At 38.1% G+C, this 54,172-nt stretch overlaps 1 protein-coding gene across 1 annotated transcript; it reads right to left on the reverse strand.

Moving 5' to 3' along the window:
- Positions 1–7,383: 7,383 nt before the first annotated feature.
- Positions 7,384–43,671, reverse strand: LOC123326892 (contactin-associated protein-like 4). Its single transcript, XM_044922064.1, has 10 exons — positions 43,647–43,671; positions 40,122–40,292; positions 39,176–39,394; positions 28,060–28,299; positions 25,820–26,044; positions 24,050–24,183; positions 23,202–23,289; positions 12,238–12,456; positions 11,811–11,882; positions 7,384–7,577 (listed from the first exon to the last, which is right to left on the reverse strand). Exons 1-10 carry the CDS (start codon positions 43,669–43,671, stop codon positions 7,384–7,386), a joined length of 1,587 nt encoding a protein of 528 aa, XP_044777999.1.
- Positions 43,672–54,172: the final 10,501 nt, after the last annotated feature.

Genomic DNA, 54,172 nt, shown 5'->3' on the forward strand with positions numbered 1-54,172 from the left:
AAAAAAAAATCTGGGGTTTTAGGGCAGAGGTCTGAAAACTATGGCCTGTGGATCAATTCTAGCCTACTTCCAGCTTTTTGCACAGCTTTGGGGGAATACAGCTATACTCTTTTTTTTTTTACATATTGTCTATGGATGCTCTCATGTGACAATGACGGAGTTGAGGAGTTGTGGCAGAGACTCTATGGCCCACAAGCCTAAAACATCTTACAGAAAGTTTGCTGACCCCTCATCTAGGGCATGCAACCTCTCTCCAAAGTCAATAACAAAGTCTTGCCTCTCTCATTTCCCACTATGAAAAAGATAGCACGGTGCCTGGTAGGCTTCTTTGGGTTCTGGAAGCAGCCTTTTCCACACTTGGGAATAGATCTGTGACCAAACACTGGGTGACATGTAAGGCTTCAGCCAGCTTTGAATGGGGCTGAAGAAGAACAGGTTCTACAGTGGGTCTAGACAGCAGATAAGTAGTCAGGCCCCTTGGACCATACAACCCTACAGACCCTATGTGGTATCACTGTATGATATGCTGTACAGATGTCATTGGTCATTGACAACAGGAACATCACACTGCAGAAATTCAAGGTTTGGGAGCAATGCCATGTCATCTGCAGCAGAGAAACATACAACTCTCTTAAAAAAAAAAAAATCTCCTGGGATGCCTGGGTGGCTCAGTTGGTTAAGCCTCTGCCTTCGGCTCAGCTCATGATCCCAGGGTCCTGGGATCGAGTCCCGCATCAGGCTCCTTGCTCAGCGGGGAGCCTGCTTCTCCCTCTGCCTGCCGCTCCCCCTGCTTGTGCTCTCTTTCTCTCTGACAAATAAATAAATAAAATCTTTAAAAAAAATAAAATAAACATAAAATCTCCTGACACGCTACTGAACCCTGCTACAGAGGAAGTGCCTCACTAACTGTGGGCAAATTTGCCTATAATGAGCTGGGTTCTCTCAGACCCACCAAGTCACAAGTCATCTGGGCTCAGCTGAAAGCCAACACAAATGGGCAACGGTACATGTGGGATCAAGCATGAGCAGGCACAAAAAGCTACACAAGCCATCGGGCCAGATCCTTACATCATCCACTACTCTTCTCCAGCACAGTTCCCGCAGCTTACACTTAGAGTTGCACGAATGACCCCTTATTACCAGCTGCCGGAGAAGGGAAAAGTATGAACCTGCTGCACAGATGGCTTGATTGAGAACGTGAGCGCAAGCTGAAATGGAAGGTAACACCAGTCACTAGAGTTGTAATCAGAGGGCCACAGAAAGATGGTGATGAGGAGAAACCCTCCAAAGGAGCAGAACTTCTGGATGATGCCATGGTCATCCAGTTTGTGTGAAAGAAAGGGCTCAAGGTTATAATATATATGGACTTATGGGCAGTAATTTGGCCAGTTTGTCAGGGTTCTAGGAGATTTGGAAGATCAGAGACAAGAAGGTCTGAAATAGAAGCAGATGGATGTACCTATGGGGTGAGCACAAAATGTAAAGATCTTTGGCCACCAGAAAGCATATGCGCCATGAGACAATCACTGAACAGCCAAGTAGACAGAATGACTTAAGCAGTTAGTATCAACCAACCTCAATCACTGGTCACTGCTAGGTCAATGGATGCATGAACAGAGTAGCTGTGGAGGCAGGAATGGAAGCATGAGCTCCTCAGGACTGATAATAACATCTCTCCTGAACGTTCAAATGCTCAGCCATAGAGACCAGTGTCCATTCCCCAGAATGGTTCCCCTCTAAAAAACACCAATTTTCTGGCAAGTTGACTACATCAGATCTTTTCTATCCTGAAAGGATTAGACGTTACTTTGGATTGGAATCATTACTTATTTCAGATATGAGTTGTCTTTATCACCTGTAAGGTATCAGCCAACACCACCTTTTGAGGATCTACAGAGACCTTCTGAGGGTATGATATAGAAGGACCAGCAGATCTCACGGAAATGTGCTCACTCCCATAGATCCTTTGCTGTAACGTGGATCTTTGGCTGATGCAATGTTTTGTGGGCGGCTATGTCAGGGGTAATTGTCCGACTGGTGATAAGAGAGAGTCACTGTCACACTTTAGGGACAAGGAGGAATATGTTTGGCAAGTAGATACTCCTTTGACCAATTTTAATGGTAAATGCAAAAGAGCAGCAGCTATAGCTTGAGAGGTCGTAGGAGACAAGGGTTCAAACTCTCTGCAGGGCTGTCAGCTGGAGTGATTGGAGTCCTGCATGGGCAGCGGAGGAGGGAGAGAATGAGTACCAGCTGCAGCCAAGAGATCTCCTGCAGGGGCAGGGTCTGTGGTCTGTTCCATCCTCCTTCCTTGTGTATGTTTCCCAGGAAGTGAGGCTCACCAGCAGGGTGAACCCTCAGGGATGCTGAGCTGGGCCACCCAGATCCCTGTTGCAGGACTGAAGGATTTATTTCCCCCAGACACTGAGCAGTTTTTGTCCTCCTCCTTTAGGAGCTGCTGAAGCTGAAGAGAGCTGTTTGTCCAAGTTCATGCCCACTTCACCGGGCAGTCAACACCCAATGCCTGGTTGATACAAGAGTGTAAATACCCAGCCCCCTCACTCCCACTCAGGACATCTTTAAGGGGCCCTAGGAGCAGGATTGGCTGCACCCTTGGGTGACTGCCCCGCAGCCCAGCTTCTCCATCAGCCCCATCCTGCCTTGTCCCCTCTGCCCCCCACAGATGTTGATCCGGACAGTACCCCTGATAAATGTCCTTCATGATAACTGCTATTTCTGAGTTTACCTCCCAGGGAACCCAGTCTGCTATAGCATGTGATTAAAAAATGGCGACAGCTCCCAAGAGGCAGGTAAAGGAGCCGAAGGTGACCAGGAGGGGATATGGCAACAGAGAACTGTTTTTCCTTGCAAGATTTCTTATGCTGGTTTCATTTTTTAAATACATTCATGTATTTTTTAACAAAAATTTAAATATGTTATAAATAGGGAAAAGAGGGGCACCTGGGTGGCTCAGTCGTTAAGCGTCTGCCTTCGGTTCAGGTCATGATCCCAGGGTCCTAGGATCGAGCCCCGCATCGGGCTCCCTGCTCTGCGTAAGCCTGCTTCTCCCTCTCCCACTCCCCCTGCTTGTGTTCCCTCTCTCGCTATCTCTCTCTGTGTGTCAAAAGATAAATAAAATCTTAATAAATAAATAAATAAATAAATACATAAATAAATAAGTAGGGAAAAGAAGGGAAAAATGACTGCACTGGCGAAGCCGTTACAATCGTGGGTCAGATCGTTTTCCATTCCATTTATTTTCATTTGCAAATCTTCAAAACCGTCCCCCAGGGAAGCTACTGCCACATCAAAAGTCCAACTCTTTTACTAAATTATATGCACACTATTTCATATTCTCTTTCTCATTTTGTATTCCTTCTTGTACACATGCATGTGCTCACTCGCACATGTCCCCAACACACAGACAGTGGGCTTCTATTCTCTTTCTTCCCTGTTACCACTCTCCATCACCCAAAACTTTGGGAAAATAAAAGAACTGCCAGGACATCCTGAAGGTTTCTGGTAGATTCATCATGTAGTTGACACAGGACTGGAAAGTCAATCAACTGAACATAGGTTGATATGAGTTGGGTCTATGTCATCTGTTTCTTCATTATAAGGAAAATATTTGGTGACTCAATCTGTCAGATCTAACTCATATTATGTATTTCACAAAGACTACATAAAAATGCTCCAGTTATAATTATCTCTCCTGGAGTCCAGGGCCATCAACTTAATACATATTTTTTAAAGAAAACCAAATCTGACCTATCAGGTAAAGGTTTATGTTCATTTTAAAGGATACCGGAAAGATTAGAACTATAGGTCATTCTTGTCAAAAAGGACACCAAGTCCCTTCCAATTTTCTACACCACTAGTTAACTGTCAAAACTCGAGGTCTTGGAAGTACCAAGATCAGCAACATGTGGAGTAAAAAGGAAATTCTAGTCACAGCTTCACCATTTTCGCATTGCTACATATCCCTTTGGGGACATCGCCTCATTTATCTGCATCCTAGACATTTCATTGGTAAAACTGAGCGGTCTGCACTATAGATATTATTATATAACAACATATCAGTGCTCTCCAGGTGCATGATGGACATTGTTCCAAGATTCCGTTATATAGGAAGAACAATACCAACTAATGAAAGATGATTTTGTGAAAATTTTATAAAAGGAAACCTCGTAGAATAGAGTGGGGGAGGGCAACAGGGGGAGCTCTGAAGTCCTATCACTCAACTGCAGACCCAATAGGAAAAGACCACCTCGCACTGGAAACTACTTTACTACCCCGGCAGAGAGAAGGGCTTTCCTCCTCCCCTACCTGGCAACAGCTCAGCCAATGAAAAGCCACTCCACAGCATCCTCCCCACCCCTTTGTTCAGCCAACTTGCCTACAATTTTGCCATAGGCTCTTGTCCCAGATTACATTTCTCTGCTCTCCCTGAATAAACCCACTTTTGCTGGTAAAATAACTGAGTTTTATTTTTTACCGATAACACTTTTAAATAATTGGCTTCTGTTTGGTTGGCTGTCTGTTGCTTTTCCTTGTTTACCTTGCTGTCTAAAGAATTTATTAAATGTGTTTCAAAGAGTGACACTTAGGAAAGGATTTTTTAAAAAATGAAGCTATTTCTTACAGTGGACAAGGGCCATTTCAGTGACACAGCTTCCACAAAATGAAGATGCCATTTCCCACAGATGACCCCCATTTCATAGAGCCAAGTCTTCAGTGCGACATTAACTCCACTCTATTTGCATACTGTACATCTGAATTTAATGAGATTTGGAAAGTTAGTCATCTCAAAAAGAGAATGTTAATTATATATTGTTTTCATTTGAAATCACAGATAAGAATTTTTTAAACTTTTATATTATAGAAGGGTACGCTATATTCCTCCATATAATCCTGTGTATCAATATAGTGCTCACTGGCCAAGCTCTCTCTGCAGAAGTAGAAGGGTATCACCAATTTAAAAATACAAAACATTTCAACAAACAATTGCTGACAAAATATTGTCTCTGGCAAAACTTTAAATGTAGTTTAACTGCCTTTACTTGTTATAATCAATAAACATATTTCTAATTTTTTTCTGTCACTTTTGCGTCCACTTAAAAGGAAAACGCATGACAAATGCAGTTTTTGTTAATAATTCATAATAATCATGGGATGTACCAAAAGGCTTAAAAAACACAGACCACCAGTAAAGAAGGTGAACATCTACACATCTTTTTACTGTTTTAAGAAAATGAAAATCCAGTATAATTCCCTCATTTTAAACTTTTATACAACATCTCTTAAAATATATTCTGCATTTTACTTCAAAAAATGCATTTTATTAAGAAAAAAAGAAGGAATAGATTACAAATCAGGACATGAAAATCATGACATATGATGAATCAATGCGTTTTGATGCCATAATGCTGCAGTTTCTAGCAGTGCGGACCACACAGAACCATGAGGCTTCACCATCTATAAACCTGTCTACATCCCCAAGCAGGTTAATGCGGCTACTAAATCACATGAACACTTGCAACAGATTCAGAGCCGTTATTATGCTTGTATTCAGCTTTGCATCAAATAAAAACTACCATTTCTGTGTTCAATCCTTCAAGTCTTTCAATTAAAAAAAAAAAGTATGCCATTTATCAACATAGATCCTTCATACGCTACTATGTTAATTCATATCCTAAGATTTAGTCAGGCATTTACAGAAACAGTAAAATGGTTATAGAGCTATGGGAAAGACAGGCAGCTTTTGTAAGGAGGTTAAGAAGGAAAATATGATGCTTAATTTATGTATTTCCAAATTGTTCTGGTGTGAACAAATGAAGGAATCCAATTTTTCCTTGCCAGGCACCTGGAATGTGTGAGCATAAATAGCAAAGTGCCTTTACTATATAATTGGCTTATGAAATTTCAAGATAACTACATGCACGCATCTTATTTGCTTTGCCTCAAAATCCATTATTGTAACAAGTTTCATAAGGTTACTGATAATTCTCTGATCTCTTGGTATGTATACACACCCTAATCAGAATGTACTAGTTAGTAGGTTATATTGATTCCTGGTACTTTTTAAGAAATTACCCCATCACCATAAATGAGACATGACAGAATGGCAGACTTCGCACAGATCAGATAATATGCCATCACCCCTTAGAGTGAGCATCCTTTAACTACTCCACTGGCTTTGGTGAAAGGGGGCATGATTGCAGTTTCTATTTCAAAAAGCCTATCCTGGAGGTCAGTGCATGGAAAAATGTATGCCTGAAGGGGTATATGTTTTAGAATGGGGAACGGAGCTCTCTACCTCAAATTGTCCCTTTTTCTTTTTAATGCATCAGGAATGTGCTCTGTGGAATATAGTCAAGGGAGATCAAAGAAAATTTGGTGACAAGCTTTAGAAAAACAGAAGTACAAACCTGAAAAAAACCCAAAACTGGCATAAGTCTCAGGGAAAGTATTCTCAAAAGTATGTTTCATATGAGACATTACAGTTGTAAATAAAAATAATTTTTTTGGCATTGTTAAGAATTGTGTTCTTTATATCAACAAGCTTGGTAGTTGCAAACACTTCACATTCTTTGGGAAATTGGCATTTATCCAGCGTCTTCCCTACTGCCACCACTGAACACGGATAGCAGATGATGAGAAATTTAAAAGGTAGGACACCACACGCTGACAACCAATGCACTCTGAGTCTTGTCACATATGGATTTTACATTCAGAGCTAAAGTCTGACACTCAAAACCTAATGCGTTCAAAATCATTAAGAAGAGTCCAATAGAAAAAGAGCAATACGATCAAAGCAACGACAACAAAACACCTTTTGAGACTATTGATAAATTGTATTGAATGTAATACAGAGAAAGGCAAAGGGTTGATATACTTTTGGCCACTGAAGATGCAAACACCAGCCAAACAGGATCTGAGAAGCATTTCCAGGTCTATGAATAACACTGGAGGGACACTAAAGCAAACACAGAGCATGTTCTCAAAAAAAGCCAGTTATTATCATCCAATTTTGATTTTTTCCCTCTAACAAAAGGGATGTATCACCTGGTTGAGAGACCAGGGCTACAGTTTTCACGTTCAAAAACCGTAGTCATCAAGCCAGTCAAACTTCCATTTTAGATCCTATCAGAACAGCTGGAAATTAAGAGCAATATCGAATTCCTTGTTCTCTAGAACGACTGCTATGGGAAATACGTCACCGGATGAGGCCTCCCGCAGCCATCTCGAGTCTGGATATGGCAAGATGGCAGTGCTGAAAATCCATTGCCTGTACATTCAGTGTAAGAGCCTTTTCTTGTCCATCGAGAGCCCCTGGCTATTAAAACAGACTGCCGGAATCGCAAGTTAAATCACAGCCGCCAATCAGAAGAAGTACTCTTTCTGATTTTCATTGACTGCACTTTGTATATTAAGCTCACTTTTCAAAACAGCCTCAGCACTGTCTACGTTCTCTGACCTTTTCGCCTCGTTTCTTTTGTATAACCTTTTCTGCTGATAAATGCGAACGGCTACGGCAGCGATGCACAGCAAGATAAAGACCACAACAGCTATCAAACCTAGCGAGAGAGGAGAAAAAGAATGTAAAATCAGAATTTGTGTCGAAATGGAAGCCCTGCGCACTTCAGGGTTTAGTAAGTCATAAGAAAATTATTTTCCACATAAATTGAGCATCTGGTATCTATAAATTAAAAAAATATCCAAACCTCAAGTATTTCTGGATCAGGTGGTATCATAATATATGGAGTTTGTTTCTGAGTTCTATCAGCCTGGTGGGTTCGCCTCCATTTACTACTCTACACGCATATTATACTGGATTTATTCAGTGCGTTTCCATTTATTTTTTTTTAATTTTTTAGTGCATTTTACATTAAACACAAGATGTTACCAACACATCTCTAAGACCATGTGATCATTGCATATTAATACACAAATTTTAATTACTTTAAAATTATAGATAGTAGTAAGATGGTAAAGTGATTAAATGTGTCTTTGTACTTAAATATTTAAACACTGTAATTCAGTTGATTCGCAATAGTTCGTTCTACTGCATGCATCTGAATAATCCTGACTAGTGAAATATATTAATACGGATAATATAGATTATTTAGCTTATTTCTGTATGAGGAATACTGATATTCTGAAACATTGTAAATGTTGTAAAGGTTGTAAATAAAAGATTTAAATACCACAACTGTTAACTATGCCCATATATGGGCATCAACCTTGGCATTACATTGGGCCAGAAGTTCTTCGAAGTGTGATCTGTGAGTCCCTTTTGGGTCCCAGGACACTTTGAGGAGGTCCACGGGGTCAAAGCTATTTTCATAATAATTCTAAGATGCCTTTTCCATTGTGTTGACATACCCACTGCTAATGTAAAACAAGGTTGGGTAAAATTCCTGGTACCTTAGCATGAATTAAGGCAAGGCTACCGAACTGTAACAGTGGTCACTGAATTCATTATTACACTGTCAGGCAACCCCGGAAAAAAAGAAAAAAGCTAGCTTCACTTAAGAGTGTCCTCGATGAAGCACTAAAAATTACTTATTTTATGAAATCTTGACCTTTGGCTACATGCCTTTTTAACATTTTGGGCGATGAAATGGAAAGTACTTGGGGTGTATCTCCAAGTACAGTGGGTGTCCCAGGAAAAGCGTTTGTGTTAAAAGCTGACTTGTGAGCTCAACTTTTGGCTTCATGGAACACCATTTTTATTTGAAAGAATGATTGATAAACCATGGTTGTTTTGACTTGGATATTCGACAGATACTTTCTCTGAAATGAGTGAAGTAAGTCCGTCACTTCAAGAAAAAGTAACTGACAATATATGTTACCAGTGATAAAAGTCAAGCTTTCAAATGAAAAATAGAATTTGGAAAACTACTGCCTGTCACCATGAGTTTGAGAGTTTCCTAATACTTAGACTTTTCTGATGAAAACAGTGGAGGTATTAACTGATGTAGTTGTTTTTAGACAAAAATAGGTACAGTGAAAACAACAACGTGGATCACCTGTCATATTGTAAAGCTAGGATTCTTCCTTCCAGTTTCGATTAGGTGCATATAACTCTAACGGAGTCCACCAAGCCAACACACTGAATCATTATCACCAGAAACTGTGATTTCTCACCAATCACAGTTAATTCCTGAGCATATGATTTAATGGGCGGATTCACTACAGCAAATCATAATACTGCCAATGGCCGAGCCGATTTTTGGCTGGGTCAAACTTACCTGAGAAGGACAGCAATTCTTTGCTCATAAATCTAATATAAACGTGGCACCAAATTCTGCACTTGAAATCTAAAAAATTCACTACATATCCATTATTAGTTATATTAGTAAGTAATAACTTTATTCAGAGTATCTAATTGTTGTTATATATTTTGCCTCTCAGCAGTTGAGTTGCTACAAATATTTCTATTGTCTGGCATCTTGTTATAGGCCTCTTGTATCAAGAGAGACATTCTGAATAATTTCAATGTGAAAAACTGATGAAGTCTATTATAGAGAGCAGGCGACAGCAATTATAAAATAAACATCAACATTACAGTGGCCCAGACGAGATACCCAGACAGTCATAATCGTGAATGGACTCTGGAACTAGTTTGTTCCATGTATGTGATTTATCTCCTTTAATTTGGGGGAAGGTATTATGTCAGGATTTGTCATGTCCAAGGAAACCTTGATCTAACCTGTTAAACAAACAAAAAAAACAACACACTAAATAAAATACCGCCAAGCACTGTGCTCCATGACATTGCCATCTGAGGCCCTGTCTGACTGTGTTTTTATGAAGATACTGTGCAGCTTTCTCTCTGTCTAAATCTCACCATCCTTATCTGCATAGCCTGGCCAGAAATTCTCTATAATATCTGGGTCACCAGTTTTAAATGTCTTATAAACAATTTTCCCATCTTACATTATTCAGTGTTTGTAAGTGAAGACAAAGATCATCTACAATGTAGAACATAGGGCGATTAGCCAATTTGAAGAAATTTTAAATGGATTAATTATGGCTACACAGTGGGTGCTATTTACGAGTAACTAGACAACGGGTGAAAAATTATATTACGATGCTACCAGATGGAGAAACGCCCCAGAGGATGATATTCTGTGATTTAGCAGATAAATCGCATGTGGTCCCAGACAAGGCCTTTGGAGCTTAAACGGCCATGCCCAGCTGCTTTGCTTCTGACACTCAGTCTCTGCAATGCCCAAAAGCAGACGCCACTGGATTCCTAGACCCTCAATCCCTGGGCTGCAAATTTTCCACCCTTTGTCTGTGCTCTGTGTTTGAGCCAAGCGAGATTTCACAGGTGACTCATAACTTGTTCCCGTTCCAGAGTAACATAGAATGACTTATCAACACACCCCTCCTTTAGTCTGTAAATCTTCCCAATGATCTCTGCCCAAAGCAACAGTATTCTAAAGATTAAATATTTCGTTCTAACATTGGCTTGACTGTCCAGTCACTCTCTATGTATATCTATCTTTGTGTCTTTATCTCCCTATATCTATACTAGTTAAATGTATAAACGAAGCACCATTATGAGACTGCGACAATCTGCTTGACAAGGAATCCTAGTTTAAAACGTGAAGCACATTAAATGCTAGAGCTTTAAATGAGGTTTTACCATATAATGTATTAATAATAATATATTCATGTATTTCTTTTAGACATGCAGTTATTCAGCTATTAACTACTCTTCTAGCAGGTCTTACCGTTGTTTATTTTTTGCTTGTTATATGACTAAATGGGAATTCTATCTTGGGTATCTTTAATTTATACACCATTAGTTTGCTAAAAGAAAAATACCTGAAATAGCAATGGGGATGTTAATATCCTCACAAAGATTTGACTAGTACTACTGTCTCAGTAAAATCCCAACTTCTTAAAGGGGGCTGATGTCTGGATGAGTAAAGGTACAAAAAATAGAACAAATGGATCAGGTATAAAGCCCACAAAAACTGCCCAAGTAAAAGAATAATCACATTATCTGGCAATGTAATAAAATAACTGTTTACTTTTTATGTCCTTATCCTACGCAGACTGCGGAGAAAAGGTGAGCCACTAAGCATTTCCATTATCTTATTAATAACCTTCTTAAGACCACTGATCAGGAAGAAGACGGTATTTTTGGGGGGTTGGTTTTAAATAAATTATGTCTCAGAGAATATGCTGTTTCATTGCCAGGAAGATATACTTAAATTTTTTTGTGTTAATTCTGCAATTTAAAAATGACTATGAATCACTTTTATTCCATTAGCCTAATATTTGACAAAAATGCAACTAAAAATGTAATATTCATTGATGTGAGCACCTAAACCATGGAAATATCCATTTTATTGAGCATGACCACAACATAAAATATAAGTTTTTCCTGCTTTTTACATAAACTCTTGCAGAAGCAGTACAACAAAGTCCAAGAAGCCAACAAAAATCGTACTGCTTCCTCAAGTATATTCAGATTTCCCTAGGGATTGTAGAAGGCCACTTTCAAGCTAAATGATAACTCATTTTTACACAGTTTAGCAACTATTCCTTGAGTGTGGTGCCTTGGTGAAATTATCCATTATTTATACTGAAAATCTTCAAGGAATTCAGGAACTCAAGAAGACTCTAGAAGGCAATCCAGTATAAATAATAAACCACTCCCGTTGACCTCAGGCCTCAGTGCCTAACCCTGGGGATGTGTGTGAATTCTTCATGGTTTCTCTGATGCTCAATATTCGCCACTCCTAGTAATGACAAGTACCAAAGAAGAGCCCATCCATGCTTTCTGTTACCTCCAATCACTGCAGAGTCACTTCTGATTGCATTAGCGAGGGGTTCTCTGTCATCTCTTGTTCCTGAATGATCTGCAGGGAAAGAATAAAAAAGGGGGGAAGGGAGTGATATAGCCAGTCAAAAAGAAGAAATTTTGAAAAAAAAAAAAAAAGTCTTAAAACATTTTAAACCAGAGCAGAATTATGGAGGTCAATGTGGGATCCCTGTCGCCAACTTTTTTGAAGCTCAGCAGTGTCAACTTCAGGGGCCCACATGAATAAGGCACTGAGAATCTAGAGAAGAAATGGGAAAGAGAATTGGACGTCAACCAACAAAGCCAATTTTGAGAAGCCACCTCGAGGACCCGCTGCCTCAGCGGCATCGGAGGACTCAATGCCCAGGGGATCAGTGTGTTCGTTACCGCGTAAAGGAGGGGCCACACACCACCTGCAAACGAGTGTGTCCTTTCTCTTGATGTGGCATCAGTACCACCCTGGGCCACACAGCTGGACTCTGTCACATGTCCCGAGATGGTGATGGGGGCCAGGTGGCTGGGCTGCAGTGCGGCCTTCAGAGGAGCCACGTGGCTGAGCTGCACGGCAGAGAGACAGCCCAGGAAGCCCTGTGCGCCTGCCAGCGCTGTCTCCTGGTCTGTATCACTGTGTTCTGTGAACCCAAAGAAACACCGAAATGTTAACAATCGCGCAAGAGCAAACAGGGAAGGCTACAGATGGAATGTCCCCATCTGGTAATACAACAGCAAATATATATACAGTAGACTAAATTCCCCTTTGTCGGTCTTTATTCAAAGAGTCGGATCCAGCAAGTCTCTCCGTGACTACTGGTGAGCCTCTCCAGGTTAATGAAGGCAGGTTTTTAAGGATGGCTAATTTAATATCATGGGGTGAACTCTAGAAGTGATTGAAGCCTCCCTAAGAACGGGCCAGGTTTGGAACTGATGAGGGTTCGTGAGATGGTAAACTGAAACACAGATGATTAACATGATTTGTGATAGGGCTTGGAGTAAGAGATTCAAGTGCTTCCCGATTTGGAAATGGATTCAGCTCAGTTTGTGAGACGTAAGTCATGAAAAGCACAAAAGCTAGAGGGAAAATTGAGCTTCTGGAGTTCCCTTATCTATTGCCCAACCGGCCAATGGTTGGGCCAACAGCTTTCTCGTACTCTGCAACCCCATCCAAACATGCAGGGGGATGATGTTGAGATGTGGTGGAGGCTACACCCCAAAGAGTCGCCCTAATGACTCATGCACAGCAGTGAAAACGTTCATACCTCACAGCCTTTTCTCCCTCGTTCTCTGCCACCTGTCACTCAGACAGACACGTGCGCACCCCCGTCCCCTCTAGATAGAAAAACCCTCCCCCACATCAATGGGAGTTTAGTTTATCTGCAACTATTGTGGCACAGAGATTGGCTTGAATGCCAGAATATTAATTTATGGTTTTATGGTGAAGAATACATTTACATTTTATGCTTGGCGAGGCTCAAATTGAAATAAGGGGAATTACCTGTAGAGTTTTAAAGTTCAAATGTTATCAGACTACAATGCATCCAATCCACCCAATGTGACCAGAAAATAGCACTCCTCTCTCCTGCACTGCATATACAGGGACACAGACAACGGTTTGCACTTTTGTCTCTTTTTGAAAAAAAAAAAAAGGATAATAGGTATTAAGTATTTATTGGGTACTTATAACGCGCTCGGCACTGTTCTCAGGGATTTGCACGCTCGTGTTTGCAGCTCCCAGGAGCCGGGAGGGTCTGATGTCCGTGGTACAGGCGGGACACATGGGGTCAGAACTGCAGTGACTGCCTGAGGCTGAGGAGCTGTGGGCATTCTGTGCGGGACTCGGGCTGTTGGGCTCCAAACCACAAGACTCCCCTATTTATGAACTGCTCTCTGATTGACATGTTGTTTTCTTTCCTCTGTTCGTATCTTCTGCAGTGCCTCTTATTTATTTTGTTATTATTTTTTTGGCTTGACAGCAGCTAGTCTTGAAGTGACTCTGGACAACTCAGCTCTGATTGAGCCGGTCTTGTTATATTAAGAATTCTGAAGAACGCCGTTTTGTTCCATTACCATTCACACTTTATACCTAATGATGAAAATGCTGATTAAATGTTGAGTATCATGAACGTCATCCTCCAATCTGAAAATCAGAGCAATTACATTACTCTCCTGCTGTGGGGGATAGAGATACGGTACTCAGGCTCAGGCATTCTGCCTCAGAAGGCCATGTTCCGACCACCAGGCCACCCTGCCTCACTGCACAAAGACAGGCTTCCTGGACCTATAGGTGACCCTCAACCTCCAGCATTATGCTGTTACATAGAAGCCACTCCGTCCTTGTATAGAAAGCAAAAACGAACTTAGTCCCAACACACAGCATTCGCTCACTTGAATGGATATACATTCAAACATATTTATGTTTAGAAAGACAGCATTCTTGCTTTGGAGTTTTTTCACTTTAATAAGAAAGGAAAAGAAAATATACATTAATAGCAGCATAACCAGGACAGTGCTTTTCACATTTATTTTAAAATGTTAAAATCTTGATAACAATTTCTACAGACTTTTTAAAAAATCTTATCTTTTGAACCAAAAAAAAAAATTGTAAATAGATAAGATTCACTTCTCTGGTACAAATCTGATAGGAGATGAATTTTATTTTATTATTTTTTTTAAAGATTTGTTTATTTGAGAGAGAGAAAGAGCTAGCAGGGTAAGGGGCAGAGGGAGAGAACATCCAAGCAGATTCCCACTGAGCATGAAGCCCGACGATGCGGGGCTTGATCTCACGACCCATGAGATCAGGACCTGAGCCGAAACGAAGAGTTGGATGCTTAACTCACTGAGCCACCCAGGTGCCCTGAGATGAATTTTAAAAACTACACCTTCAAGTCCAAAACATTTTACATATTACAAATTACTGTATAAAAGACTTTAAATTCTAAAACTTAAAGTGGGCAGTTAATCAATTAATATTTGTTTTAAGAGCTACTGTTACAGGAAATAAATTCCCTGTACATCAGGCATCTCACATTCTAGTAGCAGAGACAGAAAACAGACATAGAGACAGGAACTAGTGAAAATTTGAAGAGTGGTAATGTTCTGAAGAAATGACTTAGAAAGTGTGATGGGGTGTGTCTGGAACAGAAATTTATCTTGATGGATTAGGTGAGTTTTGTGTGTCTATTTTAAGGTTGACTCTTCATAGTCCTGTTCCCTTAGTAGTCTGTAGATATTATTCCAGCAACTTCTCGCTCTATTACTTCTTTCTCAAATTTTGTGAGATTCCCTGTGATTCAGGAATTTTGCATAGAATATGGTGGGCCCTTTTCATCTGGAGACACAAGTTTTTTCTTTAGCCTGGAAAATTTCATACATTGTGCACACAACTATTGCTTCACCTTCATATTTTTGTAAAGATTTATTTTACAGAGAATGAGAGAGAGAGAGAACGAGCGGGAGGGGTTGAGGTGGGGGGGAGAATCCTCAGGCAGGCTCCCCACTGAGCGCGGAGCCTGATGCAGGGCTCAATCTCACAACCCCGAGATCACAACCTGAGCTGAAACCAAGAGTTGGGCGCTTAACCGACTGAGCCACCAGGGGTCCCTTTCACCTCTAACTTTTTTATCCTCTTGGTCTGCTGATTATTCACGCGGGGTCTCCTCTGCATATTCTTTAAGCTATTTTACTTTTCCCACCTGATTTTTATATTTTAGGACTTAATTTTGTGTGAATAAAGTGCTTCATTCACTTGATCTTCTACGTGATGAATTCAAGTTTCAACAAAGATCACTCTTTCCTACTACTGACATTTTTGGTCTGGAACAATCATACTTTTTAGTTCCTCAAGGTCTTTTGGTTGCTTTGCTAAAAGCAAGTGCTCTTACTAAGTTTCAACAGGATGGTATCTGTTTCCCTGAAGACGCTTACTGTGATAGGGAATGATTCCGGTGGCTTCGTTTCTTCCCCCTTTTTATTGTTAAATCTTCTTTTTTTTGGTCATTGAATCTTCTTAAGAATGGAGTTGTTTTTCTCATGTGCTGGGTGCTTTTCAGTCACTGATTTCCTTAGGTGGCAGACAATGTAGCTGCCCCACACCAGTGAGAGTGTAGGCCAAGCACTCACGTAACCTCCAGACCGAGAGGACTCAAACTTCAGGTCATCCGCAGCAAAATTCAGGAACTCCTCGAGTTTCAGGTTGCTCCCTTCTTTGGCAAAGAGGGGAAATGGGCACAGTGATGTTTTCAATGCTGACCTCTCCCCAAGGGCTCCAGAGATCTAGGCAAGCTAAGTATTTCCAAGTGGAGGGGAGGGATCTATGCAATTTAGGGTCTGCCCCCCAAGACTTTCCTAGGCTGGCCGCTGACTCTCTTCCAACCAGAGGGCAAGGAGGCCCCCAATACTTTTCTCACTGGCAACCTCCAGGCTCCCCCCTGCCTGCTGGGCTGGACCAACAACTCCTATTTTCAGGAGAGTCAATGGGTGGGAATTAGAATTAGGAGGGAAAGTACAGCACAGGGTTTTGCACCCACCTCCCCAGAACGGAGTCCAAACAAAACAAACAGCTATACTATGTTGTTCATAAGCAAAGCTGGCCTTAGAAATACATAGCATTAGATATCTTGCTGGACATTGACAACTGTGCTAATAGCCAATGAGCAAAAATAGCTATCTTTCCTATTATCTAACTCCTGAAATGCCAACACCATCTAAAGATTAGAACAGGTAGGGTGGAGGAACTGAAGACCAATGTCTCCTGCTTGACACAAATCCTGAGAGGACTCAATCATGTTTTGGATGTTTCTGGTTATAAACATCCTTAACTGACTCAAGATTTTTGGATAATCTTGCCTATTAAAAAATTAGCCCCAACTGTATTTTCCAAAAAAGGGAATGATTTCTGCTTTGTTAAAGAAGAAACCTTTTAACAGAAGGCCTGCCAGAAAAATAGAGTACCAAGGAATTAAAATTCGTACAAAGTGCCTTTCTATACCTGGAAAGAGGACTGTTTCTGGAAAAGGCATGAAGTAAATGGAAGAACAATCAAAAGGAGGGCTTCATGGAATTTCTTGTAGCTCTCATTAACAAATAAACAGAAAAACTCAGAAAACAAAACCAAATAGGTTGACCATACCTAGGAAGAGGGACCTTGTTTAAAAAGAATCTTAGTATCTTTAACCCATAAAGATAAGGATAAGAAGGCTTGCCAGAACATGGGGCAATAAATCAGAGGGGGAGCAGGGCTAAGACCCAGCAGAGCATCTTTGTCATTATATGCAATTACGACCAGGATTCAATAAACAAGAGTTAGTGGAAAAGTAAAATGGGAAAGCAGTCAGCAAATACTACGCGGATAAGGAAGCAGCTTTTCATAAAAGGTATTTATTTGCCAACCAAACCTATGGCTCTGAGATATAACCTTGAAAATCTGATTAATACAGAAGCTATTTATAGTTAGATATTTCCGGGCGACCTGTACTTTTCTTTTGCTTTCAATTAACCTGTCCTAAGTGTCACAAGACATTTACAAAATCACAGGGTCCCTTAAATAATCTAATCAAACTATCTTACGTACACCCTTGGCTTTGAAGCAGGTTTTACATAAACTAGCACTGAGATTGACGTTTGTTCCTACAGCTCTTCTAAGAGATGGGTAGATACCCTCTTTCCTCTGACCACACACTTTATTTACATCTGGCCTAAATCTCCACTGCAGAAATCTGAGCTACTTCCTGGCTCTGCAGCCTCAGAAGAGATCAATGATCTCTATGGGTCATTGCCTCTAAATATACCAAAGCTACTGCTCAGCACAGACTGAGCGAAAAACATCTTCAGGCTTTTAGGAAACTCTTCTAACATAAAAACAATCCATAAACAGAACTCAGAACTTCATTTTACAATGAGTTTTGGATGTAAAAATGAACGTAATGCAGCCTATTAATTACGGAGGAATGCGAGCCAAGTCCGTCTGATGCAGCCTGGTTCTTCCCACACCGTGAGGGACCAACGGATTGCTGCTTGTCAGGGTCCCTGCACCATAACAGATCTGACATAAACAAGTAATAGATAGTAACTTTAAACTTCACTCAGCCTTTGAACAGTGACTTTGCAGTCATTCTACAATGGGTTAAATTATATCATTCAAGAGGTGAGCACATTTTTCTGTGAAAGGTTTGATGCAATCTCAAGATTTTGTAATGGTCTTCAGTGAGTTTCTTTTTTCATGTGTGGCATTGTGACCCAACAAAACCTTAATGAGTTAGCAAAGCAACTTCATACCTGCATAGTTCCTTTGACCAATTACACCTTAGAGAGATCTTTTCTTACATAATGTTCAAGTTAATAGTTCTCTTAGAGGAGCTGCTGAGAAATCATTCACTTCGGCATCAGTACTTCATACATGTGAACAACACACTTGACAGAGAAATGACATCAGACCGCCTGCCTTTTCAGAAGGAAGACTGGAAAAAAAACTGCTTCCTCTCTGTCTTCAAGTACTCATTTTTACAAAGGAAACGGACCATAGGAACAAATTTTTAACTCCAATCACCATTAACAAGCATTAGTAGCAGTTATCAAGCAAGGAGGGTAATTTTTAGGTAATAATATCAAATTGTACTAAGATGACATGGAAACCAGCTCTAACCCTTTATTATACTTAAAAGACAACACTAGCAGAATTCACATTTAACTGCTCTTACTCTCAGGGACCAGTCCCGCGGCTCATCACTAGGCTGGCCTGCCAGCATCTCTTTGCTTTGTGCCGAAAGCTCCTGTATGCATCTCCTGCCAACCTCATTCTCTCTTCTCTTCCATCAATTCCTGCTCTTTAATAAAGTCACTCACGCAACAGAGTAAGCCCCTGATAATGGCTTTATTTTTTACTTATTCCTAGTGCAGGTACATTTTAAAGCATGTCAGTAATTAAAGAAATAAACAATTGCCTTCTCTTTTTTATTTTAGAAATTATTCTAGTTTTATCATGGTACAAAGGTGTCTAGATTTGGCAGCTGATAAATATATAATTTGGGATGCGTGACTTTTGCTTTTATCATTCGGTATTTTTTTTGAAGTGTAAACAGAGCTCTGTTTTATTACGTTTGACCGCCAAATGAAAGCGATGAGAGTGATATCGTTGTCAAAGGCACACTCGTCCTTCCTACCTGGAGCACAACCTCATGATTTTATGAGCCTCTGACAAAATCCCAATGTCTACCATACCATGTGCTCTATAATTAAAATCAGATAACACGTTTCAGCAACTGGAGTGTTCTTTGGGTTTGGGACGTGACACTTTGATCTATGCTCTTGTATCATGATGAGGACAGAGGTGTCTTTAAGCTTCTAGGTATGGCCAGTTCATGTCGCTAATTCTCTGGAAACAATTAGAGCCTCCACAAGGATGAAGCCACTCTATGCACCAGAGACAGTCTATGACATTTTAATTGTTAAAATATTCAAAAATCCACTTGATGAAGAAAAAAATTCAGTAGACTTCTTACTGCTCTTATTCTAAGCTGTACTTCTCTTTTAAAATAACCATTCTCTTAAGTGTCATTTCACAATATATTTACACAATCAGGACTTAGGTCATCTGATTTCTCCTCAGCTCTAGGCACTGAAGTGAGTTTTACATAAAGGATTCCTGACACACTGGAAATTATTCCCCAAGCCCTTCAGTGGAGACCAGTTGTCCTTTCCTTGCTGACTACAGACATTATTTACATCTGGCCTAATCTCCACTGCAGTGATCTGAGCTACCTCCTGGCTCTGTGTCCTCAGAAGAGAGGAATAATCACTGTTCTTTAAAAAGATTTTATCTATTCATTTGGATGCGGGGCTCCATCCCAGGACCCTGGGATCATGACCTGAGCCGGAAGCAGACGCTTTACCGACTGAGTCACCCAGGCGCCCCAGGAATAATCACTATTGATCAAGACCTCTAATATGCAAAAGCTACTACTCAGAGTAAGTGAAAATAATCATCCAGTTTTTACTAAAATCAAAAATCTATTATAACATATAAAAGTATCTAGATACAGAATTCAGAGCTTAATCTTACAGTGAGATATGAATATGAAGAGCAGATTTAATGTACTCTTGATCGTAGGAGGATCTGAGCTAAGCTGCTTGGCTAAAACCACAGCTCCCAACTACTAATGATTATTATTGTCAAAGTTATTGAGTACTTAAATTAAATGTAATAGGGAGTTAGAGATGGTTTCCATGTTGTCATAATAGAGTTTGATATTACTACAAAAGTTCACCTTCCTTTTGAGTATCAGCTAGTAATGTTTGTTCACAGTGACAATAATCTAAAATCATCTCCATAGTTCTTACTAAATTTAAGAAATGAGTAATGGAGAAAGCTGAAAGAGGGAAAATATGTCCTTCTTTCTGGGTTTCCATCTAAAATGGCAGTGAATGGTCATATCCTTCAGCGTTTGGTTGAAAAGGCAGACAAATTACAACTCCAAAAAAATGACTGATGAATGTTCATATTCTGCTCCCTTAAAAGAAATATTTGGAAATCATAAAATGATACAAATATTTTACTCACTTTTATTTGGAGGGTAATTTGGAACTATTTTATTTAATGCGACATAGGGCACATTATACTCAATTGGATACATAGGAACACTGTGTAGGACGATGATGTGTATGCCCACTAACATAAGCTCTGTGAGGGCAGATGCAACGTCCATCTTGCTGGACAGCATTCTCTGTGTACACAACAGGTGATCACAAAGTATGTGCCTAATGAATCTAAGCCCAAAGGGCTTCCAAATAGGAAAAACAGATTTGATAAGCGCGGGGCCATGACAATGTGCCTCGCAGACCTCCAACTAGAGGACAGTAATTGACCAACAGCCCCAGCTGCCAGGCTCTGAAACCTATCTTTATCCTTGGGCCAAGGCCATGCTTCCTGTGGGTGGCTCCCAGCGGTGGCTGAAGACAGCAGAGAATTCCTAAGGCGGGCTCATTCTTGGGAAACAGGAGATTCTTCTGATGGCTGGCTGACTCAAGGGCTCCCCAAAGACTGCTCAACCCTTCTGAGATTGCACAGACTTCCAAGATACTTCTAACTTTTCCTTTCTCTCTCTCTCCCCTTCATTTGGAAGCAGAGTTGCATGGCCATCTGATGGCTCTGCAACTCCTGGCCAGTTCCCTCCCCACTTTCTTTTTTATAAGTGTTCCCTGAATAAAATCTTCACATGGTTAATTTTGTCTTGGCGACTGCTTTTTGGAGGACCCAGCCTAACCTAATAAGAAACTCCAAGATTTTGACTCTGAAAAACAAACTGAGGGTTCTAGAGGGGAGGGGAGTGGGAGGATGGGTTAGCCTGGTGATGGGTATTAAAGAGGGCACGTTCTGCATGGAGCACTGGGTGCTATGCACAAACAATGAGTCATGGAACACTTCATCTAAAACTAATGATGTAATGTATGGTGATTAACGTAACAATAAAAAATTTTTTAAAAAAGGAAACTCCAAGATTGAACAATTCTCTGGAAAATTAATAGCTCCATTTTAGCATCTATTTTACTATAAACTAATACACTATATTAAAGTATAATAATATACTACATGTTTAATTGTAAATTCATATACCACACCAAATTTGACCATAAATTACTACTCTCCTTTGAATTACAAATGACTTGAATAGAGCATTAGCCCTTGGTCCTGGGTCAAGATCCTAACCTTAGATACACGCCATATAAGTTCTTACCTATACTTTTAGGAGAATGAGTTGATTCAGACTATAAAGTTCATTGCTAAATCTGGACTTTAATCTTATTTTTCAGTATGAGTGACATGCATTTTAATAATATGCTATTCTTAAATAAAAACATTAACATCTTTAATTCCCTACTAATCTCCCTCCTCATTTACAAAAAGGGAAACAAATATTTATATAATGAATGTTACTATTCTACTGTTTGATTAATACAATCCTCCTAATAGAATGCAGATAAGTTTCCCAATCGTTTTATAATATATTTAACATATTTCTACTCACAAAAGGTATTTTCATGAGTAACTGTGGCATTAAATTTGAAGATTTTATTTCTTCAAAAATATGATTGTATTAACATTATGCATGACTGTTAAAATTTTCTATCTTGTATTTTACATTTTTATGTAATGCCTCATTTCAGACCCTGCTAGACTGAGAACTCTTGAGATCAGGATTTGTTATATTTATTTGACTTTTTTTATTACTATAGTTGAATTTACATAATTTACATGATGGAACTCACTTGGAATTTTTCAGTTAAGCTTCCAAATATCTAAGAAATACTTTGCACATGTCCACTCTAGCGTACTGAGAGAACATTGCAATTCATATTTCCCCTGTTTGCTTGGAGAATGAGAGCACACAATTTTGATGCTCATCATAGTCTTAGAAAACCTAGAAATATTTATAAATTTAACTATTAACCTTCTCAAGAACCAGTATTTTGATCATTCACCAATGGGTTTAATCAAACATTCTCCGGATCCTGAGATTATGTTCAGGGAATGTAAGGAATGATTAGTCAAGGTACAAATAGCTGAAGAGTCAAAAAATAAAAGATTACATTTACTATCCGAGGCGAAATATTCCAGGTTAGTGTCAAATATCAAACAAGAGATGAACACCAGACTATAAGGGTCCCCCACCAAAATCATGTGAAATATCACTCCTCTTTATAATTTACTTATAACTAAAAAGAAAACCCGATCAAAACATAGTGCCCCTTATTCCACTTAGTCCTTGCTGGCAAGCATAAAAAATGTACATACATTTGGATGTTAAATGGCAAGAATATTTTCTACTTGAGTGCTACTATCAGAAGTGCTTGGTGGATATAAATAATAATCATATGACATTTAACACTGGGTTCCAGCAAGAGTGGCAAGCCACTGCCGCCTTTCAACAAGGCAAACAGGATCCAAGCCAGAACCTAAAGCAGATTCACAAACCTTGAAGAAAAGCTATTGCTCTTCCCTCCCTTCTCTCTTAGGCCTAGTCCTGGTTTGATCATTAGAGGACAGCCTGTGTATTTGGCAGCTGATTGATACAGTCTGCTACTTCTACTTTTACCGTTTGATATTTTTGAAGTGTGAGAACAAAATCATGTTTCATTACGCAGAGACCACAGTGACATTACTATCAAAGGACCATGCTTGTTCAGCAGGAAGTCCCTGCACATGGTTACATAACCCCTGAGAAGGTATGGTTTCTGCCTTGATTATCACTCATTTCGTACTTAAAATAAAACAGGAGATTTCTTTTGGCATGATGAATTTGTGTGTGGCCTGTGTGCATGTTTGGAATAGGACTCTTCTGATCTTTATGCATCACGATTAGGAGAAGGTCGTGCCTTTACTTACCTAAAATCCTGCCCAGTACAAGAGACCTGACGGCACTGAATTCTGTACCTGATGACAGGTGGACTTGTCTCTTTGCATTCTCGTCAATCTATAGAATTGTTATATGAGGTGCAAACAGCCAGATGGATGCCATTTTGTTGGGAAGACGACAGAAAGCCAAGGAAGATGAAAGAAAATGATAAAACAGGCAATTGTTAGTATGGCCCCCAAGATTTAGAAAAACAAATTTTAAAGAGCCATTTACAAAGGTGAATGATATTTTCTAAACCTTCTATTCTACCCTCAGATACCAGTGCACCCCACCTTCTATCCCCTTATATCATTTTAATTTCCTCCACTGTATGAGAAATCCAAAATTGGTAAAGCTAAAAAAAAAAAAAGAAAAGAAAAGAAAAAAGAAAAATGCGAGTTATTTTCACCTTGATACCTTTACCTAGGTCGGTATTTTCACTTGAGTCATTCAGCTAAGACATTTTCCTCTATGTAGAGGGCCAAAACATTCGTGCTTTTCTTCAAAAGCTGGTAGAGTGAGCAATTCCATTGGTTTCATGGGAGTAGCAATATCCCTACTACTACTATGTACAATAAAATAGACAGCTTTCCCTCCTGAGCGACGTAAAACAAATGAGGAAAGGCTGGCATTTGGGGTATCAAATAGTAATAATATCTTGGACAGAACCTTTATCCTTTCAAAAACTAGACCCCATTTGGCAGTCTGTCGATGATCTGCGCAAGAGCAGCATTGGAAGGATGTCTTCAGTCTATTCATTATCATAATTCTGCCGACGGTCCTTCATGCTGGGGAATCGTAACTGTAACCGCTGCTTCTGTTGAATGTATTATATTACCTCTACAAAGACCACGCCTTCTTCTCTGTTAATCTCTACGTGGTGAAGCTGCCCATCCGCCATGTTTTTGAAATCAAAGTTAACGACATCAGGTTCTTGATATCTATTTAGCTTGTACCTGATCTGCAAACTTCCTAGAGTAGGGAAGAGAAGTTATATTTTTAGTTAAAAGTGTAGTTTAAGAGCTACTTATAAAAACTCAGAGTACTCTTTTTAGCTATTAATTTCAGGTGGAAAATTCACAGTAGCTTACTGGAGGTCTCCTTTCCTCATAATTCCTAGAAGTCAGCTTCTGTGTCAAACTGCCCTGTTTTCAAGATCAAGACCAAGCATGTTGCCAATAAGCAGTCTTTCCTGCAAATCTTTAATTTTTCCCCCAGAAGTCAAATATGCGTTAAGCATAAGCAAATCTCTATACTAGTCTCTGGATATAGGGAGGAGAAAAAACATCAGCCAAGTGGTTTTCTGTGACAAGGTTTCTGTAACATACACATGTCCTAATCCACAAGCCATTGCCCGGTACCAGCATTTTCCATGACTATTTCATTGCTGACCATTAGAACCAATAGATTACTTTGGGGACCTTTTCCTATATATAATGCTAAGTTGTTAACATTCCCTCAAAACTTCTCTACTTTTGGGATCCGAAGGGGTACGTGCACCCCGATGTTTATAGCAGCAATGTCCACAATAGCCAAACTGTGGAAAGAGCCAAGATGTCCATCGACAGATGAATGGATAAAGAAGATGTGGTATATATATACAATGGAATATTATGCAGCCATCAAAAGGAATGAGATCTTGCCATTTGCAACGACGTGGATGGAACTGGAGGGTATTATGTTGAGTGAAATAAGTCAAACAGGGAAAGACATGTATCATATGATCTCACTGATATGAGGAATTCTTAACTGCAGGAAACAAACTGAGGGTTGCTGGAGTGGGGGGTGGGGTGGGAGGGATGGGGTGACTGGGTGATAGACACTGGGGAGGGTATGTGCTCTGGTAAGCGCTGTGAATTGTGCAAGACTGTTGAATCTCAGATCTGTACCTCTGAAACAAATAATGCAATATATGTTAAGAAAAAAAAAAAGAAGAAGGAGGAGGTAGCGGGAGGGGAAGAATGAAGCGGGGGAAATCGGAGGGGTAGACGAACCATGAGAGACGATGGACTCTGAAAAACAAACAGGGTTCTAGAGGGGAGGGGGGTGGGAGGATGGGTTAGCCTGGTGGTGGGTATTGAGGAGGGCACATTCTGCATGGAGCACTGGGTGTTATGCACAAACAATGAATCATGGAACACTTCATCTAAAACTAATGATGTAATGTATGGGGATTAACATAAGAATAAAAAAAAATAAAATAAAAACAAAAACAAAAACAAAAACTTCTCTACTTTTAATTGAAGGAAATATTTACTATATACAAATAGGTACCTTCTTTCAAAATGACCCACAAAATTGATATTGATATTATATGAAATAGTAAAGAGCTTTTAGCAATAATACAATATGATAAGTATTTTATTTAAATAAAAAATTAACACTGAATATGTAAAATTATCAAAGTTATAATAAGCTAAAGCTATCTTAATTTTAAGTAATCCTTTTAGATTAAACTTATAGGATAGTATTAAAAATATTGAATACAAAAAACAGGCACGCTTTTCTTCTTCGTAGTTTGAGAGGCAAGAATATGAGAACAATCCATATTATTACTAATCTAATGTTCTAAATCAATTTTCTCTCTCTCTCATCTAAAAGCACTCACCATTTTTGGCAATGATAACTGAAAGGTATTCTTTATAAAAGGAGCTCACATAAAGCAGTAAGCTTGGTGCTTGTGTTGTTCGAAAGCTAAATTTGATCATTTCTCTGCTCAGTTTCATATCGCCATGAAATGAAGCAGCGTGGGAGCTGGAATTTTTACTTAGGGAATAATTTTCTTGAAAATTGTAAATCACAGATGAGCCAGATCCAAAATATGCAGAAATCTCTGAAATGATAGACACATTTTATGTTAAAAAAATTAAGTACAAGGATCTTGTTTCAGCTATATTGGTATTTTCTAATTAAAAATAACAAATTGTATAGATACAACAAATAGCCCCAAGCCAGGACTAAAGACCACAGGAAATTAATAGAGCTTTTATGACTGTCCTTGAAATGGCTTTATGTTAGAATTATATGTAATTAATTTGCTAGTTAACCTTATAATTGAAAGCATAACATCCCCCTCTCTGACTTCAGACATAAACCAGGTTTCTTGGCTTTTATCTCCCTTACCATCCATTTTCTTATTTAAATTTTTAGTCCCATCTATTATTTTGTAGCTAGAATGCACTAGTCTTCCTGTAATAGGAAGGAAGGAAGCTTGAGGGGTCTTCTTACCTTCCAGGATCAAGAGGCAGAAATGTTCTTTTTTGCCTAAACACTTTCCCCTATTTATTGTGCCCTATGAAAAGAAGCTAAATCCAGTGTTAATATAAGATGGGCAGCAGTGATCAACATAAGGAACTATCCAGTCTCTTTTAGTTTTACAAAAGTGTAGTACTTTACTTATATGAGATTAATATCACAAATTCACACACACATGCATATGCATGCACACACACACTACCTATTTATTTATACATGTATGAAAATGAGGAGGATACTGGAGGAATAATTAGAGCTGGATCCTGGAACTCTGCTTCTCTCCATTACTATAAAGGACCAGTTGTGGAACGTGAGTTGTAAATGATGCTCACAGGGTAATAGAGCAACATCTCCATTCCCTTGGCACTTGAAGAGTGTTTTAATTTGCTTGTTTTATTATTTTTATTTCTGTAATACACTTTTTATATGCAATACGATACATAGATGCAGAGTGGCATTCTTGATTGCAGTTAGCAAGCTGAACTAGAAATCATTTAGACTCAGAAAGTAAAGACAAGTTCTTCAGAAGAGGTGGTCTTTGTTCTAACTTTATTTAGAACTCGTGACCCTGAGATCAAAACGTGACTGAGATCAAGACCCAGGCCAAGATCAAGAGTCAGACATTAAACCCACTAAGCCACCCAGGCATCTCTTAACTTAAAATGTAAACGGCCTCCTAGAATGATAGCAGTGGTGTGTGAGTTATTATCACCAGGTTGACTTGAAATTATAACTTAGTTCTGATAAAAAGTAGATGACTTTTAACCCATTTTTCATGAAATAATCCCAAATGCTTTCTTTGCAAAGCAGGAGTTGCCTCAGTTTGGAGGCAATTTTTGTTAGCCTCCTTCAGGAAAAAGGTTCAGGAGCTCAGACACACTCAAATAAAGCAACTGAATTAAACATGATGGCAGTTTCCTAGGAGCAACTATGAAAGCATAACGATGTCTGTGTATTCAGAGAAGTCCGTCCAGAACACTTAATACTACACTCAATTCTTTCTTTCTTCCATGAGGTAGGTCTGCGAACAAGACAAACTGAAAAATACCCCACTATTTTACGTCACAGATAGTTGCCACATCATAGAGCAAAATGCCTGAGTATCTCTTTTTTGTTACACGTGCATATTTAACGGAAAAGTTATTTTTATTCTTGGAAAAAATATTTGTTTGGCAAAAACCAAAACGCAATCCTTCCTAAATCTCCTTTCACGGTTGATGATCTTCATCAAAAATAACAATAATGCCTTTAAAGATTTTAAAACAGAGAGCTGCCCCATGGGACAGGTTGCTGACAGCCATAATACCTTAGAGCATCAGCATTAGACAGAAAAAAGCAGATTAAGCAGCCAACGCTTTAGGACACCTAGAGGCAACTTGAGAGGCTTTATTATTAATAGATACTGTTTTTTTTTAAGAATTGAGGCAAATATTTAAGAAATGAAATGGGATTAGCATGAAACAGGTAATTTGCAAAAAACCAAAATCTGAAATGGAACTATTTTTGTTTCAAATCAGCTACCCAGAAAATTACCGCAAGATGTTTTCTTCAGATTGGGTGAGTTTCTGTCAGGACAGCCAGTGCCATACTTACCCCTGGAGCAGAACGGCCCCGTGTATGCAGAGAGGGTGCAGTCACAAGAGAACCCACTGAGCTTTTCTCTGCATTTCCCTCCGTTTTGACACAATTTTCCGTAGCTGCTGCAGTGCCCTCTGCAACCCGGCTCCACTCCGGGCGTCACCTTAGCTCTTTCTTCCAGGTCCAGGGACATTCCGTTCAACTGCAGAGACCGAATGCAGCCCAGAAAGCCCCTCTGTCTGGTGGCCGTTCCACCTGAAAGGGAAATACTGCAAATGGAAACGTGTTCCTGGGTGTTTTATTCAGGATTTCAAGACCAGGTAAAACTGAGGCCTCACAGAGAACGGCAGAAGCCGTGGCCTTACAAGGAATGGGCAAAACGGGATGAGCCTATATAATTTGGGGAGCACAGTGTTTTGTGCTGAATATTGTGACACACTACTGAGAGAATTCAAGAAGATAAAACGTGAACTCAATTTTTTCCAAAGGTTGAATTTGTTACATATTGGTTTTCTAAAAATGATTTATCAAAATGTAAGCCAGAGAGGTGTTTTGTTTTGTTTTTTCGTTTCTTTCAAAGAACAAAATAAGGCTATATCTTATGGATTGATCGACTTAAGTAGAAGCTTTTTTTTTTTTTTAATTTTAAATCAGCATGTATTTGTGGGTCAGTGTGGCTCGTTCTTCATATTGAAACCTGATCCTGATGCTGGTACAGTATTAATTTATTGAGAATTATGAAAGACTCCTTGAGCTCTTCTAACGACTATGCACTGTTGTGGTCTTTGGTCGTTATTCTTCCATCAAAAACATGGTAACTGAGATTATTTGCTTTTGTCTGGCATACTTCCCAGTGAATTTCTTCTAAATACTGGTTCAGTGTGGTCTGACGCAAGCTTGGAAAGATTCTCAACAAACTGGGGGCAGGGGGTTGATGGAGAGACAGTGATGTAGCATTTATTGGCTAATACATGACAATATGACTTATCAAGTGACCCCTGAAGAGGTTTACAATGTCTGAGTGGAATCAGACCCTGCTCTTCTAAGGCAGAGAGAGGCTCTTAAACCTTAAGGAATATAAGTGTCACATGGAAGCCTTCTTAAAAATAAAGCCTTGCTCCAAGAAACACTGATTCTGTGGGCCAGAAATAAGGGCTGTGAATCGAACTAATCAACAAACCTCCCAGGAGGATCTTATTCAGGTGGTCCCTTGACCCCACATTTCATCAGCATGACCCTAATAAGAATGTAAGCTCAAAGAGGCCCTTGACCTGGTGTCCAGGAACACCATAAAGTAATACTCAGAACTTAAGTGGGAAAATAGTCCTCTAATCTAAATAGTCTGGATGGTTCTACCCAGAGGCGTTAGATGGTCACAGGTCCTCTAAAAAGGAGCTTTGTCGCTGAACAGATGATGCGGTCTCATGGCCAGGATCTTACACCTGCTGTGTACAGACTGCCTCTTCCTAGGACATGCTGGCTCCCTCCTTGACCACTTCACTTAGCACACTCCTCATCCAGCCTTCATCAGTTAACATCTCCTTATCCTCAAAGATTAAACAGGTTTGGTTTTTTTTAACCTTCAGAACCAAGAGTTGGCCAGAAAGACCCTACATAGGTCTTAGTCACCTTCTACCAGGTTTTACATCTTACCAAATGACTTTGTATATTATCAGCATATATCTGCGTCAATCACCCTGTACCCTAGCACAGAGAACTGTGCCTGACACAGAAGAGCTGTGCAGTAACGACTTATAATAACTAATTGATCAGCAATTGACATTAATAACTGATTATTAATAATCAGTTAATGCACTGGCTCATGAAACTGGATTATGCCATATGGGGGTGGGAGCTGGGTGCTTGGTGCTTCAGAGAGAGAACACTATTGGCCGCACAGGGTAGTTTGGGTCCCCAAGCCTGAGAATGAGGATAAAACCCAAGGAATATTTCTGAATCCATTAATTCTATATTTTTGAATAATGAAATACCATGAAGGGAAAACCAAAAGAATTTCTAAGAATTTTGGACTCATTTCACTAGTGGTATTTACAGTTCAGATTCATAGACATAAGGGTCCCCATTCAACCACCTGTACTTAAATTTGTGTATTGAAATTGCTTCAACTGACATAATTTGTGCCTCTTCTATGACGCACATACAATGAAGGCATATTTTTATTTATAAATCCAGATGCAGGATGCAATGGAGCCAGACATATTCCAATTCCAGTTTATGCGGGCATGGCAGGGATAAAGGAGTTCATCTCATCCCAGAGTCTCAGAATAGCTGACAATCTTCTTGTTTCCTTCCTCCTACATTTACTCTGTCTCCTTCCATTCCTGAAGTCTCTCTCCTCCCCTTATTCTTAGGACTCCTCTTCTTTTCCTTCCACATTAAAGCTGCTCCTCACCTTAGCTTCAGACCTCCCTATTCTCACACTCTGCTAACTCACCTCAATAGAATGTTGAGAGCTCAGAGTTAAGTCTTTGACCAAATTCTCTTAGCATCCTTGCTGGAATTTTCTTTGCTGGGTAAGGAAGCCCACAGCCTTGCTTTTAGCTTTGACCCGGGAACTCACTGGAGGAGAGTCCGGTGCTGGGAAGTCTGGATTACAGGTGGATTCCTGGTGTATTTCATTTATTTCATGTTATAGTACTTTAAATCATGATATATAGGTTATAGTACACAGTAATGTTAAATCATTGTCTGTTAAGCATTTGTCACTCTGAAGCAGCAAGTCTCTCTGCTTTAGGAGTTGAACTCCCTTTGCCAGTGACATCATAACTGAATAACATGGGAGTCCAACAGCTGAATACAATTCCTTTTCATCTGCCCCAGCTTGTTTATTCTTATTTGTTTTATTTTGCTCTAGATGATGAGGAACTAGAGGCATGAGAATTCCAGGGACAAGCCCATGGACACAGCTGAGGAAATATTAAAATAAACACAATCAGTTAGAGGCAGGAAAGGGCAAAACCCTACAGTTGGCCTTTTATTGCAAACTGTGTCTCCACACCAAAATATGGTCAAAAAAGGTAATTTTCATTTTCTTCTATTCCTTAGATCATTTTTGGTTTGAACAGCGTTTCAGTTCTGCCAGCTCTACGTAGGAGCTGTTCGCTGGTCATGGTGTCTGACATGGGAGGTACGGAACTATCTGCAACTGATCTTGCCCTCACAGAGCTCATGGTCTAGTAATAGATTTAGACAGGGAAACACGTGATGTTTATAATGGTAGAAATAGGTACCTGGTGAACAAGAAGGTCAGAGGATGGGGATATTAACAGGAAAAAACCTCCCACATATATGTATTAAATACATGTATTTCTAATAGAAGAAAATCAACACCCAGCCTTGCAAACAGGATTTCTGAATTGTGTACTTGTGAAGAGTTAATATTTACCTAATCAAATAGTTTATTTTTTTAAAGATTTTATTTATTTGAGAGAGAGAGAGACAGAGAGAAAGAGAGAGAGCACATGTGAGAAAGCATGATCAGGGAGAGGGGGGCAGAGAGAGAGGGAGAAGCAGACTCCCTGCTGAGCAGGGAGCCCGACGCGGGCCTTGATCCCAGGACCCAGAGATCATGACCTGAGCCCAAGGCAGACACTTACCTGACTGAGCCACCCAGGTACCCCCTTAATCAAATAGTTTTAAACTACATTTTCAAATTATCAGGAAAAACGTCTAATTAAACATAAGTATACATGTCATACATGTGCTGAGGATTTTTGCTTTACCATTAGGTTTCAAGTTAATAACTTCTTATTTTAAGAAGAACTATTCTGGAGAACACAGCCAATGTAAATAGTATTGAGCTTGAAAGCTTAATTAAAGATTCCAATGACTTTTCAGGTTAGAGTGGGTCCAATTAAAATGAGCTGCAGTTTGATTAATTGATTCTGGATGTTTCCACTGAGCTATTATGTTTGGAACTGTCTTCCAATTAATTTCCTATCAATTTACCTGCCATGCTTTATCAGATATAATGAATTCTGGAACTTCACAAACACTAGGTATCCTGTGAAACTAACGCCTAACCTTAGTTACTGAATCTGTTCACTTACGTAACAGTACTGGGATCTGCACCTAATAGGTGCACTAGGCAATGAACAGAGACTGAGTCCAACCCTTTTATCATGTTCATTACTCCCAGGAAGTGAGTCTAAGTGACAGATGCTATTGTCATGAAATACGAGCTGGCTCTTTCCCATGCCAATTTCTTTCTTTTTTTTTGAGCAGGAAGACCTTTAATTTTTTAATGGCAAATTATTTATGTGCTGTGCTTGAATGTTATTGAGGATTAACTGGGAACAACTGTATATTTGCCCAGGGGCCTTAGAAGAAAAAGAAATCAAGATCCCACATTTCTCTTTAAAATTTGGAGTTATAGAAACGTGTCTGGCAGAGTACAGGGACTCTCCCTAACCACGGTACTGCGGCCGAGAAAGGCAGCTAAGGCTCTGACCACTGAGATCAACCTGGAACGGGAAAGTGACAGCCCATGCAGGCTGGGCCCAGGACCAAGTGAGGGGATTGAAGGGAAAAAACGGTCTCCCGTATATTATGTATTGGATCTTTAGTCCTGGTCTACCCAGCCACCCTTGGGAAGGCTTAGCCTTGTAGAAATGGTGCATTAATGTACAGAGCTGTGAGACTGGACCCCAGCTATAATTTTGCCATGGAATGTTCCTCAGCGAACATAACCCTAGGAGAGCCCAGGGGAGGATGACTGTTCTCCCTCACGTTCAAAGAACTATTACGGCTGAAATAGGAAGGTAGTGTAAGCAACAGTGTCATAGGGCAGAAAACGCAGGCACTGTTCCCTGAACCAAAGTCAGTGGTGAGAACATGGCCTCGTGGTAATCCCAGCAGAAAAATGTGGGTCTATTTAGTTTTCTCACATGCCAAGGCCACAGCACCTCTCTGGTTTGACCTCCTAAGGCATATTTTAAAGAAATGAACTGTTGGTGGTATGAGTCATATTCTCTGCTCTTAAGAGATCCCATGTGAATTCTGATTTCAGTCAACAGTCACTAAGATTTGCTCATTAAACATGCAAAAGTACACTGAGCGCTTCTTAAGCTAATCGTGAAAAAGCCATCTAAGGAGGAGAGAAGAACACAATTGAAGTAAATGATATGATTGCATGAAAGAGAAATGTGGCTTTCATTGCACTGTGTTTTCGTGTGTGGGAACATATTTACACAAAAGAAAATCAGATTGCAATAAAAAGTATTCAAATGTAAAACTTTTTGACATGCTCATTCCAAAACTATTTTAGCCTATGAAAAGTGAACTAAAAGTAAAAAGACAAATCCTAGAATATATTATAATTAATAACCTCTGTTCATCAAAAGACACCATTACATATGCATATGAAAATACAATCCAAAGAGAGAAGAAATTTGGAATAAATGTATCTGGAATGAATCCAAAATATACACTGAATTCTTATAAATCTTTTTTTTTTTTTTAAGTAGGCTCCATGCCCAGTGTGGAACCCAACACAGGGCTTGAACTCACAACCACAAGATCAAGACCTAAGCTGAGATCAAGAGTCAGACACTTAACTGACTGAGCCACCCAGGGCCACCCCCCAACCCTCCTTAAAAAAAAAAAAAGAAGACAACCTTGTAGAAAATGGGCAACAGATTTGAACAGCCACATCATAAAGGAGGATATCCAAACGGTCAATAGCTATTTGGCAATGTCTCTTAATGCTTAACATATGCACATCTTATGACCCAGTAATTCCACTGTTAGGTACAGACCCAACATAAATACAAGTATATGTTCACCAAAGGACCAGTACAAGGATGTATTTATGGTATCCAACTTTACAAGTACACAAAAGCCCATCCACCGGAAATAAATCTAGCTTTGTACTGGTACTGTCAGTTTCCCAAAAGATCCCCAGGTGATACTCATGTGCAACAAAGGGTGAGAACCAACCTTCAGAGCTTCAATATGCTCAGAGCTCAACATTAACCTTTGTGTATGGCATTTAGAAATGGTTTGCTCCAGAAGTTCAATAAATATACATGGATTTGATGCAATTCAAATGCAATGCAAATGACTTCAGAGTCTATGTCAGGAGTTCTCACTTCTCCTTCAGGTCCTAGTCACAAAGTATTGAGATGGAGTTTGCCCCATTTAAAAACCTGTCAGTAAAAGAATTTAGATTGCAAACAAAAATTGCAGAGCTAGTTGAATGAAAATCAATTCAAGGCTAATTTAAGAAACTTCTAAGAAAAATGCTGAGTTTACAAACCAAAATAGAAAATGACCACTGTCACATTTCAGCTTAAAAAAATGATTGCTTCTTTTCTCTCCATCATTTCCATGGTTGGAGAATGTTTGCGGGGGAATGATAACAGCAGTGACTCTTGACATTGAGTCCTCGGTGTAACAGGGTCAAGGGCATATGTTTAATACAACAATTAACATCATGCCACTAAACTTATTTTTTAAAGTAATAAATAGCACCTCTGAATAGAACTGTTCAACTCAGGTCATAAATTACACACATACAGAAAGGAGAAAGTGAAAGAATGTGAAAAGGTCGGGAAAGACCCAGTGCCATAATTAAGAACAAGAATGGAGAAAGATGGGCAACAACTAGAAGGTGAATCATCGTTTTTATTACGAAAAGCAATGTGATGGTTGGGATATTTGGGGAAGGGGAGGAGATGGTCATTGCATTGCATTGGTGTTTACTGTTTCTAATTACATTCCTGTCAACTGTTTTCACTTGTTCATACAAGTGGTTTTATGTTCATTATTTTATTACTCCTTCAAGTTGCATGGCATCCTACAGTTTAGATGAACAGAAGACAATTGTTCCAATATTTGGAAGTACAGGGATTGTTCTGTTTTATAATTCTTTGGTGTAGACGAACACTAGTCCACCTCTGAAACTCTCATTTCCTTCTTTCTATTTCAATCATCATGTATCATTGTTGCTCAGCTGAATCACGTTTTTAATCATGCTTTCTATTTATTTTTACTGATTTTGCTCAGAAGGTAAAGCATCAGTCTTGCCTCAGAGTTTCACTCTGAGATGTGGACACACTTTACAACTGATTTTTAAGGGAGAGACTGAAGCCAGCAATTAAGAAAACATATTAGATGCTTTCAGGTTATCCCATTCCACTAGTCACTTCTGAGAGACCACCAAAATCCTTAAGCTCAAAAAAAAATGTAATGTCAATAAATATCAACATAGGCCTGGTTGTGGTAGCACAGTGAGGTAGAGAATATAACTGAAATCAAAATGAATATATATTCAAATAGCCACAACATTTTACTTGTAGGTAAAAGTGTTACAGATATATCGCAAACAAACAGTTCTATATTATCGAAATCTCTTATGTTTCATATTTGTAGTATTATAAAGTAACTTTATTTGGTATTTGAAATATTCCACAATAGTGTTAATGTTTTCTGCCAAATTTGTTTACAAACAAGAAGGTACATTTTTGGTAAAAGCTACTAAATGCTGAGATACTAACATTATCTTAGACCAACATTAGTCTTATAGTTTTGTCCCGTGTTTATAAAGATTCTGTTTCTATGTAACTTAAAACTATCATCATCATCGTCTGGACTCAAACATTTTTTTAGGAGCAGAAGTTATACTATAGACTTACTCTTTACAGTTATATTTATCTCATTAATATATCCTGATACCCTAAAACGAATGACAGTCATTATGCATACTTAAAAATACTGATTAGCCATAATTATTTTTAAGATGGATGGGTGAACTACAAATTAAACTCTTGAACTTGCAAGTAAGGGGAATGAAATTACCCTTTAAAATCTGAACCAGAAGATTAATTCTGTTGAATCAGAGCAGAGACTCCCAGTCATCCACAGAGTCATGGCTCGGAGAACAGACTTAACTCTAGAATATTGTAAGGTATTCATACATGGGGAAACAGTGTCCAAGACAGGGTCCCTTCAATATTTGACTGTGTGCTGGCACAGAACATATGAACAAAGAAGCCCAATTTCCTGGGAATGTGTGATTGTGGGATGGGTGGAATCTCACTGAAGAAAAGGGAGGAAGGGGAATATTTTCTCTGGGCTGTGAAGAAGGACCAGCAGTCTTTTGCAGCCTGGCAGGACTATGGTTTGTAGGGCTTATAGTATATATAATCCAGACTGAAGGGTCAGGGAACAGCTTGAATCATCTTACAAATTATGATAAAGGAAGAAAACAAGAAACGCGAACTTCAGTTGAAATTGAAAACTGAGAAATGATGCGAGGATCCCAGACACCTACAAAGTGTCTTGTCCCCGAGAAGATTAGCAGGGCTAAGAAGTAACATACTAACAGCAACAACCCATCCAGCACAAGTTGTATACGTCTACACTTAAAGTATGGCCCACCACTGGTTTTCACCATCTCCTCTCCAGCCCCTGCCACCACTAACTCCCACAGGGACCACAAATCCAAATTCTTCAACACTGTCTCACAAGACCCAGCATATAACTTGACCATGATTGACACCACGCTTTCCCTCAGACTGACTCTTCCCTCCGGCCACAATGGCTTCCTCCTTGCTCCCTGACTCCTAAAGCTCCTCCTCTTCACGTCAAGCATGGTCCCTCTGCCAGTAATTCTCTCCCTTCAGATGTTCACAGGTTCCCTCTTCTACTTTCTCTGGCCTCTCTTCAAAGGTAAGGTCCTCAGAGGACACTCCCCTGACCACCCTACTTCAAGTAGAAGCCCCCCAACCCAAGTCATTTCCTGACATTTTATATTATTTATCATTATCTGAAGCTGTATGCACACACACAGACACACAAATATATGTGTGTGCGTGCATGTACAAAATGTGTGATATTAATAAATATATTATAAATAATATCTATTTTGTCTTACTACTTACTCTTTTATTGGTTGCCTCTTGTCTCCCACTGAAACATACTACCAGGAATGCAGAGAGCTACTTTTTGGTCTTAGTAAGTGTTATATCAAGTTAGTTCTAATTTTTTCTGATTTTTTACTAGTTTTTTACCCACTTTGCACTAATTTGGTATAACCTTTTAAATTATAATTTAACCCCCATTGAAGTATTTTCATCTAGAAATTCAAAAAATATTCTGATTTGTGTGAAAGTAATGTTTCAAACTGAGAAATTAATATTTTGTTGTGTAAGTATAGTTTTTATTAATTTGGTTGGGGCCCTTTCGCACGACAGAGGTCCACTCATGTGGCAGAGGTAAAGATAAAAAGAAGACCCTGATGTGCCTCTCCCTAAGCCTTTTAAAAAACAGGAGTCCTTCTTTCAATGTCATCACAGTAACCTTGTCAATTTTCTTGGTTACCTATGAGTAAAAAGAAGGGAACTATATAAACAGATTTTTATTAATAGTGGATGTAACAATTTTTTCAGAGATCTTTCTGCTTTTCTTTTTAGTTGTCAGTGACTTGACTTAAACATAGTAATGACTTTGGTTTATAAAACGTTCACACAGGCAGTCCTTGGATTTGAACACATATGGGAATATCAAAAGCCTAACCAAATGCCACCATAAAGATGAAATCTCTTAGGTATATTTATTAAAATTATAACACATAATTGATGGCAAAAGACTCAAGTCTGTTCCAACACAGTCTTCTGATATAATAACAGTACTTCTAACCATTACAACTACCTGAAATCAAATTAAGGCCAGGATTCTTATCACACACACTATATAGTGACTTCATTTCTATGAAGTTAAAATTCACACAAAGGATGAAAGTTCATGTTCAGGCGAACTGCAACAGATTTCACTGAAAAAATTCGAGGACTGTTTCAGCCTCCTCAATTTCCAAGAATAGTAAGGCTACTTCCAAGATACTGACAGATTTTAAATTGCCATACCTTTGGTTGCAGCCATCTCTCAGTTTTTGTATATCAAGAAATATCTACGTCAGTTTCCTGACTGAGTTTCTAGCATGTTACTAAAAGAAAAGTTATGTATTCCAAGTATTCCTTACTATTTCCATACCCTTAAAGAAGTCAGTTGAGTGGCTGCAAGATCATGATTAGATTGTCTATTACAGTGCCCTACTCATAGAGGCTGCTCATTAACTATTTATTGAATGAAAGAATTAATGATAGAATAAGGAGTATATAAATTCACTAGAAATCCCAAATGTCTCTTAGTCAAATAAGTCACAAATTGGCTTATCTTTTGCAGTGAGAGTAATAAAACAAGACTATTAAGCAATAAAAGATGTAATGGGAATCTGTTGAATTTTGTTCTAAAACATAACTCTTAAAAATGCTTGAAACATAATTTCTGATCATTTATAATTTATTCTGCTTTATAGGGTTGTTGTACCCTTATTTACATTAAAATATATGAGAAGTGATCAAGTAAGAAATAATTCCTGAACTTAATGGTCGATGAGTTCTATAAAGTAATTAGCAAAGATTGAAAATAAAACAAACACTTCCAGAAGGATTCCACTATCAAGTCTACACATACCAAGGGAATGTATTTAGGCAATAAAGGAATATCTGGATATAAGCATGAGGTAGGTGATCAGAAGGTATCCGAAAAGTGGGCAAAATGAGAGACACCAGCAGAAGAACTGATGATTTATACGTTTTGCTCCTGCTTTTCTTTTTTTCCTCTATTGGCCTGTTCTTTTACAGGGGTCCCTGTCTGGCATCAGGCGGAACTACACGGAGGGTTCCTTAAATCCCCTGAGAACAGAGATAAACACCCCCCAACAAAACACTAAAAGCACTAATGTAAGAAATAAAACAAAACAAAACCAAAACCAAAAAAACCCAAACTGGAACCAATTACATAATCTGTAATATTAAGAATCCAGGTTTAGGAATGAATCAAACACAAATTCAAATCTCATTTACTAGGTAGATTTCTGAAAGCAAGGTATTTCAATCCCTTGTGCCTCAGTTAGTTCATCAGTAAAATGGGGTTAACCCATTTCACAGACTGGTTATGAGGGAAAAATAAAACACCTGGCACGCCTAGAACATAGGTTCTCAATAAACAGTGGCTTGTTGTGGTTATCAGTTGGTATTATTTCATTTTGGCCCACCTCTACACTTAGGTCATAGAGTTCAATGACAAACTACCTCCCAACAGAACCTACCCACGAAGAGCTGACTGTTGAGCTGTAAAAGGATGTGCCCATCAGTGGGAGCAGGCTGTGTCTTCGGTAAGAGCTGATCCACTTGAAGAGATGCCTCTTTCATGTTCCTTTCCACCCTGACGTGGTGCCACTGGTTGTCGTTGAAATGAGTGGGTGACTGCACCGAGATTTCAAAAGGTCCATTCCCCACATCAAATGAAAAGGTCACTACTGCTGGAGCTGGAAATAGGAGATAGGAAGATTGTTCCAGTTAGTCCCTGTGGTGGACAGAGGAGTCCTCAACACACTTAGGAATAGCACCATGGCATGGCAATCATGAAATATAAAGGTAACGGCTTAAATCTTACAGAAGGAACCGATGACATCAGTCAAGAATAGACGTGGAATGAGAACAGAAAATCCATTTGGAAAAAAACCCCAGATTTTAAGAAACTCATCCTCAGAGTTAATTTTGCATATCGATAGAGCAAAGCTATTAAGCCAGAACAAGAAAACTATATAGCATCTGGCATTTTATGTAAAAATTTTTACAATGATTCAAAGTTTATCTAATTTTAAAAGCACGTAATATACATTTGATAATAAGATACTAATAGTGGCCTAAGAGTATACCAAAATTATATGGCATACAAAATTAAATGGCTGGTCAATTTAATTAAGTAATTCTGTAATTACCTGAGAATTGAGTATTTAAAAAGTTTTAATTATTGGGATTTAAAACCCTAATTCAATTGGTTCTACAGAATACTAATTATTTTCCCAAATTATTGCGTTATATATTAAATTATTTTCTAGCAGAAAGGCTAACTTAATATCATAGATTTTTTTCAAAAGGACACAGTGAAAAGATTTAGGTGATAAAGTAGAAACACAGTAGTTTAACAATTAGTTAAAGGATTTACTATTAAATAGAATCCCACAAGCTTCTAAGGAAAAGGAGACTCACAGCGTAGCTCTATCCTTATAAAATCGGTAATCCCCAGGTTCTCTAAAAATACCCCAGATGAAGCTGTTGTCTTAAAAAAGAAAGACACATCTGCACTAAGTTCTCCATGGAAAGTAGGAAAATGAAGGTATGAAGCCTCAGTATTGAAGGAAGCTGAATTCCAAAATGACCCTGTTTAAAAAAAAAAAAAAAGGAAAAAATCAAAAAGAAAAATTCATAAAATAAAATGAATGGCATAATTACATTTTCTATTTTTAGCATTTATACAAACCTGCTTTTCTTTTTTCTATTAACTATATAGTACACAGGATGGGAGCCCAAGGATTGCAATCCTGGATTCCTTCCAACATAGGAGAGAAATGAACACTGCAGAAATGGTCTGAATGTTATATTTTATATAAGAAAATCAGCCTCACCCTAAACACCACCCTCTGCCCTAAGTGATATAAGAATCTGCCAACTATTGATTAATAGACTGAATTTTTTGTATAACTTGAAAATTGAAACACCTACATTCCTTTGAATAACAAAAAATCTAAAGAAGCTCAAAGCATTTTTTTGTTCTGACACTTCTAATACACACACTCCACAGAGTTACACCCTCAACTAACTGTTTTCATTAATGGGCTTTGCGATTTTCTAAACTGAGACTGGCATTCGAAATATTCTCAACTAATTAACGATCAAGACACTACTTAGTCTGTGCTATGCTGATCTCCTCATGAAAATGCTCTTCTCATTCAAAATTACCTTCTACTTCGCGTGTAATAGTGAAGTAGATAAACAGCAGGAAAGGACTCTGAAAAAGTTGAAAAATGCTCAATATAAGGAGAAAAATGGGTAAAAGGCTGGGGTATAAATTAAGAGATCTGAGAAAAACTTATGTGGACTATAATTTAATTATGCTTTCTGTCCACAGGCAACTTCTGATCTTCACTTTTCCCATTCATTTTGCTGGTGCTGTATCGACAACTTTCCTTTTGGAAAAATACCGTGGGGCTCCTATAGCTGACCGTTTGGGAAATAAAATATAAATGCAGTGGCACGAGGTGGCAGGAGTGAGATCCAAGTGGCTATGTGTGGTTGATGAGAAACACCATCAGAGAAACCAACTATGTATTGCTGCTACCACCAGCAAGTTCTCGACACATCAACCATGAACATGTATCTTGAGTTTGAAGCAACTGCCTCCATACACACTCACAACATTGGATAAAATTCTACCTAAACTACCTTTCTCGAAGACGTATTGATCCGCTGAAGTTAGAAAACAGTAATTTCAAAACAATGGCTCATTATGTTTGCAGGGAACAGATACCTAGAGTTAAAAAATCACAGACTCGACTCAGCTTTTATCTGTTCCTTAGATTTTAATTTATTTTGTATAAATTCCGGACCGAACAAGCAGTGGTTGTATCTATTTTACTTTTTCTGTTTTTCTTAGGGACCTCATTCAAAAGTCAATTCTCAGCTCATCTGTGAACAATTTTAGAGTTGAATTTATTCAGCTGAGAATATACTTTGAGGGCTTTTTTTCCCCCCTAAAGCCAAATGAAACTGCCTATTATCTGAGTTTGCCAAGCCTAGTCCTTATTTCCATTTTACAATTATTTCTATGATGAGACATTTGGATCTCTAGGAAAGAACGCAAGAAAATGCAAAATACCAAGTCAGGTATAACAACACCTTTGTGTTCTTAAAAGCTCTTACCTGTCCCATTTTTAAAAGGGATTAAATGCCTTTCTGTTGAATGTGATATACATGAAAATTAAAGTTGTAACTCTAAATTATGGAATATTATTGAATCTTATTCATTTGGTCAGATTTAAAAGAACACTCAGAATTCCTTAAAGGTCTAAATTAGATAATATCATTATAAAACATAATACTTCAGATGTTTCATTTATATATCACAACTAACCCAATAAAGCATCCTATCGAAGGCTTCAGGGAACTGGTTGAAACAAAGGAACAACTCTTTGAACTGCTGCTATCTTTACAATGAATGCTTTTACAGCAATGAAAACAATTTATTACCTTAGGTAGCTCAAACATTCTCACACACATAATCGTGCCTATTTTGTCTAGTTAGCAAACCTTATTGTGCAGATTCACAATAGGTAAAAAATAGAGAACATTTTATTGGAGCAAGAAATTGCTGCTAATTCAAAACAATTATAAAGAAAGCAAAGGCCAATACTTCCACGATCGAATAATGTTTATGGCATATGATACCTCAGCTCTTTACAGACTGTGCTATTAGGAAGCACCCAGGAGAATGTGAACTGCCTCAGAGAAAGGAGGGGAGAGGGAGGGCGGCAGAGCAGAGCCCAGCAGGCGGGCACCAGCAGGAAGCTGCAGGTCTTTTGAAGAAAGTTTCTGGCTAAAGTGGCTTAAAAATCCTTAAGCTGCACCAGTAGCAACTTTGAATGCAATCACTTGCTGGATTCTTCAGGAGAGTTAGACCCCTTTTATTAGCCCAACAAAAACAAATCATGATGTGTTATTCTATGTGATTCACTAGTAATAGTAAATAATTTTAAGTAATTAATAATTAATATATTTTCAATTCAATTCAGTATAGGGTACTAAAAATTTGGAAAGATTCCTTCAGGAATTCCACCTTTTATCTTTCAAAAAAAAAAGAAAAGTAACGGATAATGGGATCCGTTGAAGAAGAAGAGGTACGAAGGATTTAATTCCATACACAAAGTAAAAAGAGCTCATTTAGGAAAATTAACTAGGTAAAATGCCAAGATTAGAAGTAATTTAAAAAATATTCCTTCTGCTAAGCTTTTATTTATATCATGAATAGATTATCCTTTTAAAATAACAGTTATAGAGACAAAAAGTAGATTAGTGGTTTTCTAGGACTGGGGAGAAAGGCAATTGGAGAATGATAGGCGCTAACGGGTGGAGAGTTCTCTTTGCGTGACAAAAATGTTCTTAAATTGATCGCGGTAATGATTATACAATGTTATAAATATACTATAAGCCATTGAGTAGTTCATTTTACATACATGAATTGTATGGTATATAAGTTATATCACAAAAAAGCTGTTTTTAAAAAAGGACAATATTTGAAAAAGCTGTTATTTTTTAAGGCGCTGTGTTTTACTTTTAAAAGCAGAATGCATATGACATGCAACCCTACCTTTCTTTCTTTCTTTCTTGAGGTATGATTGACATGTAAAGAGCTGTGCATATTTAATGTATAAAACTCGGTAAGTTTGGTAACACTACCATTCTTTAAAGTAAATAAAATGAAGTAAAATATAGAAACTCCAAGGCAAGGGATAATTTACTAGTCAAACGGATCTTTCTAGAATGTGTAAGAATCATTTGTAAAAGCCAGAAATATACTTTCTCTCATTAGAATTTTTATTTTGAGATAACTCTAGATTCTCATGTAGTTGTAAGAAATAATACAGAAAGATTCTGTGTACCCTTTAGCTGGTTTTCTCCAAAGGTAACATCTTGCAAAACCATAGCACACTATTGAAACCAGAATGTTGACACTGATACCAGTCAAGATGCAGGACATCTGCATCATTGCAAGTATTCCTCATGCTTCTCTTTTATAGCCACACCCACTTCTCTCCTGCCTCACCCCTTCTGTAACCTTATGACAACCCCTAGTCAGTTCTCTGAGGTCATCTGAAGAATGTCCTATAAATAAAGGCATACAGTATGTAGCCCCTTGAGATTAACATATTTTTCACTCAGATTTACTCCCTGAAGATAAGACAGGTTTATGTGTGTCAGTAATTCATTTCTTCTTATTGCTGAGCAGCATTCCATGTATGGAAAATCAGTTTGACCATTCTCCTATTGAAAGACATCTGGATTCTTTCTAGTTTTCAGCAATTACGAACAAAGCTGCTATAAACACCCAGGTACAAGTTTTTATATGAATATAAATTCTCAGTTCTCTGGGATAATGCCCAGGAATACAGTCCCTGAGTCGTATGGAGAGTTGCAATGTTTTACTTTTTAGGAAACTGCCAGACTCCTTTCCAGAATGGCTATATCATTTATACCCCCACCAGCAATGTGTGAGTGATCAGGTTTCTTCATGTCCTGGCTGAATTCCTGTCACTACTTTTGTTTCAGCCATTTGCAAGGTATGCAGTGACATCTCATTGTGGTTTTGATACACATTTTCCAGTAGCTAATGATTTTGAGTATCTTTTTGTGTGTTTAATTGCCATTTGTGGCCTTTTAGTGAAATCTCTCTTCATGTCTTTTATCCATTATATCTCTGGCTTGCAGAAGGCCACCTTCTCACATGGCCTTTCCTCTGTGCACAGGTGGGAAGAGAGAACTCTCTGGTGTCCCTTTCTCTTCATATAAGCACACCAGTCCAACCAAATTAGGGCCCCACCTTTATGACCTCATTTAACTTGAATTACCTCCTTAAAGACCCTACCACTTAATACAGTTACATTGGAGTTAGAGCTTCAACATATAAACTTTGGGGTGGGGAAACAATTCAATCCATAACATCCATATTTTAATTGGATTGTTTCTTTTTTTCACTGTTGATTTCTGAGGGTTCTTTATATATTCTAGTTACTAGTCCTTTGTCAATTCTCAGTCTTCATCTTACTTAACCTATCGAAAACAATTAACATAGTTTATTATTTTCCCCTCCTTGAAACATTTTCTTCACTTGGATCCAGAACACCAACACTCTTTTGCCTTTCTCATTAGTGCTATAATTCTGTTTTTCTTTCTTCCTCCTCACCTCCTCAACCTATTAATGGTGGAACACCCCCAGTTCCTATCATTACACTTCTCCATCCACAATGACTCCTGCTGGTCCATTTCATGGCTTTAAATATGCTGATGACTTACAAATACATATCCGAAGCCTGGAACTCTCAAACTAACAACTCCACATCTCTAGCTGAACCATCTCAACTTTAATATGTTCAAAAACTGAGTTCTTCATATTCTTCTCCAACTCCTTGACCCCAGCAATATTCTCCCTCTTGATTAATGCCAATTCTGTGCCTCCAATTGATTATTTGACCAAACACCTTGTGTTATTCTTGACTCTTCCGCAGCCTACATTGATCCATCAGCAAACTGTACTGCTTCTGCTTTTGAACTATTCCCATACTACAACTATCATTATTGTGCCCATGGCCCAAGCCACCATGATCCCTCAGCTGGGTTGGCGATATGGTCTCATAAATGGCCTCCCTGCTTCCACCTTCCCCATTAAATCTCATTAAAATGTAAATTAGATCACACCAATCCTCTACTCAAAATTCTCTAATGCTTTCCAATCTCATTGAATTTGAAAAATAAAGACCTCTCAAAACCCTCCACGATCTGACCACCAGATCTTCGAATATCTTCCGTTATTCCTTGCTCACTCTGCTCCAGACATTTTGACCATCTTGCTGTTCCATGAACATTCCCATCTCTGCATGGTTACTCTGGCTTCTTCCTCTGTCTAGAGTACTCTTTCCCAGATATACACATGCTTTGCTCCCTATTTCCTTCCGATTTTTATTCAAATGCCACCTTCTTATTGAGCATCTTATGACCACTCTATTTAAAATTTCCAATCCCATACCACCCCCACCTCAACTCTATTGTCTTCACAACACTTACTAGCATCTATCATATCATATATTTTACTTATATATTGTCTACCTCCCCCCCAAGAGAACTCAAGCTCCAAGAATACAGATACTTTTGTCTATTTTGTTCCCTTTGTGTGTGTGCTCTCTGTCTGTCTTTCTCTTGGGATGTGGGGAAGGCATAGTAAAATGTATGGGCTCAATAAATATTTGTTGAATGAAATTATGAGATTTCCTTTGTCAAAGTAGCGATAAGAAGGATTAACTGCTCCTAGTTTGGTTGTATTATATGTATTTTAATAAATACACTCAAATTCTTAGGTAAACAAGTAGAAAGAGGGGGCCAGAAGAGAGAGAGAAGGAAGAAGAAGAAAAGGAGGAAGGGGTAAAAAGGTGAAGAAACTTCAGGGAAACTAAATAAAGAAAACCTAAGGAAAGAAAATAAAAATATAAAACTTAAAAAGAATTTCTTAATGGTAGAGGATTATCAGACATAGTGGAACTTGCAAAATTATATGATTATCTGTTGAAATGGAATTGATCCTCACTCTTTTTAATGGTTTATATGTAGTCTGTCAAATGGAACAGAACTCTGTCGAATGGAAGAGAAATTAACCAAATCACTAGTCAATATCTTTCTCCAGTCTACGAATGTAATTTCTGCAAAGTTATTTATTGCCTACATGCACCTTTGATTATTTAATGCATTTTGGGCAGCTATGATTTCTCAGACAGCTGAACAAGTCAATACAGACAAAATGAAAAAACTAATTTTATTGACAAGAATTTCTTAGAACAAGAAACTTAGAACAATCTTTTCTAACTATGTAAGTTTTGGGAGTTCCTTAATTGACACAAAATTTCAACAATGAATTAACTGAGAAGAAATACATTGAGGGGCGCCTGGGTGGCTCAGTTGCTAAGCGTCTGCCTTCGGCTCAAGTCATGATCTCAGGGTCCTGGGATCGAGCCCCACATCGGGCTCCCTGCTCTGCGGGAAGCCTGCTTCTCCCTCTCCCACTCCCCCTGCTTGTGTTCCCTCTTTCATTGCCTCTCTCTGTGTAAAAAAATAAATAAAATCTTTAAAAAAAAAAGAAATACACTGAATAAAAGTTAGAAAAATTCAAATGCCAGAGTTGAAAAGATTATCTTGTTCAGATTAATGAACTGAGAGCAGAAATTTAGATCACATTTGCAACAACAAACTGCTTAAAAATGTACATTTTATACATTTTACCACATCACATCGAATTTCAGGAAAAACTAATGCCAATGCACAACACTGAGATGTATCCTTGTTAAGTTACTGGCCTTTAGGGGAAATTATTCCTTAAAGTATTCAGTTAGAAAAAGCCAGTCATCTAGAAGGTGAAAAAATCAGTTTGTCTTCATAATACAGCAATATTCAATATCAGGAGAGAAAGGAGCACTATCCACAAATTTCTGAGAGAAAGAAAATGTATCCAGCCTACTTTTTTTGTTAAAGCAATAGGCAAATATTCTCAAATTTGAAAGAAATCTGAGAATAAAGCACACACAAATTTTTTTTGAGGAAAAATAAAAATAAAACCCTACTTCATAATGAAATGTCAGCAAAAGATATCTAGAAAAGCTGTGGAAGAGAAGATGACTGCATCTCTCAGTGCAGACAAAAGTAGAAAAGTATGTACAAATGGTGAAAGTCACAAAGGGTGACCCCCCCAAAATGTTACACCAGTTTCTAAAAAGTTCAAATGTAAGGTTACCTTATAATCCAGAAGTTCTACTCCTAGAAATATACTCAAGATAACTGAATTATATAAGAAAAAAGATAAATGAAAACATATGTTCACAAAACCTCATACACAGATGTTCACACCAGCATTATTTATAATAGCCAAAAAAATGGAACCAACCCAAATGTCCATCAACCGATTAATGGGTAACCAAAATGTAGCCTATCCATACAATGGAATATTATCTGGTCATAAAAAATAATGAAGTGTTGACACATGGTACAACATGGATAAATCTTGGCACTATCATGCTAAATGAAAGAAGCCAGTCACAAAGACCACATATTCTGTGTTTTCATCTAAATGTTGTTGACTGGGGTTGGTGTCGGGGTGGGAGGGAAACAGGGAATGTTTCCTCAATGGGACTAGGTTTCTTTTTGGGGTGATGAAAATGTTCTAAAATTGGTTGTGGTGATTGCTGCATAACTCTGTAATATACAAAAATGATTAAATATACTAAAGTATGATTAGATTGTACACTTTAAATGGGTAAATTGTAAGGCATGTGAAGTATTTCTTACTAAAGCTGTTACCAAAAGATAATATAAAGTTAAACCTGCAAAGTTTGTTTTAGAGTTCTGAAGCAACAAATATTCTCAAGCACATGCAAACTCAAGAAATGCAACACTCATGGGTCTTCCTGGAGGAAAAACAGAAAACATCAGCTACCTGACAAGGCAATCCAAGAAGAAATAGATGAAAATAAAAAATCATTCAAGAATAGAGAGGCTATGATGACAGACTAGTGGCTGGCATTAAGAATCAACAACTATAGAAATAACAGCAAAACTACCAAAAGGACAGGTGGGGGAGAAAAAGGAGAGAAGAGGGCAAATGAGTGTTACTTTTCCCATTTTTCATAATAGATCAATACTGTCCAAAATTTAAAAATGAATTTAATATGAAACCTAGTGACTCTATAACTTTTCAAATTTTCCTAATCTTTTCTTAAAGTTTAGTGGGATCATTCAAGTAGAACATATATTTATGAGATACATAAATAATGTAAAGCAATTCCCTTGGCTTCAATTTGGTTTCTCCTTTCTCTGTCAATTTCTATTAATAAAATTTTGCAAACTTATTTCTCAATCCCTTTTTCTATTTTTTTTGTCTAGGGCAGTGCTTCTCAACCTGAGGCAATTTTGCCCCCAGGGGACATTTGGCAATTTCTGGAGACATACTTGGTTGTCACAACTAAGGGAAAGGTGCTACTATGGGTTGAGACCAGGGATACTGCTAAATGTCCGTCAATGCACAAACAGCCCCCGATCATAATAGGCCAAATGTCAGGAGTGCCGAAGTTGGGAAACCCTGCTCTAGAAATATCTAGCAATGCCTGGAATAATACTCGCTGGTATTAATCATTATTTCTGAGCTGTGTGACTCTTGGTGATTATTATACTCTTTTCTTTGACATTTCTGTACATCTTAAAATTTTTTAATGACTGTATCAATTAAGTCACTAATATTTAATATTTAAAACAATAAATAAAGGTATGCATGTGTATAAAACTGTCACAAAAGCATCTTATTATAGTCTTGAGAATTATCAGGATTGCCAGTCTCAGAAAAGTGGAAATTTTTTGGAAGTGTTAGAAAGAATGTTCCCTCACATTTGTGAAACAGCTTGACTACCAATTACTAGCTAGCAATGTAAGTCAGAACAGAACACAAAACAAAACAAAACAGACCACAAAATATTTTTTTCTCCAAGTAGAAAGTGTTTCAGTTTTATAAAGGCACGGTACTATTAGAAAAGTGAAAATCAAAAACAATTAATATTAAGTAATATCATGTACTCATTTGAAAACACTTTCACTGCCACAGCCCAAGTGTATTGATGAAAAATGGTTCAGATGGAACTAGATTTTTATGTACTATGTGATTTTTCAATTGGAATAAGTCTTCCAATATAATCTAAGCTCTTCATTAAACGTATATATTTGCACATCATTTAATTGCTTATATAATCAAAACCTTATTCCTGTCTCTTACAAATAATTCAAAGCTATAGGTTTCTTGAGCTCTATATGATGGATCATTCTCATTCTTTCATAAACTGCTATTTATCGATTATCTTTCATGTAACAGGTAATGTACTAGGTGCCAGGAACACAATAATAAATGAGCAATGGATCTGCTCTTGAGAGGCTCAAAAATAATTAAAAGCCAGTATGAAAAATATATCTTTGTCGTTTGTTCAACATTCTTTGAAAGTGTAAGACGAGGTCCTCTAGAGACTTGTGGGAGGCTTCATGGCGGAAGGCTTTGAACCTGAGTGTGACAGGTTTCAGTAAATGGCTTGGGGAGATTTTGCGGATGAAGGAAAGCAAATGAAGGGGTAGTGGTGGAGCCAGATGCCATCAGGGGTCCATGAGGTTTCTTTCTGCTGCAGGACGTGCAGAAGTAGGGAAAGGTCTTTGTAGATGTCCTCCTGATGAATGTCAAAAAAGCCTTAACCCTGTGCATCAATACTGGACATCCACACTTTCTCCTTAGTATTTGGGGAGAGTTCTGAAAACTGCAAGCACAGCTGACACGCTCTCCAGCTAATTTTTGTGCAGGCTGAAGTTGAGGGATTACCAGTCAAGAAGACTTTGGATGGTACCTCAAAATGAGGATGTTCCCACTGTTTCTGGGGGAAAGGAAAGTACATGGGTAAGCCCTCTCACTAGTTAGAACCTCTCTATTAACCAGTAAACCCAGATGTTTTCCCGTGATTCTTTCTTTTCACTCTTTTGCTTCTAAAGTTAATATAAGTCAGAAACAGATTCAGCAGGATTCTATAAGCATCTTGAAGAATAACCGTGTTACTAAAACCTTTCCTGTTTTATGAATTTACTTCTGGTATTTTTTTTTTTTTTGAAGGACAGTTGACACACAATGTTACATTAGTTTCAGGTGTACAGCATAGAGATTTGACAACTCTATACTATGCTGTGTTCACCACAAGTGTAGCTACCATCTGGCATCACCCAACGCTATTACAACGCCATTGACTATATTCCCTATTCTGTCCCTTTTGTTCCCATGGCTTATTCATTCCATAATCAGAAGTCTGGTCCTCCCAATCCCCTTTACCCATTTCACCCATCCCATACCACCCTCCCCTCTGGCAACCACCATTTTGTTCTCTGTATCTATGGGTCTGTTTCTGTTGTTTTGTTTTGTTTTTTAGATTCCACATATAAGTGAAATCATATGGCATTTGCCTATCTCAGTCTGATTTATTTCACTTAGCATAATACCTTCTAGGTCCATCCGTGTTGTCACAAATGACAGATCTCATTCTTTTTCATGGCTGAGTAATATTCGTGTGTGTGTGTGTGCGCATGCGTGTGCGTGTACTGCATATATAATCTATACTGCATATATTTTGGGTATTACCCCTTGTCGGATATATCATCTGTAAATATCTTCTCCCATTTAGCATGTTGCCTTTTTGTTTTGTTAATGGTTTTCCTTGCTGTGCAAAAGTTTTTTATTTTGGTGTGATCCCAAAAGTTTATTTTTACTTTTGTTTCCCTTGCCTGGGAAGACATAGCTAGAAAAATGCTGCTAAAGCTGATATACAAGAGATTACTGCCTGTATTTTCTTTAAGGAGTTTTATGGTTTCAGGTCTCACATTCAGGTCGTTAATCCACTTTGAGTTTATTTTTATGTATGGTGGAAGGAAGTGGTCCAGTTTCATTTCTTGCATGCAGTTGTTCAGTTTTCCCAACACTATTTGTTGAAGAGGTTGTCTTTCCCCCATTGTGTATTCTTGCCTCCTTTCTTGTAGATTAATTGACTGTACAAGTGTGGGTTTATTTCTGGCTCTCTATGCTGTTCCATTGATCTATGTGTCTATTTTTGTGCCAGTACCAGTTTTGGTTACTATACCTTTGTAGTATACTTGAAATCTGGGATTGTGATGCCTCTCACTTTGTTCTTCTTTCCCAAGATTGGTTTGGCTATTTGGGGTCATTTGTGGTTTCATACAAATTTTAGCATTATTAGTTCCAGTTCTATGAAAAATACAATTGGTATTATCATAGGCATTCCACTGAACCTGTAGATTGCTTTGGCATATGGGCATTTTAACAATATTAATTCTTCCAATCCCTGAGAATGGCATATCTTTTCATTTGTTTGTGTTGTCAATTTTTTTCATCAGTGTTTCCTAGTTCTACGGTATTTTTTTTTTAAGTGAACCAATTTTTCAATTAAGCAATTATCATCCTTGGTAAAAAAAAAACAAACAAACGTAGCATTCTGGTGAGTGATGTTGATAATAATAGAGGTTATCCATGTGTGTGGGCAGGGGATATATGAGTTTCCTCTCAATTTTGTTATAAACCTAAAATTGCTCTAAAAAAGGCAAAAAATTAAACAACCATAATTATAACTACTCATAATAGTAGTTGCTTGTTTTGTTTTTGGTTTTTTTGGAGTCAGATGTATTGAAGGATAATTTACAGTAATAAAAATCACCCTTTCTTTGTGTAGGAATTTTGACAAATGCATAAAGCCATGAAACCACCACCACACTTAAGATACAGAACGCATCCTTCACGTTGGGGAGCGTGTGTGCTGTGGTGAGTGCTGTGAATTGTGTGGGAACTGACGAGTCACAGACCTGTACCCCTGAAACAAATAATACATTATATGTTAATAAAAAAAAAGGACACACAGAAAAAAAAAAAAGAACATGTCCTTCACCTGTTCCCCTTTGCAAAATTCCTCTCACCTTGAAGCTGTTACAGAGATTCTTTTTCTGCTCCCATGATTGTGCCTTTTCCACAGTATCTTAGTTATTGAATAATAGTCCAGCATGTAGTATTTTACATAAGGCTTCTTTCACTTAGCATAAAGCACTTGAGATTCATTCATGTTGTTGCATGTATCAATACTCCATTTCTTTTTATTGTTCAGTAGTATTCCACTGTATAGTATGGATACACCACAGTAAAATGGGAAGTTTAGTCAACCACTAGTTGATGGACATTTGGGTGGTATCCAGTTTTAGGAGACTATGAATAGAGCTAATATAAAACTTTACATACAGGTTTTTCATTTCTCTTGTGTACCTAGGAATGGGACTGCTGGATCATATGGTAAATATGAGTTTAACCTGTAAAATAATCTGCCAAACTATTTTTCAAAGTGGCTGTAACATTTTGCATTTGCACCAGCTATGAGGGTTCCAGTTATTCCGCATCTTCACCAGCATTTGGTATTGTCGGGGGTTTTGTTTTTTAATTTTAGCCATTTTAATGGTTATTCTCAGTGTGGTATTATTTTACATTTTCCTAATGACTAAGGAGATTGAGAAGTTTTTATGTGCTTTTTGAAACCTGTATATTTTCTCTGATGAAGTGCATGTGCAAATGTTTTGCCCATTTCTTAATTTGAATTTTTTTTTATTATTGACCTGTGAGAGAATTCTTTCTATATCATGGACACTAGGCTTTATCAGATAAATATATGTGTATATACATATATATTTTTTTAAAGATTTATTTATTTTAGAGAGAGAGAGACAGCTGAGTAGAGGGAGGGGCAGAGGGAAAGAATTTTAAGCAGGCTCCCCACTGAGAGCAGAGCCCAACATGTGCCTTGATTCCAGGACACTGAAATCATGATTTGAGCTGAAATCAAGAGTCAGACACTTAAATGACTGAGCCACCCAGGCACCCCTCAGATATTTATTTTGTAAATATTTTTTTCCCAGTGTTTGGCTTTTCTTTTCATTTTCTTAACAATGTCATTTTAAAAGCAGTTTTTAAATTTGGTCATACTCAATTTATCGTTTTAACATTTTTATGGATCATGCTTTTGGTCGGCTATATCTAAAAAGTCTATGCCTAACCACGATCACTATGATTTTTTTCCTATACTTTCCTAAAGAATGTTATAGTTTGTGGGTTTATATTTAAGTGCATGGTTAATTTTGAGTTATTTTTGTATGCAGTTTGAAGTATGGGTTGAGATTTTTGGTTTTTTGGTTTTGTTTTGTTTTTTTTTTTCAAATGGGTTTTCATTATTCTAGCACTATTTCTTGAAATGGACTATTCTTTCTCCATTGAGTTGCTCTGGCAGCTTTTTCAAAAACCAATTGAACATATATATATTCTGGGCTCTCTATTCTGTTCTTTCAATCTACTTCTCTATCTTGATGTCAGTATCACATGGTCTTGAATTCTGTAGTTTTGTAGTATGTCTTAAAATCAGGGAGTGTAAGTCTCAAACTTTATTTTTATTTTTCAAAATGTTTTAGTTATCCTAATTATTTATCTACTCACATGACTATTCTTTGCTTTTCTGTACACATTTTAGAATAAGCTTGCCAATTTCTACAAGAAAAAAAGGAAAAAGAAAAACACCTACTGGGTTTTGATTGGGATTATACTGAATATGTGTATCAATTTTAGAAAAATTGACATCTGAACAATATTGACTCAATCTACAACTGTCCTATTTTTACTTAGTTCTTCTTTAATGATTTCTCATGAATGTTATGTAATTTTGTTATATTTATGCCAAAGTATTTAATATGTTTGGTGCTACTGTAAAAAGTGCTTTTAAATTTCAATTTAGAGTTCTTATTAGGAAAATACAGAAATATAATTTATTTTTGAATATTGACCTTGCATCCTGTGATCTTGCTAAACTCATTTTAAAAAGAAAAAGAAATTCTTA

This window comes from Neomonachus schauinslandi, chromosome 16 (assembly GCF_002201575.2).
Source record: "Neomonachus schauinslandi chromosome 16, ASM220157v2, whole genome shotgun sequence".
Taxonomy (NCBI): Eukaryota; Metazoa; Chordata; class Mammalia; order Carnivora; family Phocidae; genus Neomonachus; species Neomonachus schauinslandi.

Bases quoted from the DNA above. Each gene is read 5' to 3' on its own strand.
- LOC123326892 (XM_044922064.1), bottom strand. From the start codon at position 43,671: ATGCAGATGTCCTGCATCTTGACTG. The intron at 24,184-25,819 runs GTGAGTGCTTTT...TCCCTACTCTAG, and splicing joins AGTTATCATTGCCAAAAATG to GAAGTTTGCAGATCAGGTAC. The intron at 7,578-11,810 runs GTAACAGAAAGC...CTCTCTCGCTAG, and splicing joins TGACTCTGCAGTGATTGGAG to GTTTGATAGCTGTTGTGGTC.